The sequence below is a fragment of the Protopterus annectens genome, chromosome 4.part1 (genome assembly GCF_019279795.1).
Source record: "Protopterus annectens isolate FY-2018-M chromosome 4.part1, PAN1.0, whole genome shotgun sequence".
Lineage (NCBI taxonomy): Eukaryota > Metazoa > Chordata > Ceratodontiformes > Protopteridae > Protopterus > Protopterus annectens.
In genome coordinates this window covers 991,156,095-991,228,183 of record NC_056734.1, presented here as the reverse complement: position 1 = coordinate 991,228,183, position 72,089 = coordinate 991,156,095, and positions in this window count along the sequence as shown.

Below are 72,089 nucleotides of genomic sequence, written 5' to 3'. Positions count from 1 at the left end.
CATCAGTGTGCCTGACTATAGAGTCACCTATGACTAGATTGTTGGGTACGTTGTTATGCCTTATGGGCTGTGGTTGAGTGGCACACTGAGTTTGTGGGCGTCATTTGGGTTGTGTTGGGGGGTGGAGGTTGCTAGCATTTCTGCTTTGGAGGTCCCTGTTGCTTGGGTAGATTTTTTTTGAGAGCCTCTGTAAATGTAGGTGTGTATTTTGTGTTTCTATGTGTGTGTTTTGGTGGTGTAGGTTTTGAGGGACTATGTGATGAGTGTGGTGTGGTGCAAGTGTTTACCTTCTTTTCTTGACTGTCTAGTCCAGTCTTGGGTGAAGAGAGCTTTGCTTCCAGTTTGGCTATATAAGTGCATCTCTCACAGGTTGTAGTGTTGGGTGGTAGGAGGAAAGGGTTGTTTGTGTACATGAGGCAATTGCTGCATTGCCCCAAGATGCCCAGATTCATCAGGTAGACAGGAGAAAACACCGGGAGCTGACCCTTAGATATGCCTGGATATGCGCTTATTTATTAAGTACTAAAAACTGTTTTCCTCTAGACAAGTGAGGAAAGCTGAGTGCTGCACTAATTTTTAGCTTATTTAGTGCTTACAATGAGTTCTGAACAAGTGCTGAGCTCAAAGAAACAAGTGCTGAGCTCAAAGAAACAGATTTGAGTGCTGAAACTAGAAAACTGGCTAGTTCTAATGAACAAAATTAAGCTAGAAGGCTTCCCTCCAACACAGAAAGGCTTGGGTGCTCAGAAGCATACAAACAGTCCCGGATACAGCAAATCTGTATCTGGACTAGACGACTTACAAAAGGCAGTAAACAAGCTTGGAAAATGTTTTTTCATTTTGTATAAAGGGGAAAGGAGGAGCAGAAACTAACTGGTTTGGCCTTCTCAAGTGTTCTCCTTCGATTAGGTAGAATGAGTTAATGACACTAGACTGGGAGGAGTGTCCAGATCAAATTTACAGTAAGGGCGGGCAACTGCAAAGCCACCAAGTATCAGAACCAACAAACCCAACCAGATGCTTAACAGGTGTAGAAAATTTCTAGTTAATACCTCACACACAGTGAAATTAGCTAGCAAAGTATATGCAGATAATAAAAGTGCTATAAATAACTCAGAAATAAGCAAAAAACAGGATACTTAATGTTATATATCACAGATTAGTTGGCTCAGAGCCCTTCCTCCGACTAGCTCAGTGTGAAATGGCAGAAACGCTCACAAGTTAGCTTCTTAAGTAACAAAATTGAAACCTGAAACAACTTTAAAAAAAAGCTTGAGAGAACCAATGAGGTGCTTACTCCAAGCCCGTAGTCCAGGCAACCCCATTCAGCCAATGACCACAAACAATTTACTCTCACTGAAATGCTATACTGGCTTTGGCTAAGCTGTGATGGCCTGGAACATGTGCTCAGACACACAGCCTGTACTAACGAACAACTAGGCCCAAAACACAAGCCTGAATATGGACAATGCAACACTATTTAGGTAGGAAAAAAAACTGCAGAAATGTTTAAACAGATAAAAGGATCAAGGAGACTCTAGAGAATGTTGATAACTCCAAAGAATAAAGATTAACATCAGATAACAAAGTATACTCCAACAAGCTGAGCTTTATATCATTTATGCAAAAAATCTTAACCAATCATGACAAACATTCAATTTAAAAACTAAATAAATCAGTGGTTTGTCTTCTAGGTGTAATTGCCACCATAGTTTGGTTTATTATGAATTAGAACATTATATTCTAACTGAACATCTCCTCCAGTTTATTACATTCTATATTGATGACAAATTGGCCTTTCACTAGATTTTGTCCACTGTTGAGTGAAGAAATGAGTTAACATATGTGTTCTTATTCCATAAATTGATCTAGTTTGTCCTGACCTCGACTCTAGAGAATGCTTTTAACAGCAAACAAGTTATATCATAACACCCCTTAGCAGGAAATCAGAACAAACAAACCCAAACAGATTCTTAACAATTGTAGAACATTTCTAGTTAATATCTCACAGATAGTGAAACTAGCTAGTAAAGTATATGCAGACAATAAAAGTGCTATAAATAACTCAGAAATAAGCAAAAAACTCTCTGTTCCCTCAGATATGTCTGAGACAAATGCACTGAAAAGTATTGGACCAAGGACATACACCTGACAAACTCCACTTGTCACATTCCTAATTCTTGGCATTGCCCCTCTTGCTGCAACTTGTACTATCCTACCATTCTGCTATGCAGCTGTTCTGTCCCTCTGTCTTGGTTCTACTCCTAATCTTTTCAGTTTTTCTGTCAGCCTCCAGGGTGGGACAGAGTCAAATGCTGTGCTGAATGAAGCTCAGCAGAGGGACGTAGCTCATTCTGCCTCAGTCTATCAAAGAATTAAACACTCTGAATAACCATATGTTATGACTCACCTAGAATACTTTGGCTTCCCTCAACATTCTTGTAGCCTGCAAACTGTGTGACCAATCCCAAATAATGTAATGGGAAAATGTTTCCTTCTCCTCAGTCAGTCGCAGTTAGGGTGGGATCGCTGCTCAGTCTCCTTCTGTTCACTATCCTTAAGAACAATAGATCCTCCCATTGTGATCCTATGAGTGTCATTTTGTTGTTGTCTTTCGGCTTTTTTTTTCCCTGTTAGGGGTCGCCACAGCGGAACTCTGGTCCGTTAATGATTGGTAGTTGATTTTTACGTGCCGAGTTACCAGCCCTGATGCACAACCTTCAGTGAAGGTACGCCCATTCACGCATGTATCCAAGCAGAAGACGCTCTAGCTGAGAATTGAACCGAACAGCATCTTACTATGAGGCTACAATGCGAGAGTCATTTTGTATTCATGATATATTCACCTAAAACTCTCTGTTACAGCATATCTACAAAATTGCTATGCCGTAGTACAGTTATGGCATTTCCTGTCACAGTCTAGAGAAATGAAGTAAGCAGTTTGGATTTGCTAAACTGGCTGTAGGTGCAACTGCATGTGTTTTTTGTGTCTGGTAAGAGCACAGGGCTAACAAACTTGTCCCATAAGAAAGGAATTGGGTATGGAAACTGCAATAAGGACTATTGTCATTTGTCATTGCCCCTGTGTGCTGGTCGATGGCATAGTGGGTTAGAGAGACAGAGATAGACAAGAATGGTAAAAAAAATCAGGCCTCCTCCTAAGTGCCACAAAAGTTAAGGCCAAAATGTTTTGAGCTAACAATTGAAACATTTCCATTTCCTATAATTTTTCAAATCCTATAAAAATATAAATGCCCAGTCATACTTCACAAAAGTACAAGAAGTGAAGTTTAATTGATATAGAGCAAAAATAACAGACAACCATCACTTCTGGTGTGGCTGCAGGCATGTTAACTGTGGTATCCTTCAGCTCCATCTCTCTGTGACAAATTAGTTAAATGAAAGCTAATTTTTTTAAATTAGCCTTTACAGCTGCAACAGTTCTTGGAGGAGTTGGGTCCCTTTCTGTATGTCTCGAACTAACCCTGCTAAAAGAAAAAAATAGAGAAATGGATGCCAGTCTGGCTGTATGTCTTACATATAGCAATAGCTGTGCCTTCAGCTGCAGATGAAGAACCTCTGCCTATAATGAAACTTGAATCAGTTACTCCACCATCAGAAACTTCTGCCTTGGCAGACAGTATAGCAGAATTAGTTAAGCTCCAAGCTATCTAAATGCTTGGAGCAGAATGTAGGATAAGTTTATGAGTTACAGTCAACAGTCATGAGGCATTCAGACCAGCTTCACTGCATGGTAAATGATGCCACACAGGTGAAACAAGTTGGCAACAGAGGAGCCCTCTATTGGGAAACTGGAAGCCTAAATGGTAAATGTGGAAGATGGAGGGGGATTAGAAAATGTGTTTTAGAGGAATAACAGGAAAAGCATTGCAGTATAACTATTAATAGTTTTAAAAGGGCATCTGACTTTGTGGTGTGAACTGCTTATAGACTCTGTTCTAGCAGACTGAGTGCAAAGAGTGCTTCATTTGGAGAGGAGCAGATTTTGAATAAGTTGTCACAGCATGGAAAGAACTGTACTACGAAACATTAAATTCTCAAGCAGAAAACAAAGTTTGTGAACCAGGATTTTATTAACCATTCCGTATCAGTTGATATGAAGTTGCTGTCTTCATTTGCTCTTCAACCTGTAGTTTCCCGGATCTGGCATGGATCTGAACTCAGCCGCCTTTCCATCATCTGATCCGACCTCCAAGCTCCTCCCCTATCTGTATTGACTGTGTCTCATACTTCTCTTTAGATCTCGTTTGTTGTGCTACCATAAGCATCGTGATCCGCTGCTTTGAGCTTCCTTCAGGTAAGTGACTGGATTTTTGTGTGAGTTTCTATCTCTTTTGTACTTAAATTTCTCTCTTTTCCATCTTTTTCTATCTTGCGCGCTGCTCATTGGTAAAAAAAAAAAAAAAAAAAAACTCCTTCTTCTTAGTCTTTCTTCTAGCTGGAAGTGTGTGTGTGTGTGTGTGTGTGTGTGTGTGTGTGTGTGTGTGTGTGTAAGGGTTGCTCTGGTTGGACCTCCTTACCGCTACTATGTTAGAGAATCCCAAACCAGGCTTCAGAAAGTGCATGGAGTGTGGCCATTAGCTCTTCCCAGCTGATGGCCACACTCTGTGTGATATGTTTAGGGGTTTCCCATCTCGAGTCCTCCTGTTCCGTCTGCACGGGCTTCAAACCCCGTGCATTGATAGACAGGAGGAACAAGCTAATTTTAAAAGGCCTCATTCCCCTATCTCCGGGACCCAGGCCTCCTCAATCCTGACAACGTCTGTCTCCGCCCCGGCCTCTGGGACTCGAACTCCTGCCAAGAGGTCTGGGGACAAGGACAAGCACAGACACCGAGACAGGACAAGGAAGCGATCTCCTGATCACTCGACCTCTGCCAGTCCCCAGGCTAAGGTTGTCTTGGCCCAGTGACCAGAGTCTCCCTGGCTTCATTCCCCTTGCTTCTACCCAGAGCCGGAGGAGCTTTAGATCTGTTCGCCGGCCCAGCTTTCCCCCACCGACCCTCCAGGCCAGTATCAGTAGCCTTTTTGTCCCGATCCACCCGCAGTCTTTCCGAAGTGGAGGTGGAGAGGATGATGCGGAAATTTATCTACACTCAGATACAGATGCGAGTCTTGCCTGCCCTCTTTCCTTCCCGAGCAGGGGGCATGCAGTCTGCTTTCTTACTGATTACTTCTTCTTTGATCTGACCCACAGTTTCGGAGCTTTTGGATCTGAGGAGAGACTGCGTCGAGGAGTCAGCACCGAGGGTACCTTGTACCTAAACACCAGCCATTACCTTTAGTAGGTCGGATCCGACGAGTTTGGATCTGTCCAGCTCTCTGAGCCGTATTCTCAGCGCTGGATCTGAGGGGAGGGTGTCAACTCCGAGCTTTTCGGAGCAGAGCCTTCCAATTGGAGTCTTGGCGCCTGGAGGTTCAGCTCTGATTCCCCCATTGATCCAAAGGGTGGCAGACCCTACTGTACTTCCTTCTCAGATGGTTTGCTCCCCCTCTGCATTTAATGTGGTGGAGAGAGTTCTCTCGATACCATTGAGATCCTTGACTATCTCATCTTTGGACCCCGCCCTGGCTCCCTCTGTTTCTGGTATGGATTCTGCTATCCTGGTACCTCACGGACAGCCTGCCTTCTCTCTGCCCCAGGAAGCTCCAACGCAGGAGCAGCCAGAAGGTTTTGAGTCTTCCCCAGAAACTCCCCCTGAGGAGGTGCATTGAAAACATACGTGCAAAAGGAGGCACATTGACTCCCCACCGTAGTCCCTAACGGAGGACATCAATTTGAAGGAAGGGTAGGTTTCCCTCTGGTCACCTCCTGAGGATGTATCATATGGAGATCCTTTGTCAGTGAGGGGGGTGGTCTTCCCAGAAACCCAACTCGGACGAATCTGTGCTCCTGGAGGCGTTCGGCACAGGTGTCCCCTCCCGCAGATCCACTGGTGGATCTAATTACATCTCGGGCACGAAGGGAACCAGACACGGTGGAGCCGATCCCCAAACATCCTGACAAGATTTTGAGAGCTCCCACAAATTGGACCCACTGGACCAAGGGGTCCCCAGTAGATGCCATGGTAGTTGCAGTGGGCACTAAGAAGGAGCTTGTGCAGGAGAGCTCCACCGTCCGTCCGCCAGACTGAGAGTCAAGGGCAATGGATCACTTTGGGAAGCAGGTATACACTTTTGCCATGTTTTCGGTACGTACGCTGAATTATATGGCACACGTGATTAGACTCCAGTGAGACCTTGTCAAGGAAATCGCTAGTCTTCCCCAGGGTCCATGACAGCGGAGGACCAGAAAACTTTCTCTTTTCGCATGGCCACCCTCATGACAATTGCCAACACCTCTATGCGGCTTCTCCCTCATGCCACTGAGGGCACTGCTAGAGCTGCAAGGACAGACTCCAACTCTATGTATTCTCTGAACCCTTTAAAGCATCCTTTACCAATGCCCCATATGACGGTTCTACCCACTTTGGAAGGTCGGTACGTGATACTCTTGTCCAGAGTGAAAAGGATGGGAAGACTCTGCTTTCCATTGGGATCTGCTTCTCCACCCCCAATGAACCTTTTCAAGGAATCAGCGAGGGGCAAAGAAGATGCAGTTCCGAAAGTCTTAGAGCTACTCCCAGGATGCTCAGGACTCACCTTTCCCCTAGAGGCAGAGGGGGATAAGTTAGACACCACCCCCGAGGCAGAGGGAGTCAGAGGAATCCGGGGTCTTGAGAACCTTTCTTGGACAGACCTGCTCAGCAGCCGTGAAGGGTTGCCCAGCTGCTCAGCTCTGGAGGCAGTCTGAACATGCCTCTCACTACACCCAACAGCCTGGGAGTCTATCACAAATGATCGTTGGGTGTTGTAGATCATATCCAGAGGCTATTCTATCCCTTGAAACCAATCACCGCTTCTGCCCAAACACCTCCTGGACATTCCACCCACGCAAAGGGAGGAAGCAGCTCTGGAAATTGCAAAGGTGCTAGAAAAGTGAGTCATCCAACCCGTTCCCCCCAGACCAGACTGGATTAGGCATTTATTCCATATTATTTTTGGTGCCAAAGAAGATGGGGGACTTAAGATCCATTCTGGATCTTTCCATTCTAAATCTGTCAGTAGCCAAGTCAAAATTCTGGATGGTCACTCTTCAATCTATCCTACTCTTTCTGCAGGAGAACTGTTGTATGTGCTCAGTTGACCTTCAGGATGAGTACCAGTTCAGAGCACTCCCCTTTGGTCTCACCACAGCCCCCAGGGTGTTTACCAAAGTGATGGCAGTGGTAGCAGCTCACCTGAGACTACAGGGATTCCAGGTCTTCCCCTACCTGGATGACTGGGTCCTTGCTGCCCCTTCCAGGCATCAACTCTGCCAAATGAGGGACTCCCTATTTCACTTAGCCAACCTGTTGGGCATAACCATCAATCTCAACAAATCTTTACTGACCCCGGCTCAAGTGCTAGATTTCATATGAGCCTGGTTGGACACAATTCAAACCAAGCTCTTCTTCCTAACCTTAGAGAGGATCCAGTCTCTGAAGCTACATGTCCTCTGTATCCTTCAAGCTCTGTCGCCGATGGCAGAATTGGTATTATGGGCGTTGGGGTCCATGACGGCCATGATCACTCTCTTACCCACACCTCAACTACGAATGCAGGTACTTCAGTGGACCCTCGCGGTTCCATGGTCTATGCTAGATCTTCCGTTATCTCACCCTATTCGAGTAACTTGAGCATGCAGGGACTTTCTTTTGTGGTGGATCTGTTCCCTGCATCTTCTCCAGGGTCATCCCTTTCTCCTGCCTCTCCCTTTGGCCACTGTGACCATGGATGCCTCCTTGCTAGGGTGGGATGGGCACAGCTTGGGAAGGACAGTCCAAGGTACATGGTCCCCTTACAAGACTCAATTGCATATCAACGTACTGAAGATAAGGGCAGTGCTCCTAGCATTGCAAGCTCTCTATGCCCAACTTCCCCTAGAGATGATTGCTGTTCAGACAGAGAACATGTCTGCAGTCTGGTACATCAGCAAGCGGAGGCTCCAGGTCTTATCCCCTGTGTTGAGAGGCCATGAGACTGTGGGAGTGGGCGATCTCCACCAGCCATTTTCTCGTGGCAATGCACATTCCAAGGAGGTTCAACATTGTAGCCAACAGACTCAGCAGGTCTGTCCTAATGACTTATGAGTGGTCTCTGAATCCTTGGGTAGCGAAACAGATCTACCCCAAATGTGGCACTCTTACTGCGATCTCTTGACTTCTCCTTCCAACATGAAGTCCAGGGAAGCCCCCAGAGATGCTGTAGTTCATGCTTGCCCTTCCGGTCTTCTGTATACATATCCTTCTCTGCCCCTCATACTGAAATTCCTTCAGAAAGCTTGCAGGCTGGGGAGCTCTGTCATCCTGATTGCCCCATTCTGGCCTCTCCAAGTATGGTTCCCCTGTCTGTGGTCTCAGGTTGTGTATCCACCCTGGACGTTGGATCCGATTCCAAATCTCATCCCTCACGGATCCCCCATCCAGACCTGGTCAATCTGAAGCTCAGTGCTTGGCTGCTCCAGTTCCTATGATAGTCAGGACTCCCGGTTATCCTCACCGGTCAAAAGAATTTTGGTGGTGGCTCACAAATCTTTTACTAGGAAGGTTTATTCCAGTAAGTGGAAACGTTTTTCTGATTGGACCTCAGTGTCGTATGGACCCCTTCACTGCTTTGGTTCAGGAGGTTTTAGATTTTTTATCAAGTATTTTTCAGCAAGGGGCCAGGTCTTCTACAATAAAGGTCCAACTGGCGGCTATATCTAACTTTCATGTAGGCAACAACATAGCTTCTCTAGCTTCTTCTAAGCTTTTTAAATCCTTTTTGAAAGGCACCTTCTTACTTCGGCCACCGGTTAATGATCCAATGCCTCCCTGGGCTCTCACACTAGTTCTGCAAGCTTTGGTCTCATTCCCCTTTGAACCTGCAGCCACAGTGGACTTTTCTGTCCTGGAAGAAGGCTTTCTTGATTGCTATTACATCTGCCAAAAGGGTCTTGGAGCTTCAAGCATCATCGGTCAAGCACTCTATTTGGTATTTCATAAAGACAGGGTGTCATTGCGTACTAATCCATCTTTCTTCCTAAAGTAGCTTTGGAAATCAACATTAATCAAGTGATTAATATTCCATTTTTTTTCCCAAATTATCAAAATAAGGGAGAGTACAAACTGCACTTGTTAGATGTGCACAGACAGCTACATTTTGACCTGCATAGGACAAAGTCATTTTGTAAGTCTGACCAACTTTTTATTTCCTATTCTAAGCCCTTTTTAGGGAGACCAGTGTCGAAGGTCACCATTGCCAGTTGGATTTCCCAGTGCATATCCCTGGCGTATTCAGCTAGAGGTTTAACTCTGCCAGGTCATGTTAAAGCGCATTCCACTACATCTATGGCTACTTCAGCTGCCTTCTGGTCCAGAGTGTCTCTGGATGATATTTATTCTGCGGCTACTTTGGCTTCTTCACATACCTTCATCTCGCATTACAAGTTGGGCATTCTTTGGCTCTGGAATATCCTTCCATGAGGGCATCCCGGGTGTTTAGTAGCTGGGGACTCTGTCCCACAAGTTGAAGAGCAAATGAAGACAACAGTTTCAGATAAAGAAGTTATGTACTCACCATAACTTTCTATCTGAGTTATTGCTCTTCATTTGTCTTCAACCATCCCTCCCTTCTTCCTCCCTGACTTGTTTAGGCTGTGTGGTGGTCTGGATAGATGATGAATGGTCACCATATGAGTATGCTTCTGTTCTCCTCTGCTTGATTAGGGAGATCCTTGCCATGAGATGAGAATTTAGATCAGATTGGGATGCTCAGGTGTGCAGCAAACTCGATCTGAAGGGAGGAAGGTAACAGGGACATTATGGGCATGGGAGGAGCTTGGAGTTCGGATCAGATGCTGGAAAGGCAGCCAAGTTGGATCTGTGCCAGATCCAAGTACCCACAGGTTGAAGACAAATAAAGAGCAATGACTCAGATGGAACATTCTGTTGGGTACATAACTTCTTTTTGTTCCATCTAAAAATACTTATTCAGAATCTGAAGTAATCCTTGTGAAACATATAGACACACCGTCATTTATGAAAAGAAGTCCTGTGTTGGCTACTTTCAGTTGTTAAAGTCCATATGTTATAGTGCATATGGGTTAGAAAAAGGTTCAAAATTGTCTCAGGTTAAACTCAGCCATGTCAGTCGGGGAGGTGAGTATACCAGATTTAAAAATGCACTACATACTAGTGCAGTTAAGTGTTTCTACTGCTTATCCATTTGTAACTTGATGCTAAGCAGAAGTATCTCCTGGTTTTTGGCTATGATGGCCCTGGAAATATTTTTGTTTTTCTGGGAAATAGGACAGAACCTTGGGCTGAGGTTCCTGTAACTGACAATCGACTCAGTATCTCAGTAAGAGCAACCAGTGAGTATTTAATGTAGTAACGACTCGAGTGGTTGATGGTTTCTTCACCCTGTGGGTTAGGAACTTTCAAAGGCATTGAATGCAACTGAGCTGTCAGACAGACCTACTTCCTTAGGAAGTTATCATAACTAGGTTTGGGCTGGAAATGGAGCACCACTTTCATTAAGTTCAGTTAAAGAATGTGGTGATAGGTTTGCATTTGGATTCTGGTTTTGCCCAATCAATATTCTGAAACTCATTCTGAATTGGTTAGTAATGTGTATAAGATTCTCAGGATGACAAGAACCCCAGCCATATGTCTTTACATACCAGCAGGGTTATCTAAATTGTACTCTAGTGTTTTTGTAAGGTGCTAGCACTGTAAATGGGCCACAGGATGATAGATCATATACATTATGGTCTTGTTCAATGTTTTCTAATTTTAAACAGCCACTTCAGGCCCTTTGTGATTATGTCCAACAGCAGTGATTGTTACAGCTGTATTATTGCTCTTGAGATTGGATGCCATAAAATTCCTTCAACCACATGGGTTGACTGTGTAGCATTTAGGTATGTTGATAGTCAACAAGTCCATAATTGGTTATGGAAATAACTACACATTCTAGAAGGTAGCACATTAATCACTCTATTGAAACAAACTTTTGAAAACAAAGGTGGCAGTTGGAAACAGATTCCACAATCCATAAATATGGGGTCCTTGGTTGTTAGACATAGGACAGAAAGATGCTATTCCGGTTTTTGAAAGGAAACCCATTATGTATTATTATTAATACAACAATATTAACTGATAAAGGTTTTTATTTCAAAGAGTTTTTTATGGCTTACTTGCTTTTTAGGTGTTGTTAACATAGATTCCGAAGGGGCTACTTAGAATTAACTTTTTTTTTAGAAAAAGTATAATACATTATGTATCTGGTTTTAAATTTTAGTTTTTATTTTTTTTATGTTTTTAACAATTTTAAACAAGCCGTGCATTTTAAATTTTAGTTTGTTTTGTTAATTGATAATTTGCCCTTTTTTAAGGGGGGGTTATTAAGTTAGTGGATGTTTTTTTTTTTTTCTGAAGAAGGGGAGATACTAATCTCTCCGAAAGTGCTGCTTTTGGTTATATCGTTATGTTATACACACTTACGACTAGAGTCGGCTTTTTGTGATACGCTATTCCTGGACAGAAAGATGCTATATGTTACTTAAGTTTGTATTATAATCAATTTGTATCCCATGTTCCCCAGAGCTGTTCTCCACAGGCCTCTATTGAAAATGGGCTTTTGCTGAATTGGACTGTTATGTTTATCAAAATAAATAAATTCTAGCTATTAGTTTTCTAACCTTATAGTCCTTATGTATGCTTTTTATTGTAATAATAATTAAAAGATTAGAGGATTCTTGAATTAATAAAATAGATTTATCATTTCTAGAAGATAAGGATTTAGGCAGACTGGCCAGCTAGTTACGTTACATTACTGTTTTAAAATCTGTTATGCATTTCTTAAGACTGTTTTATTACTGTTTATGACTGTTAAAATTATTTTAGTAACAGAGGCCATGGCAATATTCAGTCTTTGATTTAGCATCTGTTATTTTAACTTGTTTCTGATATAATACTGATGTTTAGTAGTTAATTTGTTAGATTAATTCTATAAGTGGTGTAAGCCAGTGTTTACCAGCCCTAAGTACCTCAACTACACTTTGCTTAAAAGGGCTATGTTTATCTCTCTCCTTTGTAAGACTGCAATGCACATATGTATTATTGAGATCTAAATTTCTGTGTGGTAAAACGGTCTTGCTGAGAAAGAAAGATCCAAATCAAAACTAGGTTTCTAGGCTTCCTTTATAAAGTAAAACATTTCTTGATTAACTACCTACCCATTTCTGTAACTCACTCGTACCTACCATATGCTTTGCTGTACGAGTCCATTAGTCTTACCTGTAATTGCCAAATGAAATTCATGGTTGAAATTAAACCACTAAGCAGCAATACATTATGGGTACCCCTCACTGTCCTTGCTCTCCAAAAAATACCAGTGTAGTCAATAATTGATATAGTGATTCATCCCAACCAAAACTCTATATTAATAATCTCAGCACCTCATGCTACTGCCCAAATAATGGAATAATTCTGGAGACTCTGCATTTGCCAGCACAGTTTCTTTCCACCTTCTAGCTGGTTGATGTGGACCCTCTTGCCCAGTAGGGATTATGTCCTTTGAAACTGGCAAAGCCAAAGCTTAGTGTATACTAGTGAAGCACCCCTCACTAGAACCTGTAATGTGTTGACTGCAGGAATAGGATGCCCATTTGTAGTTTGACTGGTACTGTCCACCACACCAGAGTACATGACCCAGCAGCATGAACCTGATATCAGGAAGAGATTGATATTCTTCTAGTGACCCATTAACCAGTGATGTCTCACAGCCCATTGCAAAATTACACCCACAGGCATGCAAACAGTACCAAGAAGATTTTGATTGCCATGAAGACCAAAACATACAACAGAATTTGATCTTGAAATCTCTGCTGTGTCTTCACTCAGGTTACTATATCTTTGACTTACTGGCTAGCTTTGCAGGCAAGCGTTACAAATAATCAGATATTCAGTAATGAGGGAATGTCAAGAAGCAGGCTTGAGATTCAAACTTCTATCTACAGCTATTTTCAGAATATTCTTTCCTAGAGGGTCAAATCATTTTTTGATGCAGAACATGCTAAGGAGGAAATACAAAAGTTTGTCCAACAAAAAGTGAGCTATGAAACAGAAGGAGATTCTGCTTCTTGTTCTGATGGTAATAAAGCCCATAGAGACACTGTGCCAGCCAGTGAAACCTTTTCCAGTGTTTCAAAGGAAAATACTTGAGCGATAGAAATAAGCTCAAGAGCTGACTTGAAGAACTGGGAGTAGATTGTAAATGTAGCAGAAACTGGATCTGGGAGATGGAGATCAACAAGAATAAAAGCAGGATCTTGGAAATTGACAAATAAATATGGGATTACAAAGCATTAATTATATTTGTGAAACATGATGGAACAAGAATCCCTGGCAATATTGGACTTTTTTGACTAAGCATATGTCCTAATTCATGTCATTAATGTTTGGAAGAATATTTTGGAGAGGGCAAGATGAAGGAAAAAGTTAATTGTAAGTAAAACAAAATTTTGATCTCAACAGTAATATTTTTATAACACATGATATAATCAGCATGCTATAAAGTAAAGCTTTCTCTGTTATTTTTGAGTGTAACTGGGATACTAAATTAAACCGGTGTCCCTGTTTTTTTCTTCTTTCTTTCTTTTCTTCTTTTTGTCTTCTTGTTCAGTTTTAAGAAATATTGCCACTGCATTGTAAAAAAGGGAGGAAAAGTATGGTCAAAATGAGCATAATACAAGAAATATTGATGTGTTTTTTCATATTCATACATAGGGGAATTACTGGATTAAGGCTCTTGGCCTGATCTAGTAACAAGTTTTAGGAGAAAGCAAATGAATAAAAAATAACATTGAATGCAATAAGTTTTCTTCTAGCAAATAAACAAGTGCTTGTAGAAGCATCTGTGTATATGATTCTCTTGTCTCTCTGGGATCAATCTGATAAAGAGCACTAAAAACAGAATACTTCTTTCTTTCAATGGCTAGGAGATGTTTTCTGAAAGCATTTAAGTGTTTTCCCAATCTGGAAGAGCAATAAAGATAATACAAAACCAGACAGCACTTAGAAGCACAGGTTGCACCATGCATCTTAGTATAGATTACCCTTTTTTAGGTTAATCCAAGTCTATGATTGTGGCCGTCAGTCTGAGAAAATTGTTGCTATTTGGAGGGTAAAACTTCAATATTTTTAGATGTACATAGTTTTGTGTGTTAGTATTAAGTTGATAAGTTTTGTAGTGTTTTGGGGCGTGTTTTTTTTTTTTTTTGAGCGCTTTCAATAAAACAAAAAGTTTTGTAAGATGTGATGTAGGTTCATGTGGATTTGACAAGAAACAATTGTATAAAAGCTCAACCTGCCAAACATTAGTGTATGCATGTAACACAAAAGCTATTACACATAAATTGTGGCAGTAATATATTTTTTAACATAATGGCACTTTCCATATTATCTTTAAATGTACAGTAAATAGTCTCACAGATATATACAAAAAAGAAAGAGCAGTGAACTATATTAAAAATGCAGAGTGCAAATAGCTATGCTAAAGGAGACACATTTGGAAATAACTGAGCTGCAATAGTATTATATGTTACTCTAGTTGCTACGCAATCTCCTGCAATTGGAAATGGAAAGGTGGGCATACTTTTGTGCCTAGTCATCTGAAGGTACTCAACCTGATGCTGATTACCGGCTACAATGTTTTAAATGCAACTGCTTTATTTTAGCTTACATCTGACTTCTCCCTAACTGCAAAGTTTTGTTTTCTAAATTAAGTTGCCTGGTAACTAAAGAAAAAACGCTCCTATATCTGTGCTTGCAAAGTTCTTTATCACGCTGTCTTGCTTAACTTGTCAAGGTAAAATGCTCATGTGTTGTGCCTAGTTTATGAAGACAATTCATCTGTTGAAGATGTCTTATATTTTGAACCAGCTAAAATGCATTTTATTGACTAACCTACTACTTTCCTGCTCTTTACCTTGTGCTCCTTATAACAACCCTCTCCCTTTATTTTTTGTATTCTCAAGCTGTACAAACTACTTTACCTACTTTTCTTTGCCATTGGTTGTGCCCTGCTGGACATCCAAGACCCACAGACATCACCTACCCATAATACCCTACTTATGCTATACCCTCCTGGGAAACCAATGCAATCTTCCCTGTGTTGAACTCCAAGATAACTAAAAGTATGTTCTATGAGGTTCTACCTCCCTCTACATGCTTATGATATTGTTAATTAACGTACTAGGTGTCTAGTGTAAAACCGCCAGTATAGCCAGCAGCCTTACCCCCTCTGCACTGCTTTCTTTTACTGTGAAACCCCCCCTTACCCACATATTCCTAGCCTTTTAGTAGCTATATTTCCTTCAAGCCTTCCGTTCTGATTTTCTAATCTCCAGCCTTCGGCTGTGGTTTCCACTCTGTGCAATTTCAGGTTTTGACCACTAGATAGCAGTCTTTACCTGCCTGTGATGCCTTCTCTTATTACTTTCCACCTACAGAATTAAAACCCTAGTTTTTCACTCTCCTCTTCTTCTTCTTCTCTCATATCTCAGTCCGTATTTATCCTAAAGCCTCTTAATTTTTCTTTGCAAACATCTATAAAATCCTTCCTCTACCTCTCCTGCTTACCTTCCTCTATACTTACCTTTGACTTTACTGATTGGTTTGGTTTGGTTTTCTCACCATCCTGCTGTGTCTGTCCTTTGGGTCTGCCTTGCTGCGCTCGCCCTGTGGGCTCACTACGCTCCCCTACCCTACCCTCAAATTCCACCCACTCCATTACTCTTGCCTTTATTCCAACCCAGTTTCTCCTCCCCTTCCTCTAATCCACTCCTATTCTCTACTCCTCCCCCTCCCAACATTCATCAACTAAGTAATCCCTCCCTGTCTCTACCCTTTCCTGCCCGTACTCTTAACCTTATTCCTCTCCTTTTCACTAATCACTCCCCTATTATTCCAGCTTCCTGCTCCAAATTTTATTTACTCCTATTAAGAATGACTCCTCCACTTCCACAAACTTCCCTTATCTCCTCTATAAGCATTCTGCTCCTAATAACTGTCTTCAATGCAACCTCCTATTCCTCTTATAAACTACCCCCTCTTTGTCTCCCCTCACCTTCTCCACTCTCCCCATCCCCACCCCATCTTTTCCCACTTTCACATTTCCCCCTCTCTACTTCAGCCTAACCCTCTTCACTGCTTTAAACTAAAACTTCTAACCATTTCATTAAAGCTTCCAACAACAGAAGTAAAATTGTCTATCCCACTAAATACAAGTTGCAAACCAAAGGTCCTGCTCCATTCTTCCTCTAATTGGCTTGCTCTAGCAGGAGACATTCACCCCAACCCTGGACCCAAGACTAGCAACAATCACACTCCCCCTATCTCTTCAAATAATATCAACCACAAATACCTCAAGCTCATTACCATTATCACCCAGAGTGTAAAAACAAAATAGCACTCTTCCATGCATGGCTAAATCATACTCTACCAGATATAGTAGCAGTCTCAGAGACATGGCTAAAACCCCACATTACTGACTCTGAGATTGTACCCCCTGGCTTTCAAGCACTCAGATGCGACCGCCAAAACAAAAAAGGAGGAGGAGTAGCCTTAATGTATAATAGCCTACTGAACCTCTCTCCTTACCAGAACCCCACTCCTCAATTCAACAATGCTAAACTAGTCATAGGAATTTTCAAACTGAATAACTATAAAAGTATTTGTGTGATGACCATCTGTATCCCCCCTGGAGATAATACTACCACTCTAGAAAACATTCTCTTATGGGCCTCAACTAACATTAAACTTGATACATACATATTAGGTGATGTGAACATTGACTGGAATAGAATCAATAACAATAATCCTTCCCTATCAGTCTATTTAATTTCACCCAACTAACAAATGGCATTACCAGACCTAACAAAAACAACCCCCCAGGGTCCACTCTGGACTGGATCTTAGTCTCCCACCCTAATAAGATCTCACTCTGATATACTACCTGATACAATGAGTGACCATCTCCCAGCCTTCATTCACTGAGCTACTCCCTGCTCCCTTCACCAACACCAATACACTCACACTCTTAACCTTACAAACTTTAACCCTTCTATATTTTCGAAACCCTAAACTAACAAATTGGGACAACCTAAAAACTCTTCCACTAGATAAGGCCTTAGACGACTTCAACTCTACCTTCCTAGGCATCCTAAATACCCAAGCCCCACCTAGAACAAAACAAATAAAACCCAACTCCGCCCCTTGGCTAACAAAGGACACCAAAACACTTATGCTACAAAGAGACAAGACCTGGAAACTTTACAACAAAAATAAACACCCTGCTTACCCTTCTGAAATATAAACAACTCCACAATCTAACCAAAAAGCATGTTACAAATGATAAAAAATCTTATTACACCAAACTGCAGGCTACCCACTCCAAAAATCGTAAACAGTTCTGAAACTCCATCAACTCTCTTTTGCACCTTGGTACCAAATCCAATCTCTGTCATGACAACAATAAAACTGACACAGAAATTGCCACCCTTTTTAACTACTTTTTTACCAACTCTATAGCTGAACTTACTAAGACCTTCCCCAACCACATCTCCTCCCCTCCTCCCAGTCCCACATCACATTCCTCTCTTCAACCCACCACCCCTAATCCTCCCCCCACTTTTCATCTAAAACCCGTCTCAACCTCCTACATCAAAAAGCTTCTTTCCAAACTTAAGCCATGCTCCAGTGCCCCTGACAGTATTCCCTCACTCTTTCTCAAGCTTGCCACAGATGGTGTCACCATCCCCATCAGCATTTTCATCAATAGAGCTATCCAGGAATCTTATGTCCCCAAGTTATGGCATGCTGCCTTTATTTTGCCCCTCCACAAAAAAGGCAAAAATAATAGAATCTCTAACTTCCGACCAATAGCCATTCTTTCCCCAATTTCAAAAATCCTTGAAAAATGCATCCACCTGCAACTCATGCCATACCTCATCAATAATCAACTCCTCACCCCTACACAACATGGCTTCCATCCTGGCCATAGTACAATAACTGCTCTCCTCTCTTTTTTAGACATAGTTAACCATGCCTGTGACTCTGGAGAAATTGTCTCCACTGTCCTTCTCAATCTATCCAAGGCATTTGACACTGGGCAGGATTCATGAAGGCCTACACGGAGTTTGAGTAGTGTAAGCCTCCTGATCCAGGAACAGCCCAAACCTCCGTGTAAGAGACTAGCTAAAACGTCTCTTACACGGACTGGGTGTGGAAATGCTCAATACCTCATTTGCAGCTGAAAGATATGCAAATGAGGTATTTGAGCGATCCAGGAAGCCCAAACCAGTCCGTGTAATGGACGTTTTAGCTGCAGAAATGTACTCAGCTGACAACTGAGTACATTTCTGCAAAATTTACAATGGAGCTATGTCAGTTCCAAATAAAGGTTGCATATGTGTCATCTAGCATGCCAATGTCCAAATATGTGGCCATTGGCATTAAAAAGTGATGCAAAATTATGTAAAATAACATTTTTTTTTCGGGGGATTTTGATGTTTAACTGCAGCGCACACCCGTGCAAACAGGGTGCGCTGCCTAAAAGTGAAAACCGAAGCTTATAAGCCCACAATTGTGGGTTTTATGTAGTACATGGAATGACAATGCAGGGACTAGCAGACCAAAAACAATATGGCCATCGTGTAGTGGTTGCCAAGGGGGGGAAGCTCAGTGTAAGAGATGTAACTAAACATTACTAGGCAATCCTATGTAAATGAGGGTCACAATACTGAATCACACTGTCGCATAGCTAATGAGCACTTTTCGAGTAGTGTAAGAGTTACAGAAGGGGGAGGAATAGAGTAAGAGGTAGGTGACATCACGGGGGGAATGATAGAAATAAATGTATCACATTGGAGAGCAGTGTAACGTGACAGATGACAGACAGACATCAGGGAGAGAGGTGTGTCCCAACAGAACACTAGGAAAGTCAAGAAATAGAGGGTGTACACTATCCCTACACTCAAACTTTCTTGATATACGTGCATGCATGTGTGTGAGGCAGGATCACCATGTGGGAGCGTGTTGCAAGCCGTTTAAAATGGTTTGCGCGGGTGTGCACATGTGTAAGGCAATGTAAACATCAGGAAGCCTGTTGCCTGATGTATAAGGCTGTGTGCGTGCATTTTCCCATGAATCAGCCAAGTCCAAACCGTGTAAGTATGTGTGCGCGGGTCTAAGCCACTGTGAGCGTGCTTATGCTGGTGTGCACATTGCTCCCCCTGAGGAAACAGAGAGGAAAAAGGAAACAACCAAATTACAAGGAAGCTGTCAGAGAATACTGCTGGAGTTAATTGGTGATAACAATTAGAAGCAGGCAATTACACAGGCAGACTAGAAGCACAACCCATCACTTAAAACACTGCAAACAGCAGTGCAGGATGTTTCTCTCAAGAGATACTGCAAGAAAGGAGTAAGCTATCAGAATTGAAAACTGAAAAAGCTGAACTCAGAGCAGAAATGCTAGGGGCTGCCATAGCTGTTATAATCAGGCATAGGCGAATTGCTGAGGGTGGTGACAATGCAGATGCTGACAGACAACCCAGAGTGAGGAGAAGGAGAAGAGTATACAGGCCCAGGGTCACCTACCATGGGTTACATGAGCTGGAGATAGTAGAGCGCTACAGAGTGGACAGAGACCTTCTGCAGCAAATTGTTGAGCTGTGCAGGCCACGCCTCACACACCGAACCAACAGAGGGAACCCATCCCAGTGGAAACCAAGGTATGTGTTGGCCTAAGAATACTAGCAACAGGTACCTTCCAGAGACCAACTGGTGATATGATGGGGATATCACAGGCATCAGCCTCCAGGGTACTGCACCAGTTCCTGGATGCCATGTCAGCACATGTCAGTGATCATGTATATTTCCCTAATGCCCGTGAGGTTGTGGCCAGCAATATGTGTCTCTTCCAGCAAATAGCGGGATACCCTGAGGTACTGGGTGCAATAGACTGCACGCACATACGCATCAAAGCACCAGCCAGTGAGCAGGGTAGAGCCTATATTAACCGCAAGGGATTCCCCTCCATCAACTGCCAGGTCGTGTGTGATGCCCAGGGCATAATAATGAATGTGTGTGCTGGCTGCCCTGGGAGCTACCACGATTCCCACATCTGGCATCTGACGCAGCTGTACCAATCATTTGCCAGTGGGGACTTCCCACACGGACACCTAGTGGGGGATGCAGGTTATGCACTTGAGCCATGGCTGATGACACCCATCAGAAATGCACACACACCTGAACAGGAACGCCATAATGAGGCACACGCATAAACACGTAATGTCATAGAGCGTGTGTTTGGGCTGCTCAAGTCATGGTTCCGGTGTCTGGACATATCTGGTGGAGCCTTGCAGTGCACACCAACTACATGTACCCAAATGATCATGATATGTGCTGTGCTACATAATATGATCCTGCAGAAACAGCTGCAGCAGGACCAGCATAGGGCTGGGCCAAACATACCCCCACCATTGCCAAGGCCACCACAGGCAGAGGGTGACTCGGAGGAGGAACAACCTGACCTTGTCCCAGTAGGCAGAAGGAGGCGTGCCCAGTATGCCCTGGCCTTGGCAAAGAGGCAATGCATAGCACATACACTGGCTCAGTAGGAACACTGGGACTGATACCCCCTCCGACTCACTCATATAGTAACAGGAACGCCTAACATGACACAACCTGCTTCCAAACATGTACAGGGAGTGTAGTATGTGCATCCGACAGAGGCAGCCTTGCAGCACCACCTGAGGCATGAATGCCATGTGTTAAGTAATGTAACACCATGTACCATATGCACACCTGAGGACCCTGACTAACATCCACCCTCACCAATCATGAACCACAAAAACACAAACCCACCTTCATAGGTACCACAAGGGATAGGAACCTAGATGTAATGCTACCCAATGCCAGAAGTATAAACAGCAAGATGCGTGCAGTGTAAACGCACACAGTATAGAGAATGTAGATATCAGTGCTGTAATAGAAAACTGGGTCAAAGCCCACATCAGCACCCTAACACTACACCTCATACAGTGATGTACAGCTGCAAAACATGAAACAAGCTACAAAACGAGGGTGACTAGCAATAAATGTCATGGATAACCACACCCCCATGTTGGTACCACAACAAGAAGCAGCATGGATTAGCCATGGTCAAATACCAATGGCTAAAACTGCCTACCACTATATAGCTTGCTGCAGACCACTGTCCTAATAGCAGGAACTGCACCAGGCCTATGTTCGAATACATGAAGATATCAAGCCCCCCAAACCACATTATATTGCTTGACTGAAAATACCTACACATACACCATAGTTTCATAGTTTACTACTAGGCTATCTGCCCTAGTGCATTTATAAGCCTAGCCATAGTGATGTGGCTATTGCCACCCCTTATAATGGTAATAAGTGTACAGAATAGATTCCGAATATTGTGCCTCTGACTTAGTAGTGACACATTATGGCCCCTTTACTTAATCGAATTAATTGACTGTGCCTCTGTCTAGTAGTGACACAGGGAGAACCCCTGGGGTAAACCTACGATCTCACATCCACTTGTCCAGATTTCTCTTGAAGAGAGTCAGTGAGGGACTCTGTCTAACATGAACTGGGATTCTGTGCTAGAGTGTGAGAAGCCTCTGAGTTATGAATCTGTCCCTCCAGCATGTCCTATACATGTATGTGCTGAGGTTCAAATCTTTAGCTCTCATGGTTCTGGTGTATTTGGATTGCTTGCAGCGGAGCATGTCCATCAAATCCTGATTGGACATGGTCTTGTATGTAAGGCATAGGTCACCTGTAAGTAGGCAGTATGCTACTGAATAGAGCTGGATTTTCTTTAGTCTGGAAGCATATGATGTGTTGTAGACCCTTGATCCTCTTGGTAAGGTACTTTTGGGGTCTCTCCAGCTGTTGCAAGTGCTGGGTGAGGTACATACCAAATGGGGCTGTGTATTCAATCATGGGCCTGATAAGGGAGAAGTATAGGGGTACAATGACCTCCTTTGATCTGGATGAAAAACCCTTCATGATAAGGTGGGCAAGATAGAAAGTCTTTCTAACCACTTTGGCAACATGGGTGTCAAATGAGAGGTCACTATCTACATGGGTCCCCAGATGTCTGATTTTTTTTCTGTGCTCAGTGGGTTGCTGTCTATGTGTTAATTTGTGGGTACTTTGTTCCTCCCAAAGGGGATGACTACACATCAGTTGCATTCAGTTTCAGGCCATGATTCCTGCACCAGCTATCTGTTTTTGTGAGGGCATTCTGTAGGATGTGTGTGCCGGCTGATGTATTCACTATGGTGCCTAGGTTGCAGTCATCTGCAAACTTTGTCAGCCACAACCCTCCTATGTTTGCTTTCACATCTGAAAAGTAAATGCCAAATAAGAGGGGTCCCAGGACAGATCCTTGTGGGACACCACTTGTGACTGGCTTTGAATCTGACAAGGCACCTGCAATGTCGACTTTATGGGTTCTGTTTTTAGCCATTTTGCAACCTATCCTGTGACATATGGATTTATATTTCAGCTGTTGAGCTTGTCTATGATGCCTGAGTGGGGTATTGTGTCAAAGGTCTTAGCCAAGTGCAGGTAGGCTGTGTGGACCGCTTAGCCCTCATCAATGGCCCTACTGACAGTTTCAAAATAGTCAACTAGGTTCAAAAGGCAGGATCTGCCCTTTACAAAGCTGAACTGGGTGGGATCAAGAGTCTGTAGGTCACCAATGTCTCTGTTTAAGAGCTCCATAATGACTCTTTCCATAGCTTTGCAGACAAGGCTGGTTAAGCTTGTGTGGTGGTAGTTCCCAGGGTCTGTGGAGGCATCTCCTTTGTGGAGTGGGACCACTGTTGCTGTACGCCAGTGTTCAGGTACATATCCTGTAGCAAGGCTAAGGTTAAATAGCATTTTTATATACGGGTTTAGCTCCTCTTGGAGTTCATGTAGCACGCAACTGGGGATACCATCAGGTCCCATTGATGCTGTGTTTTTGTCTTTACTGAGTGCGGCTCTCACATGGACATCTGAGATGACAGTGAGGTTACATTCAGCTGTGATAACTATCTTCTTTTGTGGGTGAGGGAGGGAGAAAATTGCACTGAACCTGTCTGCCAGAATGTTGCCAATATCTGTCGGGTCACTGAAATTTATGTTGTTGTGTACCAACTCTGAGCATATCTTAGGGTTCCCACCCAGGTTTCTGACATAACTGAAGAAGGCATTGTGGTTATCTTTATTGTCTTTGGTGATTTTTGTCTCAAAGTTGACCTTGGATGTCTTTATGAGAGAATGTAGCTTTTTACTAGTGCTGATCACAGCTGCCTTCCCTTTAGGAGATTTAGCTCTGTCTTGCATTAGTATCTTTCTTTTGTTATACAGTTCGTTTATGGCTGGGGTCCACCAGACAGGCCACTTTCCCTTGGTGGAGAGGGTCTTGGTTTTATTTGTGATTGCATGGTCCATGCTTTCTTGGAGATGTCCGTAGAAAGCGTTTGTGAAGGAGTCACCATTGTGTGTTGTGGTTTCCACTGGCCCAGTGGACTTAAAGGATACCATCTCAGTCTGAAGAAGTGTGAAGTCCGCTTTTGAGAAGTTTGTCACTATACTCTTTGTATTATACTAGCACCGACACATTTGTAGAAAATTTCCCAGAATCCATCAAACAAAATGGACATGCAAAATGTAACATTTCCACAAGAGGGGTAAGCATACTGGATGTGATAATCAGAAATATGTGTACTGGATGTCAAGATGAGAAGTGTATCCCTCACTGGTAAGACCAGACCATAGAGTAATCACACTGTAGTTACACATCCCGACCCCAGTCCCTGGCCAGAATACCACAGTGAAACACATGTATAAAGCATAGCTTGCACCCCTACAAACCAATGTGGAATCCATGAAAGGCCCTGTGCAAGTCCAGAATATGGGACACACTGCAGAACATGTTATACAGGCATTCCATGAACACAGCCAAGAGTGCTTGGAGTCTGCAATCACAAATAACAACAAGACACAATGCCATACACCCAGGCATCTGGCATGCTGGACTCCAGCAATTACTAAACCATTGAAGAGAATGAGGAAGCTACCACATGATAGATAAAACATAAAAAGTGAAATAATCAGTGATCACTAGTATGGCAATAAAATGTGTCCACACATACAATCCACTAAGGCCAGGCAAAACAAGTAGAATCTGTGAATCCAGAGGCAATGTGACACCTGTCCCAAGTACACACACAACAACAACTCACCCCAATAAATACAAATATATGTGATAGATGCAACCAGGTAGCCAAACCGGAGCCTGAGCACCCCCAAATCAGTACTGTCAAAACTAGTCAGGAGGACAAGGTAACCACATACACCACAAACCCAGTCCCACATAGACCTACAACGACTGTAAACCAAACACATAAACACAAAAACATTCCCAGAGGCCCTAATTACAAACACACAACACCAACACAAGCCTCCAAAGCAGACACCCAATAAAACAACCTCCAGACATAGCACATGTAACACATAGTACACAAAGCTGGTGTGCCAAACAGTCACAGGACAGAAGGAGAATCAACATGCCTGATACAGTTGTAATAGGTGACTCCATAGTGAGACATGCTGCTGTTCCAGGGATGGCTTGCACCTGTTACCCATGGGTGTCTGGATATTGCCTAAGGCTTTTGCAACCTACAGAGATCCTTTTGTTGGCAAGGCCGAAAAGACTAACCCACCACCATAGAAAACAAAACTGGAAAGAAACAGAAGGGTAATGCTGATCAATGCCAGACGTGTAAACCTCAATATGCATGCTCCTGAGGCCCTCCCCAGTATGGAGAACATTGATGTCTGTCCAGTGATAGAAACCTGCTGCAAGCCTCGTGACAGCACACCAGCACTACCAGGTAATACCACATATCATGTGTTATGGCCACAAAACCTGGAACAAAACATAAAAGGAGGGTGAGTATCCATATTCAGCACAGACACCTATATGTCCAGTTAACTGACAATGCTTACGTCATTGCAGTCCACCCATGTGCAACTAACCATAGGCAAGACTGCTGTACAGTCTGTAGCATGCTACAGACCACACTCTCACACACAGGAACCCCACCCCTCTGTCCTGAAGACAGTGGACAGTATGAATGTACCACCAAATACAAAACAAGGTACACACAAATTACCACATAGGTGGTAAACCATTATGTATGGAAGGAGTAATCAGGGACCTAGTGACACAAGTGGACAGTAACCTGTTATGTGGCAGTCACACTGCCAATTTGGCTAGGAAGACTGTCTATATTGGACACTGTATCACGAAAGGATTAACATCTACGTCAACAAAGGTCATTGTGCCCCTATACTGTTCCCTTATCAGACCCATAATGTAGTACAATGCCTCATTTGGGATGTACATTACCTGGCACCTGCAGCAGTTAGAAAGACCTCAAAGGTACCTCACCAAGAGTTAGAAAGGGTCTCAAATATATGTCATATGCTGCCTGGCTGTAGACACCACAGCTGAATGCAGTCACATACTGCCTACACAGAGGCATTGTATGTCTGTTGTACAAGTCCATGTCCAACACAGAAGTAATGGACATGCTCCACCCCAGAAAACTCAAAGCCATCGGAGCTGTGTGAGTCAGAGATGTCAACCTCAACACATAATCAAATAGGATGTGCTGGAGGGACAGATACCTAACCCTGAGGCTCTCCACACCCTGGAACAGAATACCACTACATGTTAGGCAAAGCCCCTCACTGACACTCTTCAACAGGAAGTTTGCAAAATGGATGGATAATTGTAGATGTATACTGGGGGTCTTTACTGTGTCATGTCCAGACAGAGGCACAGCTAAGTAAATCATAAATGGCCATAATATTCACATAGCAAGGGGTGGCAAAAGCCACACACACTGTGGCTAGGCTTACAAATGCCCTAGGGTGGATAGCCTAGTATGAACCTATGAAGCTATTATGATACAAATTGTACAGGACACTAAGGATAATCCCAAGGCTGCTGCAACTGATGGTAGGAAGCATGTTGTGAATTCCCAGATATGCTCTGGATCACACAAATATTACAAACAACATACCAAACACACACACGTATTGCCAACATACATCCTGACAGGTGCAGTGCAAACCACCCCCCCCCCATAATGCAAAATATCTTTCCCAGCAGACTGCTGCCTCCCTGACATTATGTCAGCCTTACCACAGGATATGTACCCAAAGAGCAGTGTACAACAACAGTGGTCATTCTCAAGAAAGGTGTCGCCTGAATGGATACTAAAAACAACCACCACAGAATCCTGAGAAGCTTGGTCTGCACAGCTATGGAAAGGATCAGCATGTGCCGCAGACATAAATATATTGGGGATCTATTGACACCCGACCCTACCCAGTGTGGGTTTATTAAGTGCAGACCCTGCCCCTAAGCATGTGTGACTCAGTTGAAACAGTAATTGAGGTCACTGATGAGGGCAATGTGGTCCACACAGTGTAGCTGGACTTTGCAAAGCCTTCCATACAATACCCTACGTGTTCAATATAGATATGCTCACCAGCTTATATATACACCCCTATGTCACTAGAGGGGTTGCAAACCAGACAAACGACAGAACTGACATGTTCAGACATGCTGCAGCCATGTCAGACTACAAACCACATATAACAGGTATCCCACAAAGCTTGGTCGTGGGACCTTCCCCGTCTGGTATATATGCCCCATAGGTACAGGCCAACATGTAAGGACTGTGCCTGAACATGTTTGCAGAGGACTACAAACTGCCCAACATATCTGACACTCCAGCTGACACAAGCATCCCACAAAAGGGCCACATAGAAACAGACAACTGGTGCCATAGCCATGTCAGCAAGTTAAATGGAGAAAACTGTATAGTCAACCTCTGTGGATATACAGTAAGTGACCACCAATTACCACATAGGTGTTAACCCATTACATACTTAACATGTAATGACAGACCTGGGTACACAAGGTGATAGATATCCTGCATTGGACAAACATGTGGCTGTAGCGTTAACAGAAACAATCCATATACCAACCTAATCATGAAGGTTATGACATCTAGATAAAGGGAGGTCATTGTGGTTCTGCAGTTATCCTTCATCAGCGTTACAATTGACTACAACAGCCCCTGTGGGGTGTACCTCAGCAGACACCTCCATCAACTGTAAAGTCCACAACAGTACCTCACCAGGAGTATCAAAGAGCTTGAACAGATGTAATGTGTTGCCTGATTAAACAGAGTGCAACTCCACACACTGCCATGCTGGCCACCCAGACGCAAGCTGTGCCTGATGTAGAAAGCCATGTCCAAGCTGGAATCAATGAACATGCTGCACCTTGTACAATCTGAATGGGAGTGAGCTATGCACATGAGGGACCTGAACCCCAGCACTTACATACATAGGACAAGCTGTACTGCATTATCCATAACACAGAAGCCACCCCCACGCATGAGTAAACTACCAGTACAGGTTATCCATAGAGTCACTCGTTGATTCTCCTCAACAGGAATCTTAATGAGTGGATGGGAGATGGTAGGTTTACCCTGGGTATCACTGTTATGTCACGGGTAGACAGAGGCACAGTATACTAAACATGACATATGTCATGGCAAACTACACTTACAATGTGTTGAAGGACAAACACACTCTCTGACTAGCATTAGAAATGGCCTAGGGCACATCGGTAGTGTTTGCCAATGTACACCTATGTTGTGGAATACACTACTGATGTTGGACGAGGCTGTTGTAAGTAGTTAATATCTGAACATAATGCAACATGGTCAGATGTGCACAACTGGACCCTAACCAGGCTGTTGTGCTCACTATGGAAATGTAAAGCAGTTATAGGACTAAAGCCCAGGATACTGTCCACCACAGTGAAAGTACTGAACCACTACACTATACAGTACTACAGTGTTAGGTCAATATGAACGGATGTTGACAATTGTATGCAAAGTATCCCATGCAAACCCTGCAGGCACAGTATAATCCCTGTTGTGTTCACACTAAAAGCATTTGGACAATAACTACAAAACATGACACAGAACACACACAACCATAAACAGGAGATATTTGTTGAAATTCACACTCATCCACAAATGTGATGGGCTGCAGAGTTCAACATATGGAAAGCTCACACTGGGCATGCTCACACACTTTGATAAATGAGACATCTTTCACACATGCCATGGGAAGGCTGAACTGGGCATGCTCACACACTTAGTCCAAATATCAGTTTAGCATTTTGCCACATATATCTGGTATATGTACGTGTTATTCCAGTAACCAACAACATTATAGCAATCTGACCAGTGCTCACACTTAAATGACTACAGAGACATACATGATATAGTGGATTTCCCCCATATGCAAACATCTTCCACAGATACACAAGTTGTTCATACAAACAGGAAATGTTATGGCAATAAAGACCTGCAAACACTGCTATCAGCACCAAATAATGTGCATCTGACAGTTAAACATATGGGTGTAGAGGTCAACACTAGGCTGTTTGCCCTAGGGAATGACAGCTTATCCAGAGTGTGTGTGGGTGATTGTGGTTGGTCTGTGTGAGGGAAATGTTCCTTTTAGCAACTGGGAAAACACACCACAGGATGCTCATTCCCCTTTCTAAACACTGATGATGTTAGCACCCTATAGGTATATCAGGAGAAAGAAAATCTCCCAGTCATCTGAATAGCGTTCTCTGCTAATGTGCCTGTCTCTAGTGTCATAACATAGTTAGGTAGGGGTTTGAATCTAGCAAGTGGCAAGTGTGTGTGAAGGGGGGGTTAGTGTGTGTGTAAGTGTGTATGAAAGGAACATCCCTTTTGGCAACTGTGAAAACACACCACAGGATGCCCATTCCCCTTTCTAAACACTGATGATGTCAGCACCCCATAAGTATATCAGGAGAAAGACAATCTCCCAGTAATCTGAATAGTGCACTCTGCTAATGCGTCCGTCTCTAGTGTCATAACATAGTTAGATAGGGGTTTGAATCTAGCAAGTGGCAAGTGTGTGTGAAGGGGGGTTAGTTTGTGTGTAAGTGTGTTTGAAAGGAACATCCCTTTTGGCAACTGTGAAAACACACCACAGGATGCCCATTCCCCTTTCTAAACACTGATGATGTCAGCACCCTATAAGTATATCAGGAGAAAGAAAATCTCCCAGTAATCCGAATAGCGTGCTCTGCTAATGCGTCTGTCTCTAGTGTCATAACATAGTTAGGTAGGGATTTGAATCTAGCAAGTGGCAAGTGTGTGTAAAGGGGGGTTAGTGTGTAAGTGTGTTTGAAAGGAACATCCCTTTTGGCAACTGTGAAAACACACCACAGGATGCCCATTCCCCTTTCTAAACACTGATGATGTCAGCACCCTATAAGTATATCAGGAGAAAAGAAATCTCCCAGTAATGTGAATAGCGTGCTCTGCTAATGCATCCATTTTTAGTGTCATAACATAGTTAGATAGGGGTTTGAATCCAGCAAGTGGCAAGTGTGTGTGAAGGGGGGTTAGTGTGTGTGTAAGTTTGTATGAAAGGAACATCCCTTTTGGCAACTGGGAAAACACACCACAGGATGCCCATTCCCCTTTCTAAACACCGATGATGTCAGCACCCTATAAGTATATCAGGAGAAAAGAAATCTCCCAGTAATGTGAATAGCACTCTCTGCTAATGCGTCCATCTTTAGTGTCATAACATAGGTAGGGGTTTGAATCCAGCAAGTGTGTGTGAAGGGGGGGGTTAGTGTGTGTGTAAGTTTGTATGAAAGGAATATCCCTTTTGGCAACTGGGAAAACACACTACAGGATGCACATACCCCTTTCTAAACAATAGCACAATTATTTATGGCTTTTGATTCCAGACATGTCACGTGTGTTTTGCTCACACAGAATGCCCATGTGTGTGGGTTGTTTCTCACAGTAATGCATGACATCGATTAAACCAGTTATGGCAATGCACACATGATGTATGTGTGTGCCAAATACACATATGTACCTGTGACCTTCAATAGTTACCATGTGTGATGCCTGCCACATGTGAATACATGGTATTTGCACTGGGTAACATTATGACTGTGGTCTTCTGTGCAGGTGCTGCATGTGGGATGTGTATATACAGTGTGAGATGTAGATGCTATCAACCTAGTAGTGAGGGATACACACCTGGTCTGGGGCATATAGTCTACATGTTGTTGATGAACAGGTGCTGCATGTTTTCACCTGTTGTGGGAGTGGTAAGAAGTTGTTCCATAGCAATGCAGTGACTGCATGCTAAGAACTTTTCAGCTAGGGTGTTGTAGCTACAGTAATTCATTAGCATTCAGTAATATGTCAGCATTCCTGGTGAGGGTATGATGCCAACCAAGGTCAGGGTTCTACCAGCCTGTGCCACTTGCTCAGTGAGCCCTTCCATGTTCCCTATCATGTATTTCAGTGAGGGACATCACACGTCAGCTGTAGTGGCATGGACAATGACTGAGTCATATGTGTCCATGCATCTGACTGACCTGTATGCTTGTGTTATGTGGTGGACCATAGTGCCCCATGAGCATATCACTGTGACCTTCACCTTGTCCAGCCTGGTGAGCATGACCTCACTGTACCGGACAATAAAAGTACCTAACACAACTGCAGCAGGAGTGTTGTATAGCTGTACAGACTGTGCTTGTTTGGCACACAGGATTTGTGTGCTATGTGTTATGTGTGCTGTGTTCAGGCCTAACGTATGCCTGTGTACCAGCTGCAGAGGTGTCTGCCACTCAGGCAGGATGCCATTCTTAGGCTCCACGAATGGCCCGGTGTGTTCCCGTGCTTGTATTGCTGTCAGTGTAGGTCTACATCAGACTGGTATTGCAGTCACTGTAGTATTTCATGCCACCTGACAGGTTATGCCAGTACTGGGTTCAGAGTGCTTAGTCCACAGTTTGGCTATGTGTTTCCATCTCATACATGTGTTGTACATCCATGGGTAGGGGATAGGGTTGACTGTGTACATGTGGCAGCTGTGACATTACTACATGACTCACATATTCCACAACTGTGCCATAGAGGTGACTGACAACTGACCTTTGCACATGCTACCATAGTATTGAGATTGCATTGGTGATTAACAGCACATAGGGCCAATGGTGAACAAGATACATAGGTTCATAGGTTCATACTAGGCTATTTGCCCTAGGGCATTTATAAACCTAAAATCCGCACCAAACCTCTCACGCAAAGCTTTGCACGGCCAACCAAACTACGAAACAACACAACGGCCAGCAAAATTTGTTCCAAAAAGCTTTATTAAGCTATAGAAATCACATCGGGATATAAAAATACCCCAGGCTCCAAACCGGTTTCGGTGTAACCTTCTTCAGTGGAGCACACAAAATAGAAAAAGTAAGGAACCACCAACAGAGCACCTGACACTATTTATAGTATACGCCAGTCATGCAATGTCCAATCAGTAGATTATTTGTATAGTGGTCTAATAAGACCTTACCTGCCAACTTGACATATGAATACATAATAATGTATTCAAAATTCAAATTAATCAATAATATACATATATATAACATATAACCAGATGTATATATTGTTAAATTTCGTATTGAGTCTAAATGTGTACAACAAAAATTACATCCACAGTAGTATAATAATGCAAAATGATACTGTCACCATATGGTATAGAAATATGTGCTTATAGATAAACAATCATTAGTGCAACACAGCTCACATATTTAACCTTAAGAATTCTATCCTTAAACACCAAAAGTCCTACTGAATTATATATAATCATAAATGCTCATTAATACCTGGGGGAAATAAAGCCCCTAGATGTATGATCCAATATTTCTCTTTGTGTGTAAGTATATTTTCCCACCCCTGTTGGTGACTTCTGTCACCCACAATACGGTCTATTATGGTAAACATAAACTTAGCAGTAGGATGTTTGACTGTATGTTGATAAAGGGCATTTGTAATTTTCTTATTTCTGATGTTGCTTCTGTGTTCCCCTATCCTAATCCTCAGTGACCGAGAAGTTTTCCCCACATAAAAAGAAGAGCATTGACAAGTCGCAAGATAGATGACCCAACTCGTGGAACAATTTCCAAAAATCCTTAGATCGTATACCTTACTGGTATTGGCACTACTAAATTGTTTGGTTTTATTTACCTGGCTACATGACATGCAATGCCCACAAGGGACAGTGCCCACTAATTCTGTACCAGTCATGGTTAGTTGTCTGTATCTGGCCCCTCCACTTCCATGATGTTTATAGTGTGAAAAGATTGAACCTAGAGTTTTGCCCCTTCTATAAGAGAATTGGCAACGTGTACCCAAATGTTGTCTAAGAGTGTCATTAGCCAACAAGATATTCCAATTCCTCTCCATGATTCCTCTGATAATCTGATTGTTTCTGCCATATGTGGTGACAAATCTTAAGACACCATCACCTTTCTTTTTCTGATGGTCCTGGTATTCAAGAAGCTGTCTCCTGGTATAATTGTCAGAGCAATGTTTAGCAGATCTGATGTCAAATTCTGCATAACCTCTATCAAGGAACCTATTCGTGAGATCTGAACTGGCCAACTCATAGTCTTCCACAGTGGAATTAATCCGTTTAACATGATGAAACTGTGATTTAGGGATATTCCGGACAGTGTGGCGGGGGTGCATACTTGAGGCATGTAGCAACATATTGTATTCTGGATATTTTCTATATATTTTTGTGCCTAAGGTGTTATCAGGCTTTCTGTAAACATTGACATCTAAAAATTCAATAGATGTAAAGTTGCTATTGACTGTAAATTCAATGCCCCAAATATTGCTGTTGAGGTAATCAACAAATTCCTTAAGATATTCACTATCAGCCCGCCACACCATCCAACAATCATCAAGATATCTTCGCCAAATATCCATTTCCACACTATAAATGTTGTGAGATGTATCATATATTAAATATTCTTCCAAGTAGGCCATAAAAATATCTGCATATATTGGAGCAAAAGATGCCTTGTAGTTGCCAATAGCATTCTCCTTGGAAGTAAAATACGTTTTTATTAAGAACATGCTCACACATACAGATCAAAAGGGTATTGATACCAGGTGGATATAGATTAGTTTTTTCAAGCCAAAAGTGAAGTGCTTGAAGTCCTGCCCAATGTGGAATACTGGTGTATAATGATTTTACATCCAGTGTACAGAGTACCCAGTCAGATTCAATTTGAGTCTCCGCTATAATTTGTAAAAATTGTGTGGTATCCTTGATTCTGGCTCTGACATTAACCAGGAGTGGTTTCAAATATTCCGTAAGATAGGCTGATAATGGTTCAGTAAGTGAACCATGACCGGACCCTATAGGTCTCCCAGGTGGAGAGGTAAGTGATTTGTGTATTTTCGGCAGTAGATATAGTATCTGTTTATTGGGATCCTTCACCGTTAAATGTTTGACAATAGTGGTAGATAAAATGCCTTCCTCTACTGCACTTCTCAAAAAATTGCCAATTTCTCTTTTAAATGTAGGGATTGGATCAATATCCATCTTCATGTAGCATTTCATGTCCGATAGTTGTCGCAATCCTTCTTGTGTATAATAATCCATGTCAAGGACTACTACTGCTCCACCCTTGTCAGCCTTTAGAATCGCTATGTTATTGTTGTTTTTCAATTCATTAAGCACCTTCCTTTCAGTTTCCTGAATATTATCTTTAAGTATATTGAAACCATATGGTGGAAAATGTAAATCTCTAAGTACAGCCTGTTGGAAGGCTGTAACATGGATATTGGCAGGAGGTTGAAATGTAGATTTGAGAAATCTAAACTCAGTAGATCTTTGAGAATTATTGTTATCATTTTCAGAAAAGAATATCTTTAAATTAAGACAACGGCAAAATTCCAAAACATCATTAACTGTTTGATATTGATCACAAAAGAAGCCAGGTACAAATCCTAAGCCTTTATTTAAAATTGTTTCTTGTTCCAAAGTGAGCACAGATTTAGAAAGGTTGAGAACATTTTTATACCCAGTGTCATCTATTTTAGAAGTGCTTGGACTATTCCATCCATTGAGTCCCAATCTAGACCTATTTCGTTGTTTCCTCCCCCCGCGGCGTTTGTTTGTATTCCTAAAGGGGTTGGTATGTTACTTCTCTTTTTGATTGGTGAGTGATCAGATGTAATGCCCTCACTGTCAGTGGGAGAAGACTCATCACCCGAGGTACTGGTATATGTGTGTTCCTTATTTTTAAGAATAGGTCTGGGTCATTTCCTTGATCTGGCCCCGTCCCTACCCATTGTCATATCCTTAAATCTGACCGACTTTTGTAATTCAAACGGGCATCCCCTGCCATAATCTTTGACGTCCCGATTTAATTTTTTGATTTTCCTTTCTTTGGTCAATTTATCATACTGAGTCAGTTCCTTGGATAAATTAGCCACCATAGTGTTATACTTACTGTTGGACTCAAATTGTTTACAAATAAGGCTAAGGTCCTTAACCTCAGCAATATTCAAATCTATGGTCCTTTCATAATAATCCGACAATATTTGTACAAATCTCATAGATCCTTCTTGTACCGCCTCATACCATTTATTGGTCAACCTCTGTTCAGATCTGCTGACCATGGGTTTTAACCTGATTCTGAGCCCTCTTGGGACAAATTTTTTAACTAAGTAGGCCTTGAAAAGCCTTAGATGCCATATATTGGCTCGCAATCCTTTCAGGGCTTTCTCTAAATTAAAGAAAGCCGATTGACACCCATTTTGAGAAGAGGCAGCCTGTTGATTATTATTCATGTTGCTTGGGATAGAATCCAGTCCAAACATCTGGATATCCTCCCTATCAGCACACATACCCTGTAAAATATTGTCCAGATTCATATTTAACCCAATGAACCGACTCAGTCAACAATAACATAATATACATATATATAACAATATATACATCTAGTTATATGTTATATATATGTATATTATTGATTAATTTGAATTTTGAATACATTATTATGTATTCATATGTCAAGTTGGTAGGTAAGGTCTTATTAGACCACTATACAAATAATCTACTGATTGGACATTGCATGACTGGCGTATACTATAAATAGTGTCAGGTGCTCTGTTGGTGGTTCCTTACTTTTTCTATTTTGTGTGCTCCACTGAAGAAGGTTACACCGAAACCGGTTTGGAGCCTGGGGTATTTTTATATCCCGATGTGATTTCTATAGCTTAATAAAGCCTTTTGGAACAAATTTTGCTGGCCGTTGTGTTGTTTCGTAGTTTGGTTGGCCGTGCAAAGCTTTGCGTGAGAGGTTTGGTGTGGATTTTATGTCGAGTGTACCTCTCTGGAAGCCATTGTTCCAGCTGTCGGTGGGAGAAGACTCTTCACCTTGGGGATTTTCATGTGTTACGATGGGTGCCAACGAGGAGTTCGTATTCTTACACTATGGACTTAACAATTAATAGAGTATTATTTGAAATACATCCATTTATTTGGGGCCAGATTAATGTGATGGTTCATGTGCATTACTATGTTTGAAAGTCTGCGTGGCGTACATTTTGATTACATCCACCATTTTGGGACATAGTGAACGAGACGGTCCAAGTGTAATCCAACATTTGGAAGTCAGCGGGTTGTGTGTTTGGTCCGTCGCAAACTGATATATCAACATTTCAGGTAGTGTAAGATTATTGACTGGGTTTATTTTCAGCCTTTTTTATGTGCTGAATAGTGGAATTAGGTGCCAAAGCTTTTGGGTTTGTAAAGTTTCCATCGGCAAATTTGGTCCTACACTGAGACTTGATTTCTATACTTGGGGAATTATTAGTGATTTGGTCGATGTGTGCAATTGTGCCAAAGAGATCACATAATCACAATACGAATTAGGGGCCGGATTAATGTGATGGTTTATGTGCAGCACAACGTTTGAAAGCTAGCGAGGTGTAAATTTGGATTACACCATTTTGGGCGAGGTGAACGGAACGAGACGACTACAGTGCAATTTAACGTTTGGAAGTCAGCGGGTTTAGTGTTTGGTCTGTGTCCAACTGGTATATTCAAGATTTGGGGTACTGCAAGACTACTGACTGTGTCTACATCTAGCTGAATAGTGGAACTATGTGTTAGGGTTCCTAAGCCAACATTAATATTGGTGAATTTGGTCTTACACTGGGACTTGACTTCCATTCTTTGGGCATCATTTGTGATTTGGTCGATGTGTGTAACTGTGTCTAAGAATCAACGGAATTTATGTGTTTTTCTATCTACTGTCATCTTACAAGATTCGTGTTACGATTATTTGGACTGTAGTGACATTGGACCTATTTTTTGAATCTAACTGAACGTCAGTAGGGGAGGTTGTGTGTCAGGACTTTGGTATACACTATCGACAACCATATGGAACTGTTTTCTTGTGTTTTATAAGAAAGAAAATATACGGATGGCAGTGATCCAACTTAATTAGCCGTTCATGGGTCGAACTCTCTTTTTGGGGGTTTGTTATCCTGAATTTTCGCTGGAACATTCTAAATTTCTATTTTGATAACAAATTTTGTTTTATATTGGCATTAATGGTAACAACTGATTTGCTAAGGTCTATATGGCTGTAAGTCTAATGTGTTTAAATATTATACCCTATTGGTTGACTTTTTTGATATGAAACAGCACACATTAGGGCTTTTGCAATGTTGTCAAACCAAAAATATTGGCTGATGTTTTTAGTGATGTTATCTTTGATATAGGTCAATATTGTTTAGGATGATTATAGTGTTCATCCTGTTATGCTGTATAACAAATGTTCTCTTATACACTGATGGGTCTTTGGTGTATATAATTCCTATAACATATGATTGAATTATTCAGATAGGTTTACATTGTTTTTGACTATTATAGGATTACACCCTGCATATTCAACACTAATCTAGATTTCACCATCCATTTTCTGGACTTGGTAGGCCTGACTTAGGCACATGAATTAGGTGGTGGATGCTATTTTGATATTACATCATTTGTCTAGGGCTATTTATATTCAACAAAGGCAGGGTTGGTATACTATCATAGTCGACATTTTTCAGATATGTATTAACATTTACTAGGACCAATAATTGAGATTGGATACACAGTCCCCTTGGTTCAGTTAGTTTGGGCTATATGAGGCATAATCCTTATGATAACAGATTGGGTATCATTATCACTACAGTAGATTGTATAAGTGGCAGATGGTCTTGCTGATAGACCAAGGTTATCAACATTTTTTTGGGGGCTAATATATATCATTGTTCAATTTTTCAGAAGACAGTTATACTAATATTGAACCATTGACACGTTTTATACACTGTTTCTTTTTCCTATTGTCATGACCAAGACCTTTCAATGGTTTTCGAGTATATTATAGGTCAGTTATGCAAGAATGAACAGTGTTTTTTGATCTGTCTTTTGGACGTTTGGAAGACATTATTGCATATGCGTATTCCCTTGAGATACTGGTATTTTGGATAATTAGATTGGATATAAACCCTATTTCAATTTTAAGGTGAATTAATATTTTTCTGGGTCCTTTTCTTGTTACTGGTGCCGTGCTACCCTATATTTTATTGTACTGAGTCGGTTCATTGGGTTAAATATGAATCTGGACAATATTTTACAGGGTATGTGTGCTGATAGGGAGGATATCCAGGTGTTTGGACTGGATTTTATCCCAAGCAACATGAATAATAATCAACAGGCTGCCTCTTCTCAAAATGGGTGTCAATCGGCTTTCTTTAATTTAGAGAAAGCCCTGAAAGGATTGCGAGCCAATATATGGCATCTAAGGCTTTTCAAGGCCTATTTAGTTAAAAAATTTGTCCCAAGAGGGCTCAGAATCAGGTTAAAATCCATGGTCAGCAGATCTGAACAGAGGTTGACCAATGAATGGTATGAGGCGGTACAAGAAGGATCTATGAGATTTGTACAAATATTGTCGGATTATTATGAAAGGACCATAGATTTGAATATTGCTGAGGTTAAGGACCTTAGCCTTATTTGTAAACAATTTGAGTCCAACAGTAAGTATAACACTATGGTGGCTAATTTATCCAAGGAACTGACTCAGTATGATAAATTGACCAAAGAAAGGAAAATCAAAAAATTAAATTGGGACGTCAAAGATTATGGCAGGGGATGCCCGTTTGAATTACAAAAGTCGGTCAGATTTAAGGATATGACAATGGGTAGGGACGGGGCCAGATCAAGGAAATGACCCAGACCTATTCTTAAAAATAAGGAACACACATATACCAGTACCTCGGGTGATGAGTCTTCTCCCACTGACAGTGAGGGCATTACATCTGATCACTCACCAATCAAAAAGAGAAGTAACATACCAACCCCTTTAGGAATACGAACAAACACCGCGGGGGGGGAGGAAACACCGAAATAGGTCTAGATTTGGACTCAATGGATGGAATAGTCCAAGCACTTCTAAAATAGATGACACTCGGTATAAAAATGTTCTCAACCTTTCTAAATCTGTGCTCACTTTGGAACAAGAAACAATTTTAAATAAAGGCTTAGGATTTGTACCTGGCTTCTTTTGTGATCAATATCAAACAGTTAATGATGTTTTGGAATTTTGCCGTTGTCTTAATTTAAAGATATTCTTTTCTGAAAATGATAACAATAATTCTCAAAGATCTACTGAGTTTAGATTTCTCAAATCTACATTTCAACCTCCTGCCAATATCCATGTTACAGCCTTCCAACAGGCTGTACTTAGAGATTTACATTTTCCACCATATGGTTTCAATATACTTAAAGATAATATTCAGGAAACTGAAAGGAAGGTGCTTAATGAATTGAAAAACAACAATAACATAGCGATTCTAAAGGCTGACAAGGGTGGAGCAGTAGTAGTCCTTGACATGGATTATTATAGAACTAAAAATAATCCAAATCGTGTTAAGAGCAGAAAAACAGGCTAAAAACACACAAGAGACATGAGGGATACAAAACATCAGTAATAAATAAACTTTTAAAAAAAAATATAAAAAATCTGTAATAGACAATATAAATATAAATAGTGCAGTCCATGAACCTGCTCCAATACTCTAAACTTAAATTGATGTGCCATGCCCTCCTCTGGTATATGTTTGGGGGGGGCATGTGTGCAGGGCCCTTCCCCTTGTATGATAGGCATGCTCCCTAATTCATATATGGCCCTAGTGTAATAATCGGTGTATATATAATTTTTTTTTAACAAAGCAACCTCTTAAGATTTTTCTTGTTCCGATAAACAAACTTAGGTCCTTCACCTATCAGACCATCCTTAACATTGCCAATATCTCTGTATAGTAAAATGGAAAAAGATATTATTGTTGCTCAGATCATAAATACCATCCATCCCTCTAATGATGTCCTGTTTGATTATACCCTCGTTCCACAAGTCTCATTTCTAGATCTTCCAACTCCTCTTCAAGTTGTATGTCCCAGGGTGTGTATCTATCCTCATGGATTGTCCCTTCACTATATTGTTGTAAACAAAAAACCTGTGGCATATACTAGAGCGATGAAGTAGGGTGTTCCTATGGCAACAATCCCACTAGGTAGTTTGTCCACATAACATCCAGAAATGGAATCGTGGTTGGAGACCATTCCATGGTGAACTTCAGAAATAGATCTTGGTCATGAAGCTGAAAGACGTCTATGATCAAATCAACACATCATGGTCAAATGGCGGTAGATCTCCTTAAATAAGACTCAACCATGAACAAGGACTGGACATCATGGGTCACCAAAATCAAATCACCAATCTCAGGACAATCATGGATATATGTGTATAGATCGAAGATGTTAGCATCCACAAAGGGGTCTCAGTTTGAGCTTCCACAAAAGTGATAATGGCTCCTTGTGGATCTTTGGTAGACCCTGAATAACAGGAATCAAGGGATGAGACCACTGTTCATGATGGAAATATAGAACCTTTCATCATCCAGCATCTAGATCTATACACATATATCCATGATTGTCCTGAGATTGGTGATTTGATTTGGGTGACCATGGGTGGAACGAGGGTATAATCAACAGGACATGCCATATACACACCTTTGTAAAGTTTTGTTGCTTTGACATATTATTAGATCTGGCTTTCTGCACACCCATATGGATCTGGTACATTTTTACATTCGACTAGGGGCAATTGTATGTCAAAGGACGTGTTTTATCTAGTTTATCTAGTGTCATGTCCAGCTATGTATGCAAGCAAAGAAGAATAGATGAAGAAGAATTAGAATTAGGGACATCTATCATCAAGGAAGGAAGGCAACCTGCACAATGCCCAGCCAAACATACAAGAAGAGAGCATGGGCACATCAATTTAAGTTTAGGGTATATTGGAGCAGGTTCATAGGACACCCCGAGGAGGACATTGGGAATTATACTGAGACAAGTTTTATTTTTTTTTTTTTTTTTTTTTAACATTTCATCAATGTGTTATATATTGTGCTGCATATTTTACTTACTTACTATGCATGAGCTTGATGTTTTGTATCCCTCATGTCTCTTAGCAGGTATTTTGTTGTTATTTTAACTATGGATTATTATACACAAGAAGGATTGCGACAACTATCGGACATGAAATGCTACATGAAGATGGATATTGATCCAATCCCTACATTTAAAAGAGAAATTGGCAGTTTTTTGAGAAGTGCAGTAGAGGAAGGCATTTTATCTACCACTATTGTCAAACATTTAACGGTGAAGGATCCCAATAAACAGATACTATATCTACTGCCGAAAATACACAAATCACTTACCTCTCCACCTGGGAGACCTATAGGGTCCGGTCATGGTTCACTTACTGAACCATTATCAGCCTATCTTACGGAATATTTGAAACCACTCCTGGTTAATGTCAGAGCCAGAATCATGGATACCACACAATTTTTACAAATTCTAGCGGAGACTCAAATTGAATCTGACTGGTTACTCTGTACACTGGATGTAAAATCATTATACACCAGTATTCCACATTGGGCAGGACTTCAAGCACTTCAGTTTTGGCTTGAAAAAACTAATCTATATCCACCTGGTTTCAATACCCTTTTGATCTGTATGTGTGAGCATGTTCTTAATAAAAACATATTTTACTTCCAAGGAGAATGCTATTGGCAACTACAAGGCACCGCAATGGGAGCATCTTTTGCTCCAATATATGCAGATCTTTTTATGGCCTACTTGGAAGAATATTTAATATATGATACATCTCACAACATTTATATTGTGGAAATGGATATTTGGCGAAGACATCTTGACGATTGTTGGATGGTGTGGCAGGCTGATAGTGAATATCTTAAGGAATTTGTTGATTACCTCAACAGCAATATTTGGGGCATTGAATTTACAGTCAATAGCAACTTTACATCTATTGAATTTTTAGATGTCAATGTTTACAGAAAGCCTGATAACACCTTAGGCACAAAAATATATAGAAAATATCCAGAATACAATACGTTGCTACATGCCTCAAGTATGCACCCCCGCCACACTGTCCGGAATATCCCTAAATCACAGTTTTGTCATGTTAAATGGATTAATTCCACTGTGGAAGACTATGAGTTGGCCAGTTCAGATCTCACGAATAGGTTCCTTGATAGAGGTTATGCAGAATTTGACATCAGATCTGCTGAACATTGCTCTGACAATTATACCAGGAGACAGCTTCTTGAATACCAGGACCATCAGAAAAAGAAAGGTGATGGTGTCTTAAGATTTGTCACCACATATGGCAGAAACAATCAGATTATCAGAGGAATCATGGAGAGGAATTGGAATATCTTGTTGGCTAATGACACTCAGACAACATTTGGGTACATGTTGCCAATTCTCTTATAGAAGGGGCAAAACTCTAGGTTCAATCTTTTCACACTATAAACATCATGGAAGTGGAGGGGCCAGATACAGACAACTAACCATGACTGGTACAGAATTAGTGGGCACTGTCCCTTGTGGGCATTGCATGTCATGTAGCCAGGTAAATAAAACCAAACAATTTAGTAGTGCCAATGCCAGTAAGGTATACGATCTAAGGATTTTTGGGAATTGTTCCACGAGTTGGGTCATCTATCTTGCGACTTGTCAATGCTCTTCTTTTTATGTGGGGAAAACTTCTCGGTCACTGAGGATTAGGATAGGGGAACACAGAAGCAACATCAGAAATAAGAAAATTACAAATGCCCTTTATCAACATACAGTCAAACATCCTACTGCTAAGTTTATGTTTACCATAATAGACTGTATTGTGGGTGACAGAAGTCACCAACAGGGGTGGGAAAATATACTTACACACAAAGAGAAATATTGGATCATACATCTAGGGGCTTTATTTCCCCCAGGTATTAATGACCATTTATGATTATATATAATTCAGTAGGACTTTTGGTGTTTAAGGATAGAATTCTTAAGGTTAAATATGTGAGCTGTGTTGAACTAATGATTGTTTATCTATAAGCACATATTTCTATACCATATGGTGACAGTATCATTTTGCATTATTATACTACTGTGGATGTAATTTTTGTTGTACACATTTAGACTTAATACGAAATTTAACAATATATACATCTAGTTATATGTTATATATATGTATATTATTGATTAATTTGAATTTTGAATACATTATTATGTATTCATATGTCAAGTTGGTAGGTAAGGTCTTATTAGACCACTATACAAATAATCTACTGATTGGACATTGCATGACTGGCGTATACTATAAATAGTGTCAGGTGCTCTGTTGGTGGTTCCTTACTTTTTCTATTTTGTGTGCTCCACTGAAGAAGGTTACACCGAAACCGGTTTGGAGCCTGGGGTATTTTTATATCCCAATGTGATTTCTATAGCTTAATAAAGCCTTTTGGAACAAATTTTGCTGGCATTTATAAACCTAGCCAGAATGTGTGTGGCTTTCACCATGCATTGTAAATCTATCTTGCTATGCCCTTTTCCAAGGTTAGTATACTGTGCCTCTGTCTAACAGTGACACATAAGTGATACCCAGGGTAAACCTACAATGTCCCATCCAGTCATTAATATTCCTCTTGAAGACAGTCACTGAGTGACTCTGCCTAACCTGTATTGGGATAATATTCCAGAGTGAAGGGAGCCTCTGAGTTATGAATGTGTCCCTCCAGCATGTCCTATGTATATCACTCCTGAGGTTCAAGTCTTTCCAGCATGTAGCTTGATGGGATTTGGATATTCTGAGGTGCAGCATGACCATTAAGTCAGGGTTTGACATGGCTTTATATGTCAGGCACAGATTGCCTATGAAGAGGCAGTATGCCACTGAGTAGAGCTGCTGTTTCTTTAACCAGTCAGTATGTGGCATCTGTTTGAGCCCTTTGATCCTCTTGTTGAGGTACTTTTGTGGTCTTTCCAGTTGCTGCAGGTGTCTGGTAAGGTGCATGCCGACAGGGCATTGTAGTCAATTATGGGCATGATGAGGGATGAGTAAAGAGGCACAATGTCCTCCCCTGATCTACATGTGAATCCCTTCATGATGAGGTGGCCTATATAAAATGTTTTCTAACCACTTTGGCCATGTGGTTGTCAAATGAGAGAATGCTATCAACTTGTGTACCCCAAGGTCCATAATTCCTTCTTATGTACTTAATGGATTAACACATATGTGGTACTTTGTGGTCACTTTGTTTTTGCCAAAGGGATGACTATACACTTTTGGCATTCAGCTTGAGGCCATGGCTGTGGCACAAGTCATCTGTTTCTAAGAGGCCCTTTTGGAGGATGCGTGTGTTGGCTGGAGAGTTGATTATGGTGTCCAGTTTGCAGTCATCTGCGACTTGCTCAGCCACAGTCCTTCCATGTTGGCCTGTACCTCTGATAAATATATACTGAACAAGACAGATCCCAGGGCTGAGCCTTGTGGGACACCACTTGTAACTGGTTTTGAGGCTGACATGGCTCCAGCAATTCTAACCATGTGTGTTCTGCCCTTGAGCCACTGTGCAATATATGTAGTGACATAGGGGTTAATATGTACACTGGTGAGCTTCCTAGAATGCACAAGTGGGGTATTGTATCAAAGGCTTATGCAAGGTCCAGGTAGGCTGTGTAGACCACCTTCCCCTTGACAGTGGCCTTGGTGACTGTTTCAAAGAAATCAAACAGGTTTGAGAGGCAGGATCTGCCATTAACAAAGCCGAACTGTGTATGATGCAGTGTCTGTAGGTCCCCAATATCTATATTTATGAGGTTCATGATGATCCTTGCCATAGCTTTGCAGACCAAGCTATTCAGACTTATGGGGCGATAGTCTCCAGGATCCGTTAAGGCACCACCTAAATGTAGAGGGACCACTGTTGCTGTATGCCACTCTTTGGCCACATATCGTGTAGTAAGGCTGGGATTGAACAGTAGTGTTATGTCTGGGTGTAGCTCTTCTTGGAGTTCATGTAGGACACAGCCTGGTACACTGTCTGGTCCAATTGATGCAGTGTTTATTGCTTTGGAGAGGGCAGCTCTTACCTGAGCATCTGAGATGTCAGGGGGGGCAGCACTCTGCTGGGAGAAATATTTGCCCTTTTGGTGTGGAGGGGGGGAGAAGTTAGCAGTGAACCTGTCCACTAGGATGTTGGCAATGTCTGTGTGTTTGGTATTTCTTTTGACATCTTGGACTACCTCTGAGCATATCTGGGAATTACCACCCAGGTTCCTAACATAACTAAAGAAAGCCTTGTGATTATCCTCAGTGTCTTGTGGAATCTTCTCTCAAAGATGGCCTTAGGACAATCTTATAAGTGCCTGTAGTTTTCTTCTAATACTCATCAGTGATGCCTTCACATTTTGGGAGTTTGTTGTATCATTTAGTAGCTTCATCCTTCTATTGTATAGTTTGTTTATGGCTGGTGTCCACCACACAGGACGTCTACCTTTGGAGGATTGGGTCTTGCTTTTATTTGGGATTGCATGATCCATGCATTCCTGAAGGTGTCCATAGAATGCCTTTATACAGGTATCTGCAGTCTGGTCCATATTTGCAACAGGCCTGGGGGCTTTGAAGGTTTCCACATCATTTATGAGGAGTGTGAACATGCTTTACATAAGTTGTTGACTGTATTCTTCTGTGCAGGGGGTGGCCTTGGGATGTGAATATCCAGTGAGATTAGTTTATGGTCTGATCTTACCAGTGAGGGATACACTTCTGGTCTGGAGCATAGAGTCCCCATGTTGGTGATGACCAGGTTCAGTATGTTTTCCCCTCTTGTGTGAGTGGTAACAAGTTGTTCCATAGCATTTTGGTATATAGATTCTAGTAATCTTTGGGCTAGGGTGTTGGAGCTACAGTCATGCTCCCAGTCTATGTTTGGGTAGTTTAACTCACCCAATATAATGGTGTATGGCCAGACCTACATATTTCCAACTGTTTTCAGGAAGGCCAAGTGCGGTTCTTGTGTTTGTGAGGGTGGTCTGTAGCAGGCTATAACCTGGAAGGCAGTTTTACCCATTGTTACTTGCATATGGATAGTCTCTGATGTTTGGTGCTTTGCCACCAACCTGGAGGTGTGGGTATCTTGGATGAATATCAATACTCTCCCTCCTTTTGTGGTTTTGTGCAAGTTTTGGGCCTGAAAAGCATGGTATGAGGTATAACTTGGTAGTGCTGGGGTGCTGTTGGTAGCCCTGAATCCGGTATCTGTTACTGCACAGATAACGATGTTCTCCATGCTGAGGAATGTTTCGAGTGTGTGCATCATCAGGTTTAGAGTCCTGCAGTGGCATATATGACTGCTCACGTGGACAGATGCCAGGTAAGTCATATGCAAAGTGTCACAGGCAACGTACATGTGAACAGGAGAAACAGTGACATTCTGTCAAGTGAGACATGAACTTACATATAGTAAGCTAGGCAGATGGCACTAGGAGTCCACAGAAGCTGTGTAACTCTGCATGGCAGGTCGGATCAGTAGTCCAGGGTAACTGCAAGGAAACATGCATGCAAACATAGCTACTGTAAGCAGGGCTGCATGTAGTCCATTGTACAACAAACAAGCTGTACCACTTTCAGTAGGTAACACTGCAAATGCTCACCAGCTGACATATGAATACCTATGTCACCAAAGGTGATACTTAACAGACCACGGACAGAAATGACATGGCCAGACATGCTGCATCCCACATTAACACATATCACAAGCAACACAGACCTCACAAAGTCAGTGTTCTTAACAGGCACAGCCCATAAGGCCAAACACAATGTGTGACACACCTATAATAGGTGATGCCATAGTCAGACACACTGACGTCCCACTCTCCAGACTGAGCAAGGTGAGGGTCACATTTAGCTATCTGTCGGGTGATAGAATGTGCCACATAACACAAGCATTCAGGTCACTCCACAGCAAGTACAAGTATGAGGCAGTCATTGTCCATGCTGGTGTGAACAACCTGAGACGTACCTCCCTGGACCACATGGAAAGAGACACAGAGGAGCTCTTACATCACCCTCTCAAACTCAGGAATCCCACACAGCCTTCATGACGACACAGGAGAGTATAGATTTCTCTGCAAACACCATCATACTGGGTGACTTCAACTACCCAAACATAGACTGTGAACATTACTCAAGCCACAATACCCAAGCTCTAGGGTTCCCATAGTTCAGAAACTCTTTAGCTATGGAACAAGTAGTCAACATTCCCACAAGAGGGGAAAATATACTAGACCTGATCATCACAAACATGAGTACAAAATGCTCACCACTTGCAGTATATCCCTCATTGTTGCAATCGAACCATATACTAATCACACTGGAGTACTGGATCCCCCACATATGCAAACCTCAAACACATCTATGTGTGTGCGGGAAATGCCCCTATTAGCAACTGTGAAAGTACACTACAGGATGCAGATTCCCCTTTTGAAACACTGATGATGTCAGCACTCTATAACTATATTACCTGAATTAAAGCTCCCTAGTAATTCGTATAGCGTGCTCTGCTAATGCGTCTGTTTCTAATGTCATAACATAGGTAGGGGTTTGAATCCTGCAAAGGGAATGTATGTGAGTTAGTGTGAGTAGGGTTTGTGTGTGTGCATAATGCTGTGAGGGTAAAGTGCCTTTTGCCAACTGGGAGAACACACTACAGGGTGCACATCCCTCTTCCTAAACACAGATGATGTCAGCACCCTCTAAGTACAGCATTAGAAAGGATTTCTCCCACTAATGCAAATACCGCACTCTGCTAATGTGTCTGTCTCTAGTGTCATAACACAGTTAGGTAGGAGTTTGAATCTTGCAAATGGAAAGTATGTGTTTTAGTGTGAGTGGGGTTAGTGTGTGTGCACAATGCTGGGGGTGGGATGTGGCTTTTGCCAAATGGGGCTACGCACTGTAGGGTGCACATTTCCCTTAACAAACAGTGATGTTGACAGCACCCTATACAAACAACATGACAACAGACAACTGCCAGTACTCAGTATAGTGCTACATGCTACTGTAACACGCACATGTACCAGAACATACCTAGATAGTGTTTTGAAACCTGAATGTGGCAAGTGTGTGGATGTGGGATGTTTCTGTGTGTGCATTTCCATATGGAAAACATGTTGGATGTGGCAATCAGGGAACCACAGTACCTGATGCACATTACACTTTTAAACTAATGAGGTTGCCTGCATCCTGTGAGTACAGGTAGAGAAGAGGAAATCGGTAGTAATCCAAATAGTGCACTTTTCAAATGTGTACCTGTCATGTGTTGACAGCTACTCATGTAGGGTAATAAATAATGGAAATGCCAGGTGAGCGTGTGCATGTGTGGGGGTAGCAGGGTGTGTGTAAATGCATGTGTGACAAAACAGATACATATAGCTGAATCTACAATACAGCACATGATGCACATTCCCATAGTCAATGGTAGCATGTGATGGTGTGCAGCTGGTACACTTTGGTAAGTAGTATGGGTGCAGATAACAATTCAGGACATTCATACAGTTACTGCAGCAGGAATGCTGGGATATACACACAATCATAGTGGAACAGTGAACAGTTACCAACATGTTACTACTTATACACATCTATGTAGTCACCCTGTGCATCAGCAACGTGTTTAGCTTTTCCTGCACTGATGTTGTAGTATGCAGGAGGTGGCACAGTGTCATCATATGCACAGGGTGTGGGTTAGGTATGCCCAAGCCAGCCACTGGTACCACCAATTGACATGTGTGTGTATGTGTGTTTGTGAGGGGCAGCAGTACAGGGTGGACCAGTGTTGGTGCAGTGTGTGTGTGTATGTGTTTGCCCTAGGTGTTACATTTCTGCATGTGTGTAAGCACGCACGCAGTCCCACATAATGGCTGCCATGTACAGGGTTTTGTGGACAGCCACAGACTGCACCTGTCAGGTCATCCAGATCAGTGTCTGTGGGCACGGACACGGTACCTGTGCCTGGCAGGGGTGCTACGGACCATATCCGGTACTAACCCAGACTGGGTACTGTCATCGGAAGCGGTTGTGTGTTGACTGGACACAGTTCCCTGTTGGGACTGTCCAGAGCCACGTGCACGTGGTCTCCTGGGGCGTCCTGATGACAGCACTAACCCAGCATTGCTGGGGCTGCTGCTGGCACTTGAGGTGCGTGAGTGGGCCTGTTGTCGTCCACGATGACTGCCAGCTGGTGCTGTTGCCGGCATACGGCCACGTCGACGCCGCAAACGCACACCATCACCCTGGCCCATGGACATCTGGTTGTGGAGCAGCTGTTGTATGTCCCCACAATGTCTGTCAACGACATCTGTGAAATTACGAATAGCATTCGCAATGTCACGCATGCCATCTGTCATGGCTGTGCGACATGCTGTTAGCTCCCTCAGACCCTGTCTGGTGTACCTTTCCATACGCGCCTGTGCCTGCATAACAGTCCAAAACATAGTGGAGGTTGACATACCTCCTTGGGCACGTCGGCCAGAGGCAGTACAGCCACGGATGCCCCCACGAGAACCCATGGGCGACTGTCTGCGTGGTACCATTGGAGGACCCTGCTCATGGCTGCTTTGTGGGGATGCATGTACCACAGGTACCACATTACCCTGATCTATGCCCAATGCATACTGTCCATCACCTAGGGACAATGGTGACAAAGGAGGTAACGGCAAGATGACTGTGCGCATTGAAGGGGTTGACAGCTGTGTACTGTCAATTGGCTGACCAATGGCGGACCCAGACACACCTTCCTGCACCATTATAGACATTTCCTCATCATCAGTACCTGGGGCACAAGATTCAGGTTCCCTGCTGCAGGTCACCAGAGCAGCACCAGAACCTACGGGAGGAAAACGGGGAACACAGATTACAGTCTCAAGACATATTTTACAGTGATACACTTCAATACAAATGCACACATTTAGAAATGGACACATGCACTCATGGACACACACACACATGCACACATGGGCACAGGCACATTTGCACACATGCACACCCCACAGTACACACACACATCAGTACTGAGTTACACTACTCTTACTAGTATTAACTTGAGTATTGCAGGTATTATTAAACACACTCACCAGCATGTATACTATTGAGTTACACTACTCTTACTAGTATTATAAATAGTTTTTCAGGTAATGATAAACACACTCACCAGCATGTATGGCCTGCCTCGTTGCTAGATGGGAGGGACCTGGAAATATGAAGAAATTAATGTCAGTGGGCACAAATGTGCCATTGTTTTTGCATATGATACAGTACAGTAGTACACCAGTTCCCTTATACACATCAGCTGCTCATAATGCCAGTATCACACATGCACAATTACATATCATGATGACAGATACATACCACATGAACACCTTATGCATGCATGAAGTAACAGTGTACAGAACAGTCATATGTACATATGGCATCTTACCTGCATGCTCAGTGTCTTGCTGCTGTGTGGATCCAACCTCCATCATGATGCAAGTCTGATGCTGTTGTTGTTCTGGGGCTGGATCCACAACACTTAGCCATAGCCCCTCCTGTCTGGTGAGGGGGGGATGTGTGGCCACCCCCCCCACCTGTGGCAACCTGTTGCCTGCGGATATCTGCAGCACGCTGGCGGACATTTCTAATCAAATCACTGCAGTGATGTCTCACCTGCTCATATGTCCTATCATGCATGCCAACATCATTTATCCTGCTGACAAGGTTTTGCCACAGTGCAGACCTCTCCTGCTGATTCTGGGTGGTGCGTGAAAACAGGATGTCATAGTCACGCACCAGGCTCTGGTGGATCACTTCGTCCTCTGCAGCAGAGTATGCAGGGTTCCTTTTTGGAGCCATATCTCCCTGGAAAAGTACACAAACAGGATATCAGCAGAGTATGTCAGCAATATATAGTACACATTCTATACATGAAGTATTAAATTGTAGTTATTACTGCTTGGTTGTAACTTGATTAAAGTGTAGCTATCATTCTAAGTCTTTTGGATTAAGCACTTGGCCTTCAGACCAGTTGTTTTACATTAGGAAGGTTTGTGGCAAGCACTGTGGTGGCAGGACAGGTAGCTTTCATCCTTCTAAGTTGGGAACTGCTGATTGAGAGCCCATTGTCCAAGTGTATTAGTTCTGGTATAAGCAGTTGGCCTTCAGGCCAGTTATTTAACATTAACAAGGTTTGTGGTCTGCACTCTTGTGTGAGAATAGGCTGTACTCTGCCATTCATAGCTGGGAACTTCTGGTTTAAGGTTTATAGTGCCTGCATGTTTGAACTGTATCTTACTGACATTGGTACACCTTGTTTGCTGTAGCATACACTACATCCAAGCCTCCTGAATCTAGCTTTGTTTATATGCTTGTTATTTGTTAGCTTGTTATTTCACTGGTATGCTAATTCCACATAATACACAGCTTCTCAGCACTTCTGTGAATCACTACTGATATCTGCATTGCTTACTGTACTTATTTCCTTGTTACACTTGAAAGAAAGTGACTGCTTGTCATTTTTGCATTTAGTTAATTGTAACACATTGCACTTAAGTTACCTGGCACTTGCTCACTGAAGCTATTATATCAGTCAGCAGTAGAAATTAATATCAGTACACCCTCACTCCCCACTGGATCTAGTTTTCAATTATTACGGAATTCACAATAGTATTCTAGCATGTCCAAAGGTCAGTTGTCAATCTCCTCTCCAGTCCAGCTGGTGAGTGTGGTAATCCAGAGGCAATGTTATAACAGCCTCATGTACACAGACAACCCCCTCCTCCTAACAACAAATTCAAACACATGTGAGTGATGCAACCATATACCAAACTGGAGGCTACTCAATACTGCCATAACCAGTCAGGAGGAGAAGGAAACCACACTTACTACAATTCCAGTCTCACACATAGACCTACCACGACAGCAAAACAAACTCATAATCACACAAAAACATACTCGGAGGCTCAAAATAAAGATCTGCCTAAGCAGCAGAGACCTCCAAAGCAGACACCCAAGCAACCGCTACCCCAAAACAAAACGCGTGCAACACATATCTCACAAAGCCAATGTGCTGAACACTCACAGCCCTTAACAGTAAACAACACACCTCATACATTTGTAATAGGTGACTCTATCATCAGGCACACTGACATCACGTTCACCAGGCTGAACGAGGAGAGGGTCACAGTGAGCAGCCTGTCGGGCACTACGACCCGCCACATAACACAAGCACTCAAGTCACTCCAAGGCAAGTACAAATATGACTCACTCATTGTCCATGCTGGTATGAATGACCTGACGCATACCTCCCTGGACTACATGAAAAGAGACAGAAAGGATCTCTCTGAGCATGTAGCCCAAGACAGTATGACCCTGACCTTGAGTAGCATCTTACCCTCACCAAGAATGATGCCACAATATCAAGGCAAGATGATCACTTTCAACAATTGACTGAAGTACTGGTGTCATTCAAAGGTGATCCAATGCCTGTCAGCTTGGGATGATATGCTGTACAAGCCACAATGCTTTGCTAGGGACAGCTTGCACCTGTCACCACTGGGCTTTTGGATTTTGGCAAAGGCTCTTGCTACACCCATAGTGCCTTTATTAGGCAAGGCTCATAAGGCAAACCCACATCCATAGGTATCACAAAGGATGAGGAACTAAGAGTAATGCTACTCAATGCCAGAAGTCTAAACCTCAAGATACACACACTCAAAACTCTACTTAGCATTATGGACATCGATATCTGTGCAGTAACAGAAACCTAGTTCAGGTTTCCCAAGAGCACACCAGCACTACCAGGTTATACCTGTTACCATTCTTGTCGGCCCCAACACTTGGACCAAACAACAAAAGGAGGGGGAGTATCAATATTCATCAAAGATACCCACACCTCCACATTGGTGGCAAAGTACCACATAGGTGTTAAGCCATTAAGTACAGAAGAAGTAATTGGGGACCTGGGGAACAAACTTGATATCAATCTGTCATTTGACAACCACATGGCCAAAGTGGATTGAAAAACATGTTATATAGCCCAGCTAATCATGAAGGGATTCACATGTGCATCAGAGGAGGTCATTGTTCCTCTTTACTCATCCATCATCAGGCCTATAATTGAGTACAATGCCCCTTTTGGGATGTACCTAACCAGACACCTACAGCAACTGGAAAAACCCCAACAGTACCTCATCAAGAGGATCAAAGGGCTCAAACAGATGCCATATGCTGCCCGGTTAAAGAGAATCCAGCTGGACTCAGTGGCATACTGCCTGTTCAGAGGCAATTTGTGCCTGACGTATACAGCCATGTCCCACCCAGAAGTAATGGACATGCTGCACCTCAGGAAATCAAAATCCCATACAGCCACACGCCCAAGAGACCTGAACCTTAGCACTGAAATAAATAGGACATGCTGGAGGGACAGATTCATAACCCAGAGGCTCCCTTCACTCTGTAATGAACTCACAGTACAGGTTAGGCAGAGTCCCTCATTGACTCTCTTCCATAGGAATCTGGATGAGTGGATGGGAGATCATAGTTGTACCCTGGGTATCACGTCTATGTCACTGTTAGACAGAGGCACAGTATACTAACCTCGGAAAAGGGCATAGCAAAATAAATTTTAATTGGGTGGCAAAAGACAAACACATTCTGGCTAGGATTATCAATGCCCTAGGGCAAATAGCCTAGTATGAACCTATGAACCTATGTGTACTGCTATACTACTTCTGCCATATGTTGCATGTGTGTGTGTTGTGGGAGATGCTCAGGTAATGGCCAGATATTTCTGCACAGGCAACACTTCTGAAACACTCTGGGTGTTCATCCCAACATACTGTATGTGTGTTGCCATCCAACACTGTGATGTGGACACACATTACTCAGCCTGGATATACATATCCCAACAACACCACAAGCACAGTACACTACCTTGCTATGTATGTATGTAATTACACAGTTATTCACTAGTTAGGACTGTGATGCTATCCATGCAGCCCACTGGGCCAGTGGAAGCCACAACACACACTGCTGGCCCCTTTGCAAAAGCTTACCACAGACATCCCACATAGTGCATGTAATGTGCACACACATATCTAACCCAGACCGTATGCACACCACTTATTTATCCTGTCCAGTGGACTACAGATACAGGCACATTGTATAACAATAGCAGGAGGCTACTGCAGCGCAGAGCAGATTCACATGAAGGCAAGGCATCTGTGGTCAGCAGTGGTAAGATGCTTCACATTCACCAAATGCACAGATATTGCCAACATTGTTGCAGACAGTTTAGGTGCAGGTATCACCCCCCCATTCTCCTACACAAGTGGAATTAGTTATCACAGATGAATGTTACCTCCCTATCATCTCACATGTCCAGGTGAGGGCCACCCTCAACATTGCAGAACACACAGCATCACTGTTACAAAATGGTATCCCTGGATGTGTGATACGTTCACCCCTAGAGGACATAGCACCACATTACAGACTGATATTAAACCCTGGCCATACTACAGGATATGTACCTGAACAGTGCCATACATACACAGTGGTCCCACACCAATGAGGAGGAACCTCTACTGACCCTGGGAACTACTGCATCATATGCATAACTGGCCTTGTGTTCTAAGCTATGGAAGTTTTAAGTATGGAAGACATGTACAGCAATATTACATATGTATATATATATCAGGACTATGTACACACAACCTGTCTCATGGACATACCTATAGATAGTGAACTATGAAACATTTGGAGGTTTCACAGTAAACAAAGTATTAACCTGCTACTTTGCATTACCTGTGTTTGTGTCAGCTGTTGCTGTGTCACTGGTGCTATTTGCTGTTTGCTGCTGCTGCTGCTGGTTTTGTTGCTGTGATGATGCAGTTTTTTTATCACTGCCTTTATTGCTTTATTTCTTTCTCTTTCTTTTTTCTCTCTCTCTCTCTCTCTCTCTCTCTCTCTTTCTCCGTCGGTTTGGTGCAATGAATGTATTGCATGTGTGGAGTGTTAGTACTGGATGCTTTTGTAGGTATCTGCATAGGTCCATGTGATGGCCTCTGCACCAATTGTAAGGCAGCATTTGCTAATTGCATGCAGCCAGTTGTGTACTGATTGCATGTCTCACTGTGATTTCAGGACAGTGCTATAAAAGGGTATGTGAGATAGGCGTTGCCCTTTCAGATTGTAAGGGCGTGGACCATGCTGGTATGCTATCGACAGTGTTCTGTGAGTGTGAAGGTTAGTAAGTCTCTCATGATTCATGCTGTGTTGTAAATTCAGGTTGCTGCATTTCTCTCACCCGTTCCCTGTAGTGAGTGTGTATGCATACTGACACCTACAACTATATTTCCATATGTATTAATATATATATATATATATATATATATATATATATATATATATATATGTGTGTGTGTGTGTGTACATATACATACTTTCATATATGTACATTAGCTTACATTATTAAGTACAAGCTAACAATTAGCAGGGCTGTTTCTGTTAACACTAAACTAGTATGGGAATCCAGTAATTAGGACAGTAAAAGTCTACCTGACATGCTTTGGGTAGTACACATCCTATATTGCCTTTATCTTCATTCCTACTATTACATGTTATACTTATTTTAGCACTATATTCCTGTATGAGAGTCATGGCTTAGTGGTAGGTCCTACAGACTAGTGTTACAATGGTCTTGTGGTAGGGCCTAATAGTATGCTTTTATTTTGCTTTCAAATTGAGTACAGGGCCTGTCAATCAAAGTGCTGAAGGCACCTTTAAGCAGTTAAAAGGGTTAGTAAGTGTCACAGGAGTCAGGCTGTGTTGTAGATTCTGGTTGCTGCATTTATCTTCACTGTTTCCTGTAGTGAGTGTGTATGAATACTGACACCTACAACTATATTTCATATGTATTAATATATATATATATATATATATATATATATATATATATATATATATATATATATGTGTGTACATATACATACTTTCATATATGTACATTAGCTTACATTATTATGTACAAGCTAACAATTAGCAGGGCTGTTTCTGTTAACACTAAACTAGTATGGGAATCCAGTAATTCGGACATTAAAAATCTACCTGACATGCTTTGGGTAGTACACATCCTATATTGCCTTTATATTGATTCCTACTATTACATGTTATATTTATTTTAGCACTATGTTCTTGCATGAGAGTCATGGCTTAGTGGTAGGTCATACAGACTAGTGTTACCAAGGTCCTGGGCTCGAGACTGACAGTGGGAATTTTTTTTTCTTTTGAAATGAGTAAAGGACCTGTCAATCAAAAGTGCCAAAGGCACTTTTAAGCACTTAAAACCAGGTCTGCGCTCATTTGCGTGGAGCTCACGCATGCGCACTGGCGGTGAGCTCTGCTAACACACGCGCACACCCGCGCTATTTTCTTTCAAAGAAAAGAAAAAGGGGTGACAGGAAAGTGGTGAAAAACGGGTCACAAAGAGGGTAAGACAGTAGGGAAACAAGCTTGGGATTTCCAGGAGGGATGTAGGTGAGGCCCATAGCTGCCCATGTCTTTCTCAGTAACAGCTGTGCATTTGTATGTAATTTGGTGTGACATTTGAAACCTTCTACCCCTGAGAGAGGTGTCAGGACAACATTAATACCTGTTGTACAGCCAATTGTAATTAACAGTTTCAATGTCCAGCGGACATGTGTGCAACATGGACAGCTATGTATGGGGTGTAATTTTTTTGTGGGTACAGAGTGCCTTTTTTTTTTTTTTCAGGTGAGAGTGGTATGTCAGGTGAAGGTAGTCGGTATAGCTGGGGAGGTAGGTTGGGTAGGTTAACAGACAAGACGCATACAGGGGCGGTGTATGACACATGTGGGGGGGTTACACAATTGACGGGGACGGAGGTTGGGATATCCAGGGCACATGAGCCCACAGATGGCAACAGTTGAACTGATATCCCCACCCATAGGCAGTTTCCACTGTTCCTTCACAGCCCAGGACAGGGCTGTGCTGGGGCTGTGCAGGCGGGACAACGGGCATACCCGTAAGCTGTGCCACCCGGGCCTCAAGCTGGCATAGGGGCCCAAGAACAGAGTCTTGAATCTCCCTTCGCACCACAGACTGGACACCTTGGAGGGTGAGTGGACGGGCTCCTCTGGCCATGCTTGCAGAGGGGGGACAGGCCCCATCCCCTGCAGCGCTTCCACCCGAAGGTGGCACAGGGCCACCGGAGGAGGGTCCGGCCTGGGCACTAGTGCCAGGTGCAATCGCCAGATGAGGTGGGAGAGGTGGGTCCGCTGGGATCCGCCTTCCCAAGCGTTCTAGGTTTGTGAGTATGTTATGTTAGTTTGGGTTAGTAGCATATTATTCCATTCAAATTAGTTGTAACAGCATGCATTGGTATTCCCATTAAACAAACACCCAGATATTAACACCATTGAACAACAGGCATATCAATATCACATGCATTATTTGAACAGAAATACACAATCAAACAACATGCAGGGTTGATTAATGGCAACAGGCCATCAGGTTTGCAGGTATGAACAGGGCACATGCAACAACGGACATGCAGATATTTTTGAAACAACAGGACAAATGTCCATGGTTAATGAAATTTTCACATACCAATATTTAGTGAGTTTTTTAATTTGCAATTATAGGGTGGAGAAAGAAAATGTTGACACATTCATAAATTATACATTGATATACATTTGTAATAGAAACACAATTAACTTGTGGGTGATAATTTTCAAATGATTTTTAATTGACTGTCATGCTAGACCTGTTACAGATACATCACTATCCTAGTTATTTTGAATTTGATCAGATACATCATCCTGCTACATTTTGATGACAGGGCAGGGGACAACTATGGATGTTTAGTATGTCAGACAATCATTCATTCTATCTGAAAATTGTTGACTGTGATCACCATATACAGATTTTGGCTTAAACATTCAAGATTCAGACACACTGAAATCAGTTTGGGATGTTAATTCCCACATGCATTTAGTTCTGTAGAACCACACTGAGGCTTATATATTCAGGAGTTATTACTACTTTATTTATTGATACATGACCCTTTCTGTCACTCTCACACATCCTGCTATTTCACAGTTCAGGTTGGTACTTCTAGGCTTTGTTCACATATTCGACCTGTGGTGATTCAAACACTTTCCAGCAGCCTCACTTCTGTCATGATTCAGCATTTTAACAGGGGATATATCTCACATGTGATTAACTCAGCTTCTGAAGCTGTACTCTTGAGACTACTGCAGGTTATACTACATTTAATTAATGGTGGGACATCTGTATTACAGAACTATTTATTTCTATCAATTATATTTCCAGTTTCACTTACATACTGACGAATTTGATGCAGCCATACCTGCACACTTTCACTTGTTGCTTGCACATTCAATTACTTTTAATGAATACACTGCAGTGTTCTGCTAAGTGCTACACTATAATATTTATTTACAAGTACTAGGTGAGGTTACTAACCTGCATGGTGGCGCAGCCGCACCAGCCTGCTGTCATGTGCCCTGCGATTCGCAGAGCGGACACCTGCAGCTGTAATACAAAACAAGTAATATTGGAATACACATCTCCATGGTATCAGCTAGTTGAATTCCTTACATACATAAGTAAAATGTAACTTAGTAGTGGGGCGTTGGGCATATCCCGGGCCTCCTGGATCCATTGGGTCAACTGGTCTTGTTTGCATCGCTTCAGGTCCGCATGGTGGTGATGGACCTGCTCACCGGTACGTGGAATCCCAGTAGCACTGGTGAGATCATGAGCCAACTGGTCCAATGCCTCTGCCCTGTATGCTCCCCATGAGACCTGGCCCTGCATGAGTTGGGCCTCATGATGTTGAACTAGGAGCCAGACCATGTATCTGGACTCCTCAACACCCCACCGCTGTGCTCGAAAGCAATGTCCCTCCCCTACTCCACTCATTCTGCCTGCAGGTCTATTCTACAATCGTTTATGCTGTGTATTCCCACCTATGGGGCTTATATATGCCGATTTTCCCGCACATTTCTATGATTGGCCATTTTGGAATTGTATCAACTTCACAGAAATTGCTTTATCATGCTCCATTTTGGATTACATCCTATATATATATATATATATATATATATGCTATTTCTGCATTTCTAAGTACTGCTGTCATGGCTTAGTGGTTTAATACCTTGACTCTAGTGCATGGTATCCTGGGTTCGAATCTGACCACTGATTTTTAGTTTTTATGACTGTCTAGACAGGCTGAGGGGTGTGTCTGTGTAAAGGCACTTTTGATACAGCTTGCTTAACGTTGCCCAGTGGTTAGCTTGTAGGCGCAGCGCGCACCTCCGCGCAAACAGTGTGTGCTGGGTTAAACCTTAATTGGCTATTAACACGCATGTTAAGCTAAGCACAGCTAGTTGCACACAGTTTGAGCCTGTCAAACCAGTGCTTAGCTACAGGCAAGCAATTTGCAGCCTTTGAAACACTACTCAGCTACGGGCACTCTGTCTCACCTTGTTTGACAGCAGCTTAGCTATCAGTACATTTCTAAATATTTTTATTATTATATTACATGAAAATATATGATCCATTTCATTCCATTTTACAAAAGGAAATACTTTTAAATTTGTACAATACTGTCAGGGGCCTTTTTAGTGCTTATTTACTAAAAAAAAAGGATGTTGTGTGGGCTCGAACCTTGCCTGCCTGCTCTTAAGCCGAAAACTCTGCCACGATGCTATTACTTCTTGGCTTACTTTGCATATTTAGTTCTTATATCCTTTTCCACTGATTGCTAACTGCAGTTGCGCTAGTAGCACACCCGCGCACACGAATGCACGCATTAGCAAACATTTACGGGGTTTTAAAAAAAAATAAAAAAGTTTTCATTTTACATTTTATAACATCTGTTCACTTTTTACATATTACATTGCTGGTCTGTGGGGGCATGTGTTGTGTAGTGTGTTTATTCACATTTCCATGGCCTCTCTCGTGGGTGTTTACTTTCTGCCATTCTAGACTTCCTGGGGCATGTCTGCTTGCAGGGCTTAGCCTACGGACATGCCCCCTACTGTCTTACACGGACCGTGTAAGACTTACAGTGTGATTCAGCATGCCTCAAGCACCTCATGCATATGCATGACATGCTGACATCACACCATTTAACTGCAGCCTCCGTGTAAGAGTTATAACTCTTACACGGAGGCTTCCTGAATCCTGACCACTGTCTCCCATACCCATCTTCTGAATCACCTTTCTAACTTCAGTTTCTCCCAAAAATCCCTTACATGGTTCAAAAGTTATTTCTCTGACAGAACCCAGGCTGTGAAATGGCAAACTGGTTCCTCAGCCTTCCTCCCTACCCCAACCGGGGTTCTCCAGGGGTCTGTACTCGGACCAATGCTCTTTAATATATTCATCAATGGTTTTCACACTGTGATTCCAAACACTCAAATAGTGCAATATGCAGATGACTCCACTTTAGTCTGCTCTGCTCTTAGCCTTCACGAGCTCCAGGCAAAAACCCAACTGGCCTTTACAACTACAGAGAACTGGATGCTTCAAAACCATCTCTCCCTTAATGCCAATAAATCCAAAATCCTTCTTTTCTCCCCCTCAAAAGCCATCCCTCTCGACAAATAATACTTCAATATCATCAGCCATACCAACTCCACTATTGAAGTTATTCCTTTCGCTAAACTTCTTCGGGTTACCATTGATGAACACCTGAAATTCAATAAGCATGTCCAACTAAATATTAAAAAAAAAACATCAGAAACTAGGTATGCTATACAGAAACTCTCACTTTCTCTCTCCTTCTACAAGGCAAACTCTTGCCACTATGTACTTACTACCGTCACTACTGTACAGTGCTCCACTACTAACCAACCTCTCTTCCACCATCTCTGCAAAACTAGAAAACAACTTTCCACAGGTATTTTTTTCTCTATGCAGAAACATGCTTGAAATGCAAAAAGTTTCAGCCTCCTAGCTTTTTCCCTCTTGGAGAAAAACAACTTTCCACAGGTATTTTTTTCTCTATGCAGAAACATGCTTGAAATGCAAAAAGAAAGCTAAAAACAATAAACGGTCATACTGAAACTGGCAGTTAAGCCAGAACCAGGATTGCCCTACCCCTTTGTAGGGTGGATAATACCCTACACACCTGCAGAGTTTCAGCCTCCTAGATTTTTCCCTCTTGGAGAAAAACAACTTTCCAGGGTTATTTTTTCTCTATGCAAAAACATGCTTGAAATACATAGGGAGATAAAACAAACGGTCATACTGAAACGGGCAGTTAAGGCACAACCAGGATTGCCCTACCCCTTTGTAGGGTGGATAATACCCTACACACCTGCAGAGCTTCAGCCTCCTAGCTTTTTCCCTCTTGGAGAAAAACAACTTTCCAGAGGTATTTTTTCTCTATGCAGAAACATGCTTGAAATGCATAGGGAAAGCTAAAAAGGATAAACGGTCATACTGAAACTGGCAGTTAAGCAAGAACCAGGATTGCCCTACCCCTTGTTATGGTGGATAGTACCCTGCAAAGTTTCAGCCTCCTAGCTTTTTCCCTCTTGGAGAAAAACAACTTTCCAGGGTTATTTTTTCTCTATGCAGAAACACGCTTGAAATGCATAGGGAAAGCTAAAAACAATAAACGGTCATACTAAAACTGGCAGTTAAGCCAGAACCAGGATTGCCCTACCCTTTGTAGGGTGGATAGTACCCTACAGACCTGCAGAGTTTCAGCCTCCTAGCTTTTTCCCTCTTGGAGAAAAACAACTTTCCAGAGGTATTTTTTCTCTATGCAGAAACATGCTTGAAATGCAAAAAGAAAGCTAAAAACAATAAATGGTCATACTGAAACTGGCAGTTAAGCCAGAACCAGGATTGCCCTACCCCTTTGTAGGGTGGATAGTACCCTACACACCTGCAGAGTTTCAGCCACCTAGCTTTTTCCCTCTTGGAGAAAAACAACTTTCCAGGGTTATTTTTTCTATGCAGAAACATGCTTGAAATGCATAGGGAAAGCTAAAAACAATAAACGGTCATACTGAAACTGGCAGTTAAGCCAGAACCAGGATTGCCCTACCCTTTGTAGGGTGGATAGCACTCTACACACCTGCAGAGTTTCAGCCTCCTAGCTTTTTCCCTTTTGGAGAAAAACAACTTTCCAGGGTATTTTTTTCTCTATGCAGAAACATGCTTGAAATGCATAGGGAAAGCTAAAAACAGTAAACGGTCATACTGAAACTGGCAGTTAAGCCAGAACCAGGATTGCCCTACCTTTGTAGGGTGGATAGTACCCTACACACCTGCAGAGTTTCAGCCTCCTAGCTTTTTCCCTCTTGGAGAAAAACAACTTTCCACAGGTATTTTTTCTCTATGCAGAAACATGCTTGAAATGCACAACGAAAGCTAAAACAATAAACGGTCATACTGAAACTGGCAGTTAAGCCAGAACCAGGATTGCCCTACCCTTGTGTAGGGTGGATAGTACCCTACACATCTGCAGAGTTTCAGCCACCTACCTTTTTCCCTCTTGGAAAAACAACTTTCCAGGGTTATTTTTTCTCTATGCAGAAACATGCTTGAAATGCATAGGGAAAGCTAAAACAATAAACGGTCATACTGAAACTGGCAGTTAAGCCAGAACCAGGATTGCCCTACCCCTTTGTAGGGTGGATAGTACCCTACACACCTGCATAGTTTCAGCCTCCTAGCTTTTTCCCTCTTGGAGAAAAACAACTTTCTACAGGTATTTTTTCTCTATGCAGAAACATGCTTGAAATGCAGAAAGAAAGCTAAAAACAATAAATGGTCATACTGAAACTGGCAGTTAAGCCAGAACCAGGATTGCCCTACCTCTTTGTAGGGTGGATAATACCCTACACACCTGCAGAGTTTCAGCCTCCTAGCTTTTTCCCTCTTGGAGAAAAACAACTTTCCAGGGTTATTTTTCTCTATGCAAAAACATGCTTGAAATACATAGGGAGTTAAAAACAATAAACGGTCATACTGAAACTGGCAGTTAAGCCAGAACCAGGATTGCCCTACCCCTTTATAGGGTGGATAATACCCTACACACCTGCAGAGTTTCAGCCTCCTAGCTTTTTCCCTCTTGGAGAAAAACAACTTTCCAGAGGTATTTTTTTCTCTATGCAGAAACATGCTTGAAATGCATAGGGAAAGCTAAAAACAATAAACAGTCATACTGAAACTGGCAGTTAAGCCAAAACCAGGATTGCCCTATCCCTTGTTATGATGGATAGTACCCTACACACCTGCATAGTTTCAGCCTCCTAGCTTTTTCCCTCTTGGAGAAAAACAACTTTCCAGGGTTATTTTTTCTCTATGCAAAAACATGCTTGAAATGCATAGGGAAAGCTAAAAACAATAAACGGTCATACTGAAACTGGCAGTTAAGCCAGAACCAGGATTGCCCTACCCTTTGTAGGGTGGATAGTACCCTACACACCTGCATAGTTTCAGCCTCCTAGATTTTTCCCTCTTGGAGAAAAACAACTTTCCACAGGTATTTTTTCTCTATGCAGAAACATGCTTGAAATGCAAAAAGAAAGCTAAAAACAATAAACGGTCATACTGAAACTGGCAGTTAATCCAGAACCAGGATTGCCCTACCCCTTGTTAGGGTGGATAGTACCCTACACACCTGCAGAGTTTCAGCCTCCTAGCTTGTTCCCTCTTGGAGAAAAACAACTTTCAGGGTTATTTTTTCTCTATGCAGAAACATGCTTGAAATGCATAGGGAAAGCTAAAACAATAAACGGTCATACTGAAACTGGCAGTTAAGCCAGAACCAGGATTGCCCTACCTCTTTGTAGGGTGGATAGTACCCTACACACCTGCAGAGTTTCAGCCTCCTAGCTTTTTCCCTCTTGGAGAAAAACAACTTTCAGGGTTATTTTTCTCTATGCAGAAACATGCTTGAAATGCATAGGGAAAGCTAAAAACAATAAACGGTCATACTGAAACTGGCAGTTAAGCCAGAACCAGGATTGCCCTACCCCTTTGTAGGGTGGATAGTACCCTACACACCTGCAGAGTTTCAGCCTCCTAGCTTTTTCCCTCTTGGAGAAATACAACTTTCCACAGGTATTTTTTCTCTATGCAGAAACATGCTTGAAATGCAAAAAGAAAGCTAAAACAATAAACGGTCATACTGAAACTGGCAGTTAAGCCAGAACCAGGATTGCCCTACCCCTTGTTAGGGTGGATAGTACCCTACACACCTGCAGAGTTTCAGCCTCCTAGCTTTTTCCCTCTTGGAGAAAAACAACTTTCCAGGGTTATTTTTTCTCTATGCAGAAACATGCTTGAAATGCATAGGAAAGCTAAAAACAATAAACGGTCATACTGAAACTGGCAGTTAAGCCAGAACCAGGATTGCCCTACCCCTTTGTAGGGTGGACAATACCCTACACACCTGCAGAGTTTCAGCCTCCTAGCTTTTTCCCTCTTGGAAAAACAACTTTCCAGAGTTATTTTTTCTCTATGCAGAAACATGCTTGAAATGCATAGGGAAAGCTAAAAACAATAAACGGTCATACTGAAACTGGCAGTTAAGCCAGAACCAGGATTGCCCTACCCCTTTGTAGGGTGGATAGTACCCTACACACCTGCAGAGTTTCAGCCTCCTAGCTTTTTCCCTCTTGGAGAAAAACAACTTTCCAGAGGTATTTTTTCCTCTATGCAGAAACATGCTTGAAATGCAAAAAGAAAGCTAAAAACAATAAACGGTCATACTGAAACTGGCAGTTAAGCCAGAACCAGGATTGCCCTACCTCTTTGTAGGGTGGATAATACCCTACACACCTGCAGAGTTTCAGCCTCCTAGCTTTTTCCCTCTTGGAGAAAAGCAACTTTCAAGGGGTATTTTTTCTCTATGCAAAAACATGCTTGAAATGCATAGGGAAAGCTAAAAACAATAAACGGTCATACTGAAACTGGCAGTTAAGCCAGAACCAGGATTGCCCTACCCCTTTGTAGGGTGGATAGTACCCTACACACCTGCAGAGTTTCAGCCTCCTAGCTTTTTCCCTCTTGGAGAAAAACAACTTTCCACAGGTATTTTTTCTCTATGCAGAAACATGCTTGAAATGCAAAAGAAAGCTAAAAACAATAAACGGTCATACTGAAACTGGCAGTTAAGCCAGAACCAGGATTGCCCTACCTTTTGTAGGGTGGATAATACCCTACACACCTGCAGAGTTTCAGCCTCCTAGCTTTTTCCCTCTTGGAGAAAAACAACTTTCCAGGGTTATTTTTCTCTATGCAGAAACATGCTTGAAATGCATAGGGAGTTAAAACAATAAACGGTCATACTGAAACTGGCAGTTAAGCCAGAACCAGGATTGCCCTACCCCTTTGTAGGGTGGATAATACCCTACACACCTGCAGAGTTTCAGCCTCCTAGCTTTTCCCTCTTGGAGAAAAACAACTTTCCAAAGGTATTTTTTCTCTATGCAGAAACATGCTTGAAATGCATAGGGAAAGCTAAAAACAATAAACAGTCATACTGAAACTGGCAGTTAAGCCAGAACCAGGATTGCTCTACCCCTTGTAGGGTGGATAGTACCCTACACACCTGCAGAGTTTCAGCCTCCTAGCTTTTTCCCTCTTGGAGAAAAACAACTTTCCAGGGTTATTTTTCTCTATGCAGAAACATGCTTGAAATGCATAGGGAAAGCTAAAAACAATAAACGGTCATACTGAAACTGGCAGTTAAGCCAGAACCAGGATTGTCCTACCCCTTTGTAGGGTGGATAGTACCCTACACACCTGCAGAGTTTCAGCCTCCTAGCTTTTTCCCTCTTGGAGGAAAAACAACTTTCAAAGGTTATTTTTTCTCTATGCAGAAACATGCTTGAAATGCAAAAAGAAAGCTAAAAACAATAAACGGTCATACTGAAACTGGCAGTTAAGCCAGAACCAGGATTGCCCTACCCCTTGTAGGGTGGATAGTACCCTACACACCTGCAGAGTTTCAGCCTCCTAGCTTTTTCCCTCTTGGAGAAAAACAACTTTCCACAGGTATTTTCTTCTCTATGCAGTAACATGCTTGAAATGCAAAGGAAAGCTAAAAACAATAAACGGTCATACTGAAACTGGCAGTTAATCCAGAACCAGGATTGCCCTACCCCTTGTTAGGGTGGATAGTACCCTACACACCTGCAGAGTTTCAGCCTCCTAGCTTTTTCCCTCTTGGAGAAAAACAACTTTCCATGGTTATTTTTTCTCTATGCAGAAACATGCTTGAAATGCATAGGGAAAGCTAAAAACAATAAACGGTCATACTGAAACTGGCAGTTAAGCCAGAACCAGGATTGCCCTACCCTTTGTAGGATGGATAGTACCCTACACACCTGCAGAGTTTCAGCCTCCTAGCTTTTTCCCTCTTGGAGAAAAACAACTTTCCAGGGTTATTTTTTCTCTATGCAGAAACATGCTTGAAATGCATAGGAAAGCTAAAAACAATAAACGGTCATACTGAAACTGGCAGTTAAGCCAGAACCAGGATTGCCCTACCCCTTTGTAGGGTGGATAGTACCCTACACACCTGCAGAGTTTCAGCCTCCTAGCTTTTTCCCTCTTGGAGAAAAAGAACTTTCCACAGGTATTTTTCCTCTATGCAGAAACATGCTTGAAATGCAAAAAGAAAGCTAAAAACAATAAACGGTCATACTGAAACTGGCAGTTAAGCCAGAACCAGGATTGCCCTACCTCTTTGTAGGGTGGATAATACCCTACACACCTGCAGAGTTTCAGCCTCCTAGCTTTTTCCCTCTTGGAGAAAAACAACTTTCCAGGGTTATTTTTTCTCTATGCAGAAACATGCTTGAAATGCATAGGGAAAGCTAAAAACAATAAACGGTCATACTGAAACTGGCAGTTAAGCCAGAACCAGGATTGCCCTACCCTTTGTAGGGTGGATAGTACCCTACACACCTGCATAGTTTCAGCCTCCTAGCTTTTTCCCTCTTGGAGAAAACAACTTTCCAGGGTTATTTTTCTCTATGCAGAAACATGCTTGAAATGCATAGGGAAAGCTAAAACAATAAACGGTCATACTGAAACTGGCAGTTAAGCCAGAACCAGGATTGCCCTACCCCTTTGTAGGGTGGATAGTACCCTACACACCTGCAGAGTTTCAGCCTCCTAGCTTTTTCCTCTTGGAACAAAACAACTTTCCACAGGTATTTTTTCTCTATGCAGAAACATGCTTGAAATGCAAAAGAAAGCTAAAAACAATAAACGGTCATACTGAAACTGGCAGTTAAGCCAGAACCAGGATTGCCCTACCCCTTTGTAGGGTGGATAATACCCTACACACCTGCAGAGTTTCAGCCTCCTAGCTTTTTCCCTCTTGGAGAAAAACAACTTTCCAGGGTTATTTTTTCTCTATGCAGAAACATGCTTGAAATGCATAGGGAAAGCTAAAAACAATAAACGGTCATACTGAAACTGGCAGTTAAGCCAGAACCAGGATTGCCCTACCCCTTTGTAGGGTGGATAATACCCTACACACCTGCAGAGTTTCAGCCTCCTAGCTTTTTCCCTCTTGGAGAAAAACAACTTTCCAGGGTTATTTTTTCTCTATGCAGAAACATGCTTGAAATGCATAGGGAAAGCTAAAAACAATAAACAGTCATACTGAAACTGGCAGTTAAGCCAGAACCAGGATTGCCCTACCCCTTGTTAGGATGGATAGTACCCTACACACCTGCAGAGTTTCAGCCTCCTAGCTTTTTCCCTCTTGGAGAAAAACAACTTTCCAGGGTTATTTTTCTCTATGCAGAAACATGCTTGAAATGCATAGGAAAGCTAAAAACAATAAACGGTCATACTGAAACTGGCAGTTAAGCCAGAACCAGGATTGCCCTACCCCTTTGTAGGGTGGATAGTACCCTACACAACTGCAGAGTTTCAGCCTCCTAGCTTTTTCCCTCTTGGAGAAAAACAACTTTCCAGGGTTATTTTTTCTCTATGCAGAAACATGCTTGAAATGCAAAAAGAAAGCTAAAAACAATAAACGGTCATACTGAAACTGGCAGTTAAGCCAGAACCAGGATTGCCCTACCCCTTGTTAGGGTGGATAGTACCCTACACACCTGCAGAGTTTCAGCCTCCTAGCTTTTTCCCTCTTGGAGAAAAACAACTTTCCAGGGTTATTTTTTCTCTATGCAGAAACATGCTTGAAATGCATAGGGAAAGCTAAAACAATAAACGGTCATACTGAAACTGGCAGTTAAGCCAGAACCAGGATTGTACTACCTCTTTGTAGGGTGGATAGTACCCTACACACCTGCAGAGTTTCAGCCTCCTAGCTTTTTCCCTCTTGGAGAAAAACAACTTTCCAGAGTTATTTTTCTCTATGCAGAAACATGCTTGAAATGCATAGGGAAAGCTAAAAACAATAAACGGTCATACTGAAACTGGCAGTTAAGCCAGAACCAGGATTGCCCTACCCCTTTGTAGGGTGGATAGTACCCTACACACCTGCAGAGTTTCAGCCTCCTAGCTTTTTCCCTCTTGGAGAAAAACAACTTCCACAGGTATTTTTTCTCTATGCAGAAACATGCTTGAAATGCAAAAAGAAAGCTAAAACAATAAACGGTCATACTGAAACTGGCAGTTAAGCCAGAACCAGGATTGCCCTACCCCTTTGTAGGGTGGATAGTACCCTACACACCTGCAGAGTTTCAGCCTCCTAGCTTTTTCCCTCTTGGAGAAAAACAACTTTCCAGAGGTATTTTTTTTCCTATGCAGAAACATGCTTGAAATGCAAAAAGAAAGCTAAAAACAATAAACGGTCATACTGAAACTGGCAGTTAAGCCAGAACCAGGATTGCCCTACCCCTTTGTAGGGTGGATAATACCCTACACACCTGCAGAGTTTCAGCCTCCTAGCTTTTTCCCTCTTGGAGAAAAACAACTTTCCAGAGTTATTTTTTCTCTATGCAGAAACATGCTTGAAATGCATAGGGAAAGCTAAAAACAATAAACGGTCATACTGAAACTGGCAGTTAAGCCAGAACCAGGATTGCCCTACCCCTTTGTAGGGTGGATAGTACCCTACACACCTGCAGAGTTTCAGCCTCCTAGCTTTTTCCCTCTTGGAGAAAAACAACTTTCCAGAGGTATTTTTTCTCTATGCAGAAACATGCTTGAAATGCAAAAAGAAAGCTAAAAACAATAAACGGTCATACTGAAACTGGCAGTTAAGCCAGAACCAGGATTGCTCTACCCCTTTGTAGGGTGGATAATACCCTACACACCTGCAGAGTTTCAGCCTCCTAGCTTTTTCCCTCTTGGAGAAAAACAACTTTCCAGGGTATTTTTCTCTATGCAAAAACATGCTTGAAATGCATAGGGAAAGCTAAAAACAATAAACGGTCATACTGAAACTGGCAGTTAAGCCAGAACCAGGATTGCCCTACCCCTTTGTAGGGTGGATAGTACCATACACACCTGCAGAGTTTCAGCCTCCTAGCTTTTTCCCTCTTGGAGAAAAACAACTTTCCAGGGTTATTTTTTCTCTATGCAGAAACATGCTTGAAATGCATAGGAAAGCTAAAACAATAAACGGTCATACTGAAACTGGCAGTTAAGCCAGAACCAGGATTGCCCTACCCCTTTGTAGGGTGGATAGTACCCTACACACCTGCAGAGTTTCAGCCTCCTAGCTTTTTCCCTCTTGGAGAAAAACAACTTTCCACAGGTATTTTTTCTCTATGCAGAAACATGCTTGAAATTCAACAAGAAAGCTAAAAACAATAAACGGTCATACTGAAACTGGCAGTTAAGCCAGAACCAGGATTGCCCTACCCCTTTGTAGGGTGGATAATACCCTACACACCTGCAGAGTTTCAGCCTCCTAGCTTTTTCCCTCTTGGAGAAAAACAACTTTCCAAAGTTATTTTTCTCTATGCAGAAACATGCTTGAAATGCATAGGGAAAGCTAAAAACAATAAACGGTCATACTGAAACTGGCAGTTAAGCCAGAACCAGGATTGCCCTATCCCTTTGTAGGGTGGATAGTACCCTACACACCTGCAGAGTTTCAGCCTCCTAGCTTTTTCCCTCTTGGAGAAAAACAACTTTCCACAGGTATTTTTTTCTCTATGCAGAAACATGCTTGAAATGCAAAAAGAAAGCTAAAAACAATAAACGGTCATACTGAAACTGGCAGTTAAGCCAGAACCAGGATTGCCCTACCCCTTTGTAGGGTGGATAATACCCTACACACCTGCAGAGTTTCAGCCTCCTAGCTTTTTCCCTCTTGGAGAAAAACAACTTTCCAGGGTTATTTTTTCTCTATGCAAAAACATGCTTGAAATGCATAGGGAGTTAAAAACAATAAACGGTCATACTGAAACTGGCAGTTAAGCCAGAACCAGGATTGCCCTACCCCTTTGTAGGGTGGATAATACCCTACACACCTGCAGAGTTTCAGCCTCCTAGCTTTTTCCCTCTTGGAGAAAAACAACTTTCCAGAGGTATTTTTTTCTCTATGCAGAAACATGCTTGAAATGCAAAAGAAAGCTAAAAACAATAAACGGTCATACTGAAACTGGCAGTTAAGCCAGAACCAGGATTGCCCTACCCCTTGTTAGGGTGGATAGTACCCTACACACCTGCAGAGTTTCAGCCTCCTAGCTTTTTCCCTCTTGGAGAAAAACAACTTTCCAGGGTTATTTTTCTCTATGCAGAAACATGCTTGAAATGCATAGGGAAAGCTAAAAACAATAAACGGTCATACTGAAACTGGCAGTTAAGCCAGAACCAGGATTGCACTACCCCTTTGTAGGGTGGATAGTACCCTACACACCTGCATAGTTTCAGCCTCCTAGCTTTTTCCCTCTTGGAGAAAAACAACTTTCCAGGGTTATTTTTTCTCTATGCAGAAACATGCTTGAAATGCATAGGTAATCCAAAATTTATTAAACCAAGAAGCAACAAAAAATGAAAAAGACAAAAAGGAAAAAAATACAGTGAAAAATAACAGAAATTACACAACAAAGTTGGCATAACCCCATTTAGTTAACCAAAACTTTAACATAACAATCAACTGAGGAACAGGAATAACTACCTTCTGGTAAAGGGCCCTACATCTGGCTGACCACAATAAAAACATAATGGAACAAAGAACAAAATCCGCAGCCCTAATAGCAGGTGACCAATAAACCTTATAATCACCCCATTGACATTTAGCTAAACTAAGAGGAAACAAAAAAGGAACACGAAAATGCTGACGAAACATCCTCCAAAAACCAGTTATCCTTTGACAAGAAAACAAAAAATGTAAAACAGTCTCTGGTTCTCCACACTGCATAAAACACAAATTATCAGTCGCCTGACCAGTATGCAAATAACATTTCAGGGGCAATTTACCCAAAGACAGGCGCCATAAAAAATCATGCCACTGAGGCACTGCCTGAAGAAACTTTCTCCTATTAGACAAACCATGCTTCTGGAAAGGATGCAACTGTTCATATGCGTCAACAATAACAGAATTGGACATGGCTTGGGAATACCATGTGTGAAAAGGCAAAGTAACATCAAAATCATAAATCTTATGCTTTTTAACCATCAAGACAATGTCCCGATAGGGTAAGTGAGAAGGACAAGAAGGCCTCCGTCCCATTAACAAGGCTTCCCAAAACCCCGGGGCCATAGCCTTATAAATGTCAGCAACCAACGAAAAAGACTGGGATTTCAAATGAGAAAAAAGCCTATGTAAAAATAAAACTTGTAGAAAAAGAACTGGATGTTTTAAACCACATCCCCCCTGGTCAGCAGGAGCATAAACAGTGCCCCGAGAAACAGGATTCAACCCTGACTTCCAAAAAAAGGTAAAAAACAAACGAAGAAACCAAGCAACCCACACAGCAGGAAAAAAATATACAGAAAAAACATGAAGAAATTTAGCTAAAAATACCGAGTTCAATAACAAAGCCTTCTTCTTAAAGGAAAGACGAAATGTCTGCCAGTAATGTAGCTTAGTCAGTGAGGAAGACAACAATTGCTTGCAACTCTGTGTAGTGAAAGCAGCCGTCCCAAATGGAACACCTAAAATGTGCACCCCGGATCTCACTACTGGAAAGGTATGCAGAACATCTGGTAAATCCACCTGAGTAGAATAAAAAAAGGATTTGTTAACATTAACCTTCCAACCCACCAATTCCAAGATAGGTAAAAACTTCTGCAAAAAATAAGTTTGGACATAGGCAGGATCCTCCACAAACATGGAAAGGTCGTCCGCATAGGAAACAATCCTAGGAATAAGCACACCATGACAGGAAAAGGAAAAAGGGGGAAAAAGGGCCTGATGCCGAAAAGAAAAAATAGCAGCACCCATCACCAAAGCCAGCAAGTAACTGCTAAGGGGGCACCCCT